This window comes from Poecilia mexicana, unplaced genomic scaffold (assembly GCF_051168715.1).
Source record: "Poecilia mexicana isolate PSO_F unplaced genomic scaffold, ASM5116871v1 scaffold_18, whole genome shotgun sequence".
Lineage (NCBI taxonomy): Eukaryota > Metazoa > Chordata > Actinopteri > Cyprinodontiformes > Poeciliidae > Poecilia > Poecilia mexicana.
This window is the reverse complement of record NW_028263387.1, coordinates 25,311,874-25,370,745: the sequence shown is the minus strand read 5'-3', so window position 1 is coordinate 25,370,745 and position 58,872 is coordinate 25,311,874. Positions and strand designations below refer to the sequence as shown.

Below are 58,872 nucleotides of genomic sequence, written 5' to 3'. Positions count from 1 at the left end.
ATTAATTACCATAGCAACGGGACCTAGACAGAGGCAGTGAGTATTCCCACAGCGCTGAATCAGATCTCACAATGTATTGTGGGAAGAATACATATTTCCTGTGACTTTTCATGTTTTGCTTACATAAAATTATTATTTGTCTGAATTTTTGAGTGTAAATTAATCTCTTTACTATGAAAATTGAAATTGTTTTTAGATATTAACTATTACCAACTTTCTTCATGTTTTTTATTTTGGACCATGAGTGAGAACCACATGTGCGAAGCTTATAGTCGTCGGTCTCGCTTTTCAATGGTGACACATATATCATAATATACCTGACAATATTCACAGCTACTCTGTGCTAGTGTTGGGTTAAGTATGTCAGACCTGCATATATCTATTTTTCATGACAAATTTTAAACGCTTGGTTTAAAGTGATGGGCATAGGTGGCAGGCCCCTTAAATTTTCTGCTGGAATTTTCTAGTTCTGGGGGATCGTGTTTGGCTGATACTTACATGTGAAGCCCATCTTATCCCCTTTGTCAGCAAAGGTTTATAAATCAGCCTCTGTCCTCTTCTGCTCTGCAGTGAGAGGTTTGACTGACAGACCCACCAGGTCAGGTCTGAATGTTTACATTTAACTATATTCACCCCATTGTTGCAACTCCGTGACTTTCTTGCTACATTCAGCAACATTTCAGACAAAAAAAATGATCTTCCAAAATTAACATCGGCAGGTCAGGGTTTTAAAAGATCAGTAATCAGCCAGAAAACTTGAACTGAACCATTCAAGGTTGCTATCAAACTAATTTTCTATGAGCAGCATCACAGATCTTTTTGATAAACATTACATTAAGACATTGATAGGTATTTTTCTCGAACCTTCATTAAAAGAACCACAGACAACGTATATGAATTTCATGACCAAACTTCTGCAGAAGGAGAAGACTCAGAAAATTGCTCCTCTGAGCCGTTCGCAGAGCGTTCTGCCTTCTCTCTGCTAGAGCATTTTATTTGGAAAAACAAAAGTCAGAAAAGATAAACAACAAGACAGATGGCAGCTCAATCTAACACACAGGTCATCAGGCTCTTTCCCTTGAGAGCAGAATCTGGAGGGAACAATCAGTTCTCAGGAACACAGATATTCAACACAGCAATCAAAAAGTTTTAGCACTGTACGCCATTACCGATTAACATTAGACTGAATGTTGATTAATTATTGATTAACATTAGACTGAATACAAATAGGGCTGCACAGTGGCGCAGTTGGTAGAGCTGTCGCCTTGCAGCAAGAAGGTTCTGGGTTCGATTCCCGGCCCCAGTCTTTCTGCATGGAGTTTGCATGTTCTCCCTGTGCATGCGTGGGTTTTCTCCGGGTTCTCCGGTTTCCTCCCACAGTCCAAAAACATGACTGTCAGGTTAATTGGCCTTTCCAAATTGCCCCTAGGTGTGAGTGTGTGTGTGCATGGTTGTTTGTCCTGTGTGTCTCTGTGTTGCCCTGCGACAGACTGGCGACCTGTCCAGGGTGTACCCCGCCTCTCGCCCGGAACGTGAGCTGGAGATAGGCACCAGCACCCCTCCCGACCCCACTGAGGGACAAGGGTGAAGGACAATGGATGGATGGATGAATACAAATAAAATGATAACACAGAAATACAAAAATCTCTAACAGACATATTAAAACAAACCTTTATCTTATATTAGCTTGTTTCTGTTTTTCCTCTGTTCTCCCTCCCTGAAGGATAAATCCTTTTTTGAGACATTGTTTTGCGACCTTATCTTCTTCCAGAGCTTTGGACTTTTGGATGCTCTGCATGCTGTACAGCAGCTCATATTGCCGGCGAAGCATGCGGTACCTACCGCGGCCACCATGGGGCCCCCAAGAACAATTGTCTTTTTCTTACTGTCCATAGAATAATTTCTATATAAATTATCAAATATATTGCAAAATGATGAAATTGTGTGTTTTTGTTATGACATAGAAATTGTTGCTAGCTAAATAAATAAATAAATAAATAAATAAATAAATAAATAATCAACTCCACTGAGGTGGGCCCTTGGTGGCCTTGGGGCACTAAGCGGCTACTTAGTTTGTTTATGCCTTGGGTCGGCCCTGCAATAATCACCCATATTAATTGAATAAGCGTCTCCTCATTACATTTTCTTATGTGAGAATAGAAAACATAAAAGAGGAGGAAGAGATCAGGATATATCAAACTGTAAGAAGGTCGTTTTGGACCATTTTGACTCTTAAATATCTGAGAATTGAGTCAAAAGGCCATAAACAAAAGCTCTGAGATATAGATAAGCTGTGTGATTGTCATGAAGTGGTGTGAAGGAGGTGAGGCAGAACGCAGGTGACCCAGGGCCGACCAGCAGCAGCTCAGAGAGAGACGGCTGCTTATCTGTTTGTTTTGGAACAACGAGATCCTGATTTGAGTCAAAGTACTAAAACCTCCAGATGTCTGGACATTACAATGCACAATATATCACTGCATTTTGTGACACACTTTTATAAATGTGTGAAAAAAACAACAAATGGTGCAACTCTGCCACTTCCTGACATCACATGGTAGCTGAAAAAGTGAAAATATTTCAAGACTTTTTTCCTAGTCATTTTAAAGATTATAACTCAGAAAATAAAAATCCAACAATAACTAAATGTTTGGCTGATTGCACAGCCTGATCATTGCAGGCTGTGGTTGGATTGAGCTTTGTCAAAATGCACATAAAAACAAAGAGAGAAACCAATAGTGTCAAAGTGTAGCACTTAGTTGCAACACTTTCAGTTCCTGTTGAACCAGACATGATCTAACAGTTCATTTCGGTGGAATTTCATTTCCTCATCTTGGGTATGTGGCAACATTAGAGGCTCTATAAATATCCAGTGGTTCAGCAGTAAGAACTGAAGGAGCTGACTTTCCTTGTCATCCTGCATCAGGTTTGCTGATCAGATTTCTGCTCATCTTTTTTGTGCCATTGTTTGAATTTATGTTTGATTTATTTTTGCTCGTCTTCAGATTGTAAACCTGCATCGTCTCCATCATGAAGCTGTTGGCTGTGTTCCTCCTGGTCTTTTCCATGGTGGCTCTGACCAGTGGTGTCTGTGAGTATTTATTAAATATAAACAAATCATAAAGTGACTAAAATACAAGCAAACACATTAATTCCTGTTTTAAATATCCACAGCTGTCTCCATTAATGGCGCTCCTGGTGACGGTCAGTGGGAGTTTATGTTATTAGTTTTTTTTATTTCCTCAGACTGAAAGCTCAAACACAAACTCTAAAATGTAAAGCTCTTCTGTAGTATACCTTATTAAAACATAACACATGCTTTCTCTGCAGATTATTTAATAGCCTTTTCTTAAAATGTCTCCACTGCTCCTTGCAAAGCACACATGTAGGTTTGACCTGCACAAGTGTTGATGTTTTCTGTAATTTATATTTAATTTAATTTTAAATCATTTTGATTCAACAGAACAATGTCACTATCAGCCTAAAGCCACATACACATCTTGACCTGAACTCTGAATCCATTTGTTTATTATCAGATCAAGTTGGATCTATTTCTTGTCCTTTTGGCTGGACTCTGATCAACAATCGCTGCTTTCAGTATGTTGCTAATGAAATGACTTGGGCTGGAGCTGAGGTGATTTACAACAAGACTCTGATTTTCTTTTGCTCTCTTTTATTTCACAATTCTTAATTAAGTCCAGCTACTTCTTCATCAAATCATTGTGTGTTTATCTGTAGAGAAACTGTCTGACCATGGGGGCAAACCTTGCATCAGTTCACAACTTGGACGAGTACAACCAGATTCAGACTCTGATATTTACAGCAAGTCGTGATTCCAAAGAAGCATGGATTGGAGGCTCTAATGCACAGGAGGTATTGCTACCAGTAGACTTTATTTATGAAGTATTTTATGAAACACTGAATAAAACGTGTCATCTGCTGAACTTTGTCTTCCAGGATAATATTTGGTTGTGGAGCGATGGAAGCCCTATGAGCTACACAAACTGGTGTCCAGGACAGCCTGATAATACCAGCGGCATTCAGCACTGTTTACAGATGAACTTTTCAGGTAAAAGAAAATATCCAAGTGTGATATTTCAGTTGATAAAATGACTCTTTGGTAAAAGATTATTAACTGTGCAAGTAAACCAGGGGTCCCCAAACTACGGCCCGCCACGTCATTTGGTCCGGCCCCCTGAACAATGCCGGACCGGCCCGCCTCCTCATACCAGAGAGCATTTATTGTTTTTTTCATGTATTGTATTTTCCGGTTTATATGTGGATTTTTCTTCAACCACCAGGGGGCTCTTGAGCAGATGTGAAATTTATTTTCCCTCAATGGAATATATACTAGTCAGTCACAGTCACCGTTTCACTGACGGTTTTTTCCATTTGCATTCTGGGTAAACATCTATCTAAAAGCGCGAATGTGTCGTCGTCGGCAATCCTCCCCCCTGTTGACAATAATTTTCTAAGGTTTCTTTCTCCAAAAACTAAGACCGGCCCCCGACCAGAGAAAGGAACAGCTTTGTGGCCCTCGCATGAAAAAGTTTGGGGACCCCTGATGTAAACTTTTTAGTTGATCTGCATCCACATTTATTTTATTAACAGCAGGAGGTTTTAGTTGTAAAAAGTTTTAGTTGATCAACCTTTACAAAAAAATGATATTGTGTAAGGTTTTATCAGGGTTCTGTATTTGCGATGACTGATTTGTTCTCTTACTTCTAGGTGCAACGTGCTGGGATGACACCTGGTGTCATGACCTTCGGACTTCTGTCTGCGTCAAGAAGCCCTGATCACACTGAGGTTCCCAAAGAGGCCTGATGTGTAAAACAGAACCAGTGGAGGATGAATGCTAGGAGTTTCTGTTTACCTGCCTTTCTGCACCTTCATAGAAAATACAAAAGATTTTTCTGCTTCTATTCTTCATATCATTTCATTTAGTTTTTATTACTTTTAAACTTTCAAGTACTCATTACTTTTACAAATTTAGCGCGTACTTAGAAAGTGCAGAGAAAACTTGCTTACAGTTACCTAGCAACCTTCAACAGGAGCACCTACTTTGCATACTTTAGATCAACATTAGATTATTTTTCTTCTTTTGCTCTTTCCTTTGGTTTACTATTGTTAGTATTTCCTTTTAATTCCCATAAAGCACTTTGTATTGCCTTGTTGCTGAAAATGTGCTATATAAATAAAATTACCTTAATTTCTCTCTTTAATGCAACCTGTTGTTGTGTCCTTGGGCAAGACTCTCCACCCACCTTACCTGCAGGTGGTGGTCAGGTAAGGTGGGTGGATCTCACCTGCTGATGGCGCCGGTGTGTCGCAGCTTCACAGTATGAATGGGAACGACTGATTTCATTGTAAGGTGTCTGAGTGTCCAGAAAGAACCGATCCCAGGGTGAAGCCATTGGATGGTAGGATTTACCAGCTGGAAGAGTGGCACAGCTAGAAACATCTAGAAACATTTATTTAAGGGAAAAGAGGCTCTGAACTATTAAAAGATGTTGCATTTGTGCTGCTATATTGGCAATAAATTTCAAGAGGTTTTGTATGATATATTTCTAATCTTGGAACATCATCAGCAAATGCTGCTGCAAACTGAATGATCCACTTAGCTGTAATGTCGATAAAACCCAATTTAATAAAGTAGACTGGAAGATAAATAATAAAGAAATGATCAATAAATACACCTCCAACAAAAACGCACAAAATCTCTGGACCACAAAGAAATAAAATCATGTTATATCAATATATAACATGATTTATAGATAGATAGATAGATAGATAGATAGATAGATAGATAGATAGATAGATAGATAGATAGATAGATAGATAGATAGATAGATAGATAGATAGATAGATAGATAGATAGATAGATAGATAGATAGATAGATAGATAGATAGATAGATAGATAGATAGATAGATAGATAGATAGATAGATAGATAGATAGATAGATAGATAGATTTCAGTTTAATATGTCAAGTTAAATTTCTATTCACTATTTTAAGTTATTTCATTGTGTTAAAAATGGAATCATGTGAAAATAGATAATATTCCCTGAAGCTGCTTTTCCTTTAGAACCTCCCAGTGTTAACATAATTTAGACATTAAATAATCTAACTCGGTACAGATGTACATGAATGGAGACTAAATTCTACATTTATTAAGCAAATAGCACAACAGGACTAAAAGCTTAAATTAGGGAATCTGTGGAATCAGGTTTGGCTTTGAATTTATTTTTCACTAACTGCTCAGTGAATTATAAGTATTACTATAAGTTTCTTTTCTCTATTTATATGTTTGAAGTTCATTTAGAAGAGTTTGGATCTAAATTTGAGAGGCTGAAAAGTTTCCAAGCAGAACTTTATTTTGACAATGATCTTTCACCAGAAATGATTTAATGACATTTTGCTTCATGCAGATACATCTACACTCAATCGTCTGCTTTTACTTTGAAACCAGTCCAGCTGGTTTACTCAGTAACCAGCTGGACTTTCTCCCAGGCCCAACCTGCTGGAGCTGATGGGTCGTTTTAAAGTTCGCAAAAGAACCGGAATATTTTTTACTCTAAATGTCATCATGCAGTGACAGTAGAGAAAATTCAGTTTGTGCCACTCGGTGATGTTTTACCTTCTTTGCTTTGTGTTGGGAGCGATCCTGATCAAAGGTAAGAAAGAAAATATAAAACAATACTTTATAGTTTACAGCACTTGAAACTATTTTTACACTTTTTGCCCTCTTGCTTCAGTTTGTTAATCCAACTCACTCTTCAGTCAGTTTGCTTCCAGTCGGATGCGTTTGACAGGATTTAGGACAGAAGTTTGTCTTTTGTTTCACCTGTAAAAACCACACATTGATTCAGAAAGTGCTGCCCGGTTCAGCACAGGCAGTTACTGTAAATCACATGATGAGGTGTGGCCAGACTTTGGTCAGAGTCCATTCAGAGAAACCATAGTCCACGCTTCTGCTTCTCTATTTAGACAAAACGTTCTGTTGCAATCAATTTTTATATATAAAATAAGAAACAGTAACGGTTTCTAAGTGGAGAATTAAAAATAATATTAAACTTATTGGGATGTCTTGATGAAACAAAATATATCTGACTTCATTTCCACATTCACAAATATAAAATAATGAAAGTGGAAAATTACTGTTAATAAAATAATTCTTAGATTTTCTACCTCTAAAGATTAGTGCAATAAAGAATCTGTTTTTATTTTCTCAGCTGTTTTCTTGCTGAGATAGAAATAATTTCTAACATAATTTCAAGTAAATTGTTGACTAAAGTAAAATAATTCATCAAAAGGTTTAATGTATTTTAATTTTCAGGATGTCTCTGTCCTGCTCAGCCTGGGCAGCTGGAGGCCTTTACTGGTGGGAACGTCGTCCTTCCCTGCAGTCTGAACCTCCATCCCAGTGACCATGTCCAGACGGTGGAGTGGTCCAAACTGGCAGCAGGCCAGAGGCCAGTCGTCGTTTTCCTGTACCGCCACGGCTGCGAAACCTTCGAGATGAAGGATCCCGACTTCGAGTATCGGACGAGCCTCATGATGAGAGAGGTGAAGAACGGGAACGTTTCTCTGAGGATCTCCGGCGTGAAGCCGTCCGATGGCGGGACGTATCGGTGCTTAACCATCCAGAACGACGGCCGCAGACGGGAAGCCAAAGTGGAGCTGGTTGTTGGTGAGTCAGCTGAGGCCATCAGGTTGAAACCAAACAACCACACATTTTAAAAAGATAGCTTTAATATAACAATGTTTTTAGAACAGAACTGAAGTCTTATTTTATCCTTTAGCATGTCTGATGACGTCATTTCTGAAGAGTACTGTTTACTTCAACTGCTTTTATTTTATTTATCATCATTTTTTACAGGTTAGCAAGAATAGCTTTCCATCTGAAAAGCTAACATGGAATAATCCAATTTCAGGTTTTTAATTTGACATTTTTGTTTTTTTTATTAGACTGGAATTATTGTTCAATATGAAACTAAGAAGGAAATAATCTGACCTCTGAAACTGAACAGTTCTTAGCCGGAAACGGTTTTAAACATTTTATTTATTCTGATCTTAAAATAATGTTTCTTGTCATTTCAGCTCCCTGGGAGGAATCCACCACCACAGCCATTCTGATATATGTTGCTTTAGCAGTTTCAGTTTTATTTAACCTTCTGTTGGGGTTGTATTTGTTGGTAACAAAGAAGCGAACGAATTCTGGTAAGTTTTCTTACTTAGCAGAATAAATATGTCATTAAATAAAGCGATTTTATTTACAGAGAGAGAAAGCAGATGAGGAAATATGAGAAGAAAAAAAACAGATGTAACACAGGAATTAGGAAAAGAACATTTTAATATGAATTACTTTTGCATATCTTAGCAATTGATATTGCCACAAACATAATTTTCATACACACACAGATGTTCTTTTTATTAGCATCAAACAGAGCTGACTTCAAACTATAAAAACGCAGAATTTCTCCCCAAATGAATCTGTCTGTAGTAACTGATCTGACATGTGATTAATGTAACTTATAATACTCACAGATGATCCTTCAACAGGCAACAAAACAACAAACAGGACGGAGGAACTTCTGCTGATTTCAGATAACTGACCAGGATCGGCCACTAGAGGGCAGAGTTCCACAGAAAATAAGATAACATTCATTTAAACAACAAAACAGTGAACATGAGATCATTTCAAACATAATTTACTCTGAAAACTGGAAGATTTGTTACATAAGCTACTTTTTAACCTTTTTATAACCATTTGTGGTGGATTAGGAACCTCTAGTGTTAATGACAGATTATACTTTTTTAAGAGTTTGCACTAACTGGGCTTGATTATTTTAGTGATTTGTAAGAATCCGCAGGAGTGTTATTAAAGCTTTGGCTTAAGGCAACACATCAAAATGTCCTAAAACCTTCGAACACAAACACTCAGATTGTTTTTACCTCTTGAGGAAAAAATAAATTAGAGGTTCATAACATCCATAATTATCTCTACTGCTCTTTAAATCAAAGTTTGGGAGATACAGCACACAACTAGAAAAGAGTAACTGAGGTATGAAAATGACCAATTCGTGTTAAATTATCTATTCCTCAACGAGGCTGAAAATAAAACTGAGATAAGACAATAGTAAACAGGAGGAACGAAAACATTTTGAAAAACAATAAAAAATAGTTTAAACTTGAAAAGGGGTAAAGCAAGAAAAAATTTAAACTAGAAATATTAATAATGTGAACTATAGTAACACATAGAGAAATTATACAAATGGGATAATACCACTAATCTGAAATAACAGCTGCACTAGAAAAAGTTGTTCCCCAAAATTTAATCTATTTAACTTAGATTAGATATTAATCTAAGTTCATCAATCATAGCAGCAGCATTCAGTAACTGATGATGTTGACTGGAAGTTTCTGCAGGATTGTTGGTTTCATTCCCTCTTTCACTCACTGACACCTTCAGAAGTAACATTATTTCCCAATGTGGCTTCATGACTGGAGTTTCAACTTCTGCTTCTTCCATTTGGTCCATTTCCTGTTGCTCCTCTCTGTGGTTTTATGTTTCTTTTACTATAAACTGGTTCATGCCTCATTCTGCATCAGATAATTTATTTTTCTGATAAAGTTTCAGTTTCTAATTGATAAACACATTGTCACCTTCCTAAAATAAAAGCCTCATTGAGTAATTCTTTTTTTTTTTTTGCCTAAATCATTTTATGACAAAAAAAATTGTCACATTATTTTAGGAAAGTGACAAAATGCTTGTGCCTGATTGCTTGTGTTTCCTTCTTTTGAATAAACATTCTTTAAAAAAAATGAAATGTTACTGATGTTTCCATTTGACTCTTTTTCTGACTGTCTGAACCCAGATGGAGAAAAACCGTCAGAGCAAAAGGACAAGTTGGACCAAACCATGACGACTGACTTCGGTGAATCCAACTCCTTTCTGAACCAGCTGAGTCTGACTGAAAACAGGCAAAACAGCATCCTGGAGGAGCTGAACAAGCAGAGGCGCAAAGCAGACACCATCCAAATAGACGACAGCCGTTCCTGGAACCGTCCAGCCTGCCAGCACAGCCATCCAACAACCAGCCAGAGATCCACCGGATCGTCTCTGGATTCCTGGGAAACCCGATCTCCGATGTCTGATCCCGATCCTGACGCTGAGGCGGAAAACTCACCGGGAGATCAGGAGCCAAACCGGGCCTGTTCCTGACCTGAAACATCTGTCCAGCTGTCCAAAAGGAGCAACACAAACACAGTCAGCACATTGACTCAGCTGCACACAAATTCATACACTGATGGGTAGAAATCTTTGGGTTGGGAGCCTTACCAAGGGCACACTGACATGTAGCAGTTAATTTATGGGATGTGATTCATCTCAAACCTCCTTTTGGACTAATTTAAAGATGACTTGAACTTTTAAAATCCTAAATTAATATATTATGACTGATCTTCAGGTGTAAATAAAAGCATGTTCCTGAATGTTTCTAAGAAACTGAATGACGGATGGCATGCTGCAACTTGTTTTTGATTGAAGCTTTTCATGGCTAAACTTCATGAAGGTCAGATTAAAAGTCTGAACTGGACTGAACAAAGTGTTAAAGTTAAAGTGTTAAAAGTTTAGTGTAAAACTTTTCCAAGGTATTGTAAATATTCTGAATGTTTAGCCCTGAGTTAACTTTAGACTAAGTTAGATTATTAAAAAGATTGTGAGAATTAATGAACATGAAATACATTTTTGAGTCTGAGATTAAACTGAGATCTGTGTAGGATTAAATAAGAATTAAAATGTTATTCTGTTAGTAATCTTATAAGAAACACTGGAAAGAAGAAATATTTTTATCATAATGAATAAAAAATGACCTGGCATGAAGCTGCACAAAATCTGTTGAATATTAAAAAGTGACCTGAAAGTATTGAGATAATATTTTCATTATTTTAATATTTATGCTTACTTTTTGTGAATGTCATGTAAAATAAAAACATGGTTCCTGACAGGAAGAAAAAACTTGCAGAAAAAAATGTAGGTGTTTTTCATAATTTCTGAGCAAACTTCCAGCCGTCCTCTTGTTTATTTTATTAACATGTAAGTTTGTAATGAGCCTTTAAAGTCTGTAATTGTATGAATGTTGTTTTCTTCTTTTTCCAAGACGGCTTAGTTGTGACAGAGTTGTGAAAGCTTTACATGCCTTTAGGTAACAATGAAGACGAACACGTTGGGATTTTCCATTCACTCAAACTGTTCATAACCACTGCATGAAGCTCAGTTCTGATGTTTGGCTGGGGTTCTTTCTTTCAGACAAAAGAGGTGAAACAGGTTTGCAGTTTGTCACGAGAGAAGAGCTGCACCCATAAAACAATCATATACGTTTCCACACAGTTGCTATGGTGTGATCACCTTATGTGCAGCATGCCACACCCAGGAAATAAAAGACAGATTAAAGCACTAACAGACTCAGACCAGCCTTTCTGCTGACAGGATTTAAAAGGCCTCTTCACACACGTGGATTTTTTTTAATTTTTTAATTAAACAACTTTTTTTTCTTGTGAAACAGGAAATTCAGTTCAGATCACCTGGTGATGTATTTTTGGCTTTGCTTTGTGGTTGGAGCGATCTTCTTTAAAGGTAAGTTCCTTAAAGCATATGATGTAGGTGACAAAATAACAGCCAGATTTAATCATTCAATCTTGTGTAACAAAATAGGATCAAAGACATTTTTTAATAAAAAATCCAGTTGAGTTATTCATTTCCTTTTGAAGTGGAGACAGATTTTAAGTCTAAGTTAGGTAATACTTTTCCTGCTGAGGTTAATACCTTTAATAAATGGTTTTAAAGAAACAGTAGCAGTTTTGCTGTCCTGATAAAAACAGCTAGAAATGTTTTAGTGCAAACAGTTACAGTGGGGCTCTTGTTGCTATAAACGTAATCTTTATGCTAAAATCCCAAACTTCTGAATGTGCTGGAAAACCATCTGGAGTTGCTACTTGTTGCTGGTCAAACCGAGTATATTGCATTTATTTTAATAATTCAAGCACTACATTAACATGTTTACAAATACAGCCACGTTATGTTTGATTTATTCAAATGCAATATGTTTAATGTGTCGTTAATATTATTATTTAGTGTCTTAACTTGTTGATGAGGTTCGTTTTGCCAGCAGGAAAGAACTTTATAGATAGATAGATAGATAGATAGATAGATAGATAGATAGATAGATAGATAGATAGATAGATAGATAGATAGATAGATAGATAGATAGATAGATAGATAGATAGATAGATAGATAGATAGATAGATAGATAGATGAAAACAGAACATTACGAGCGTGAACCTGTTATGTCCGACTGCAGTGAAAGCAGCACGACGCACCTTTGAGTTATAGAATAACTCCCTTCTGTTTTATTCTGGCAAATTGAAAAGGCCAACTAGATTGTACATGTTCGTGAAAAAAAAAATGCAAAAAGGAGAAAACAGTAATCCATTATTTAAAAATTTTAATAAAATGTGGCCAGTTTTACACTTGATTTAATTAACCCCATCCCTGAACTTAATAATTGATCACACTTTCTTTTGGAAATCGTTCAGTTTTGGCTAAACTTGTTTGAAATCATTTTTCGGAGTTACCATGAATGCAACACGAAACTATATCGGAAGTAACATTTCCTGTCTGGATCTGAACGTGAACAGACGATTGTTGCTTTATCTCCTGAAAATAAAGGAAAAATAACTACATATTATCGCCCTGTGATGTATTTGCGTCTTTTCCTGGTGCAAGTGGCGCTGTTATTCACAGGTAAGGAGTAATAAATCTTTTGTTTTCTGTTTCTGACACGATTTGCGGTGAATCAGTAGGTCAGCCCTCCAGGGGACAAGGGGAATTATTTTTCTTTTGCGTTCCCTCGCAATAATTACTGATCAGTTCATGCGGCATAATTGATACTGTAAGCCTTTTTATGGTGGCCGCTGTACTTCCTGCTTTAATACAAGCTTATAAGGGTTTTCCATGGAATATTGAGTTATTATCGCGGGGTAATAAGTCATCTGATTGTGTCTATATGGTTTCAGTGCCGTTGCATCTGAGCCTGAACAGACATAAACATGCAGTAAATAAATCGATCTTCAATTTGAGTGGGATTGGGTTTCTGATTATAACTACACGTTTCCTGCATTTACATTTCTGTCATGTAGTTGTGTCCAACTACACTGTTCATATAGTTATTGTTTAATAGGCTGGCTCATCTTTAAACATTTTGTCTGATGAACACAGTGACAGTTAAAATCATGTGTATCAGATGTTTTTTGTGATGAAAATAAGAAGCTTACCTCCATCATTTTCAAAGGTGAAGTGGAGATATTATTGCTTTTATCGTGGATGATAGAGTTGTGAGATGGCCATATGTATTTGTACAATAATGCCACAGTAATTATCTTTATTTCATCCAAATCTACTCATTTAAAGTCAAGATTTTTGAGTTGAAATCAATCTAGTTCAGTACTTTATTGTCCAAACAGATGAGCAGCAGTCAAGATAGTCAAACATAATCCACATTCAATGACAAAAATAAAAAGTAGACATTGTAAATGTGCTCTGCTTGGTGAAAATTGGCTTAGAGCTTTAAGGCACATGGATGGATGTCAACCTGGACCTTCAACCTGAAAGGATAACAAATTCCTCTAATAGCAAAATAATTACATTTCTCTGTCTGCTTTCTCTGGCTTTGGGCCTTATTCCTAACTACGGTTTTACAGGATTCCTTACGCTCTTGGTATCAGAACAGTAATATTTCAGACAGGTGTGACTTGACAAAATGTTATATCGTCATCATTCATGAAATCTCCTTTGAAATGGCCACTAAACTCTGGATGTTAACTTATGGAGAAAAAATAAATAAAACAGGAGTAGAAATTTGGTTTTCTTTACATTTAATTTAAATGTTATATATGCCTTTTTAAATAATAAATAGTAAAAACATTATCAGTTATAGGACTCTACCCCCATCTGATGTTGAGCTCCATCCTGAAAGGCCGCCTTGTCATCACCCTAATTTTTAGCTCTCTCCACAGATTCCCCTCTAAATGTAAGTCCAGAGCCGCATTGTCCCTGAAAAACTTCCATAGTTGGAGTTTAGGTTGATAGTTAATTGTAAATTGATTCATAGATGGTTGAAAAATTCGTCTTTGCTTTCAGTTTTGTTATGCGTAAGGAGCAGATACTGTGGTAGCATTTTATTTGATGGGGTGTGCATAAGACTGTTTATGACATGTCATAAACATGAAGGAATCTTCATGAATGCATATGACTGTTTTCATGAAGTGTCATTAGGTAAATATGACTCTTTTAATGCAAAATTGCACTAAAACTCTATTAAACGTGTTAAGTTTGCATTTAAAGTGTCTATTTACTGAATGATACTTCATGACAACAGCCATAAACATTCATAAAGACTCCTTTATGTTCATAACATCATGTTTATGATAATATCAATCTGTAACACTTCAAATAAAGTGTTGCAGATGTGGTTGGTATCTTGTTTTTGTCGTTGGAAAAGTCAGTAATCTGCTAATGATGGTTATTTTTGCAGGCGTTTCTTCCGCACATGCTCAGTCTAAACAAGTTGATGCTTTTGCTGGTGGAGACGTCGTCCTTCCCTGCACTTTCAACATCCCAGCTAATAAAGACATTCCTACGGTGGAGTGGTCCAAAGTGGTGGAAGGGCTGAAGCCAGTAATCGTCTTCTTGTACCGCGATGGCTGCGAGACCTTCGGGATGAAGGATCCCGACTTCGAGGACCGGACAAACCTCATCTTGAGACAGCTGCAAAATGGGAACTACTCACTAAGAATCTCCAAGTTGAAGCTGTCCGACACCGGAAGGTACCAATGTTTGATAATCCAAAAGAACGGAACCAAAGAACAAACACAAGTGGAGCTGGTTGTTGGTACGTTTCTGTCAGTTAACTTTTGTTTGCTAACTCATCTGTTCCCACCATTTATTGATGGAGAGAGTTAACATAGTGCTGTAAGTCATTTTATTCAAATAGCATTTTTTAAAATCAAGGTTACACAACTATGAGGAATGTAAAGGGTAAACTTTGTTTCCTGTAAGCAAGAGCCTAATATTTTTATGTTTAGAGAAGAAAAAGGCTTTTGATATGATTTGGACTTATGGGCTCAAATCAGTAAATGCAGTGATGTTCATGACTGGTGGGACTCCACCGGAGTCAAACGTACAAATCCACAATCCAATATAGAAACTATATTTTCATTTTGACCATACCCAAGTGTCTAACAATATGATAGCAAGAAAGATAAAATAATATTTAATAAGGTCACATTTTTAGTTTATTATTTAAATGTTTTGTTTGGCTGACCTCTCTGTTCTGATTGAAACTGAAAATTGTATTTAATCTTACCTTTATTTTACAACGTCAAATATCTCCATAATTCTGTTGTAAAAAAAAATAAATATCATCCTTGTTTCTAATTTTTCTGCCATCCTCAAGAATCTGGCAGCTAAAGACGGTGGCCTTGAGCAGTTCTGTTCCATCTGAACTGCTTTCAGTCTTTTCAATGCGTAGAAGAAGAGCAGCTCTTGCTCTGTTTGTCTGTGGGGCTCCACACTGCCCCCTATCAGTGAGGCATGGTACGTTCTGCCTTAGCCACTACTGTATTTTCACTGCATATCGATGGCCGATCAGAAATAAGTCACATTAAATGTATCAAACAGACTTTGAAGCGTCAACATATTTAGAAAATGTGTTATTAAAAAACAAATACATTGGCAATATGAAGACAGACAGCAATGAGCATGCACCAATTGCTTGCTTCATTCATTTGTGCGGTACAGCGCCCCCAGAGGTGAGGCACAGCAATACACTTCCTCACCCAGGTCTTATTTCAACTATTTCAACATGCAGTGTGTAAATTCAGCAATTTTGACCATAAAAATGATGAAATTACCAATAAGAAAAACAATTCCTGGAGAATTTAAGTGGACAAACTGATTTTATTTCATTACTGTCGTCTATTTTACTGCTCATGGCCTTATTTTTAACGACCTAACTATCCATCAGCAAGTAACAGAGGAAACACTCCCTTTTAGTTAGTGAATATTTACTTTTAAACACTCTTCACGGCAGTGTTAGTGATGGTCTCTGTGTCCACAGATTCGTTGTCTGATCCGAAGATTTCTGTGGTTTCTACTGACGGTGGAGAAGTGACCGTTGAGTGTAAGGCCCTCTGCTGGAAGCCGGCGCCGCTTATGACAATCCTGGATGATGAAGGAAACGAATTCACTGACAAACAGACAAAACAAGAACAAGATCCCAGAGGATGTTACAACATGAAGCAAAATGTCACTCTGCTAAAACCAGTAAGCAGGTGAGTTACCTTTAGAGTTTCTTTATATTCCTGGAGGTGTTTGGACAGACTGATGGGTAAATTCAGGTGTTTTCCAGTGTGCACGTCTCTTTCTACAACAACCACTAGAGGGAGCTGATACTCCACTAGTTGTAGATGTCTCACTGGTGTCCAGATTGAAAGCTTTTTACATTATTATGAGATCAGCATTGGGCAGTTTTAGTGCAAATCTTTGTGTTGTTAATATCAACATGTCTCAGAAAAAGTTTCTCATTTTTAACATGCAGTATAATTCATTACAGGGTTGTGTGCAGAGTCAAGCAGACAGGGAGGAATCAAAGCAAGGTGGCAGAAATACTCCTTCCAGGTACAAATCTCTGATCATTTAAACTACAGATCATTATTTAAATGATTTTCCCATCTCAATGATTTCACTTACATGACGCAGAATGATGTCAACTTAAAACATTTGCTTTAAACTAGAGATGCACCAATCCAGTATTAATATCTGTACCGGCCTGGATTTGTTGAAGTTTATTTTGTACATGTTTGACCAAGATGGTCAACCTATTGGTTTTGTCAGTTTTAGTTTATTTTCTATTTAGGCTGCATTGGCTGTTAAACTCACTAATTGCACTGACTGAACAAATTCAAGTTGTTTTTACATGTTTGATTGTGAAGCCATTGGTGTGCTGCTGCTGAGTTACCGAGTCAGTCTGTAATGTAGTATGTTGTCTGTTTTACATTAAGTCAGTTCAGCAGTTTTTCCGTATCAGATTGGTTTCAGCTCATACTAAACCTCAGACATTGGTATAAGAAGTGAAACGGGTGGATCGGTGCATCCCTACTTTAACAATGCATGACATTTGTTCTTGTTTATTCTATTCATTTTTGTGCAAAATCAGCTCGACTCCTTATAGTTGGCTGGGCCTAATTAAAACCCCATGCTAGAAAACGTTATGACCTTACTGCCAACAGATAGCAGACCTGCTTTTCATAACTCCATGTCAGATTCGTCCATCTGACCCTTGAAAACATGACCTACTTACTTCACCACAGAAAAAAGGACATAATACAAATTCTTTAAGAAATAAATCTTGAGCATATTTAGGACTGATATCTTGACACATCTTTCATTACAGGTTTCTGGAAGGAATCCCACAGTACAGTGGTTTGCCTCTCAGTAGCAGTAACAGTGATAGCTTGCCTGACTGGTTTCATTTTGTGTCGGTGCTTTAGCAAGAAATGCTCCAGTTGTGGTAAGTTATCATTTTAAATCACATTAAAAAAAACTACAAATCTATGAGTGACACAACATAACAGACAAGCTTCAATACATAATTGATATATTGTATTATATTTACACACTCACCGGCCACTTTATTAGGTACACCTGTCAATTGCTCATTAGTGCAAATGTAGCTCCAAAGTGACAACACTGGCACGGCTTCCTTTAGACGGGCTCTTTATTAAATGCCATGAAAACTATAGAAAGAAAAGACAAAGTTTTAATTATAGATCCATTTACAGACAATAAAGTCTGTAAATGTATCCAGAGATGGCAGCTGTTGACCAAAGTGTGTAATTAATAAATGACATACAAACATTTTAAGAAAAGACATGTAAAAAGGAGAAACTTGCTAATCAATAACACAATTAAGACGGAACTCATTCTGATTAAAAGCCAAAGAATAAAAGTGAGACTTCAAAGTGGTTTTAAAAATGTCTAATGTTTGAGTGGACCTGATATGAAGAGACACCTTTTTCATCAACTATGCGAACCCATTGTTCATTTATTTTACTCATGTAATGACTGTTCAAAATTAGAGCATCCATGAAACACTGTCAATATTTAATGTTTTCACACAGAGGGAAGGAGGCAACCAAAGATGACCGACAAATCGGACCAAATCAAAGGAAGTGACTCCTCTGACCCCTTCATCCAGCAAACCCTGGTGGAAAACAAACTAAACAGCATGACTGAAGAAGAGAAAACATTTAGATAACTCTAACCCTAACCTGAAATTGTTAAACAAGACAAGTTTAACAAAAAATCCTAAAAATCTTCCTCATTTTCCTGAAAGAGTGGCTTGAAATGTCAAAGCCACACCAACCAAACACCACATTGAAACACGAACAGAGCAGACGTCTTCGGTTTCTCAGGCTGATAGCTGTTAGAAAAAAAAAATACATTTCCACATTTATGGTGTAGGTGAACCTTTATATTAAGCATAAAAAATCTCTGTGTGCCAGAAAAATTCAATCAAAACTTGTTTGTTACAAGAAAAGACAAATATGTTTTGTATGTACAAAACATATTTGTCTTATTTGTATGTAATATGTATTACATACAAATATAATACAAATGTTATATTTATTTATAATATTTTAATATTTATTTAAATATATTATTATAAATAATATTTATTTATTTATAATATTTATAATAAATATTTATTATAAATACAAATATATATTTGTATGTAATATGTACAAGAAAAGACAAATATGTTTCCAAATAATCTTAACATAGACTAAGGTTTCGTTTTTAACCTAAAGAAAACAAACATCTTCAATCATGAATTAACTCATAATTGATTATTTTCTTTGAACATAATTCATAAAACTATTAAATATGATTCTGTTCAATAAACAGAACTGGCAACTGTATACAAAGATATGTTAACCAAATGTAGGTGAAGGTGTTGATTTTTACAGAAATGGTTTCAAGAGGTTGAAGCCAGAATACGCTGCACTTCAAACCTTTTAGAGAATCTAAGTATCAAAATGAATGCCAGATATTAAGCATGAATGTATTTTTCAATTACTTTTTCAATAAGTTTACCAGTTTTAATAAGGACAGTCAGAGTTGTGGTCAATGTACAATGAACACTGGACTTTAAGCACCTCTAATGTATTAAAGGCCGTTTTAGCTTTTTGAAGTTCAATACATATAAATCCTGTTGAATGTTATAAATCTAACAGAGCCATCACTCCTAAACAAATATATTCTTAGCTGAAAATAAAAAATAATAATTGCTTGGTTACCAAAGCTAGTGAGAGAGGTTCATACTTTGGACATCCCTGGAAGAAATGTTATAGTCAAAAACAACAAACATGAAACTTGTATTTTTATGAGCCATCACAAGCGTCCACGTTTTTTTTCTCAGGGATTTATTTCCAAGGCAGGAATTACTTGCTGCACTTGAGCCAGTTTGATATTTTTAAAAAGCAAAGCTGATGACTATTTATTTTTTGTAAAGGGTTATAGGCCCATATGTCTGTTTTTATATTTGTCTTTACATTATTGTTACTTAGAATAAAGTTTGATATTTGTCATACATGAACGTGAGGAAAATAAGAATGACATGATGAGCATTGAGTTATGACGCTATTTTATATACTACATACAGGGTTGGATCTGTTTTTCCAAGTTTGTAGCTACAGTTGGGACAGACATGAAAATTTTAAAGGGCACGTTAAAGCTTAAAGGTTTTTAAGGTATTATATTTTCAGAAAATGACTCTGACTCTCGCCCATAAACGGCTGGCATTATTCACATTAACCCCCACCAGGTAAACCGTTAGGTTGACCACTTTATTTTAAAAAACTGTTTATTTTCAATTGTTGATGTTAATTTAATTGTGATACTGTATTAATAATGTATTTGTGGATCCATGCTGCTGGTTCTCATCCAAAGGACACATCCTTTGTGTCCATTTGTTGATGTTTTTTATGTATATATGTTCTTAAGCTACAAATTTCTCCTATGTATTTGTTTCTACACAGATGCAAATGAACAAGAATAAATAAAATAAACATTTGGATAAAGTTGCATTTCAAAAGTCTGTATATTGTCACTGAATTTTCAGTTAAAGAAGGAAAACAGCTGATGGTGCGCCACCTTGCTGCATGCATTATATGGACTTCCTTTCTTCTCTCCCAGCCAATTCTGCTGATGGCAACCCCAACAGATAACACTTTATTTGAAGGGGGTGAATAAGACTGTCATGACACTTCCATAAACATGACATAGCACATGTCATGAACATCAATAAGCCTTCATGAATATTTATGACTGTTGTCATAAAGTGTCATTTGGTAAATTATGACACTTTTAATACAAAGTTGACATTATTCAAAATGTCTTTGTTATGACAACTTGACATTAACCAATAAATCATTACTGTTTAAACTTTACCTTTAATAACATAAAGTTACCTAATTTTTAAAGTGCAATCAGTAATACTTTTATAACAAATTTATATCACTTTCACTTCATTGGTTCTGGGTGTTGTGTGTTTTACAAAACCTAAAGATTAGTTTTTGCTTTTGAATCTGCCACTTCCCAGAGATCAGTGAGCTCAACACAGAGCTACAAGTTCAAGACAATTACCATGATCAGCAAGTTACAGCTGCTTTCCAGCAGGGTGCAACACCGTAACCTTCACAACATACAGCTTGATACCATCAGCGTATTCAGACAGTTTAAGAGGCTCTTTATTGACTTTTTCTATCTTGAATCTCACTTTTTGTGCTTCCCATTTGGTGAGGATGTCAAACACAATGAGCCTGCCTCCAGAATAACATCCTGTTTTTCAACCTGGCTATCTTTGTTGAAAATGAGATGCTAACACTCACAAATTACTGGAATGAAATCCAGTGCGACATCTGGTTTCGTATCTGGTATTTGTGGGATTGCATTCTCCCATGTGAAGATTGTCTAATCAAAGTACAGATGGATTATGCCTGATGGACACCTGCTGACCTGCCTAGGGCTCATACTGCCATGACTGATAAACTAGATGTGAAACTAGTGTCAAAGCTTCCTCTAAAGTGGGGACTGTATTAGTTTTTCTTTCGTTTTAAAATTGTTTCTGTCCCTTATGTCAATGAATATGTAGTAGCTCTCAGCTGACTGGTCAGAGAAAATCTAGCTCTTGGTCACCTTTGTCTTCAAAGAGTTTCGCGTCATGTTGTGTTGGATTTAACGCCCCATAAAGAACCATTCCCAGTTGGAATAGTTTGCACATAGTTTGTTCTGTGAACCTTCATCTTCAGAAAGGAAACATGAGTCTGAAGCCCTTCAGTAGCCCCTGCAGCGCCTGCAGGATCTTTGCTTCTCACAAAGGAAGTGAGAAGCGTGTTTTTCAGTCAGTCGACGGTCAGACAGGATGCTGGTAACACCGTTCTGCCTGATGCTGAGTGAGTAAAAACATTGTGAACTTTCCACTGCTTTGCTTTCGCCTGTTTGTAATCTCTCATTATGTCCTAAAGCGATCGCTTGCTTTTCTGATCAAACTGTAAAAATATTTTCCAGCACATGCTGTTTTTTCTCTCAGTGTTTGTGTTGATTTTCTGGAGCAGATTCACACTTTCTGTGCAACTTCCTCTGTTAGTTTTCAACTGCCCTCCAGTTTTTATTTGTTGATTTCTTCATTTTTGTCTTTCCTTCAATGTCTTTTCCTCTGTTTTTTGTTCCTAATGCAACATTGCGAGTTTGAATTCCACTTCATCCTCTAATCACCTCCATCCGTACTCTATTTTTGATAAATTATTTTCATTGTGTTTAAAGTAATATTTCCCCTGAATGTATTGCGATGTGAGCCGTCTGATCCCCCTCAGCCTGCCTTCAGGTCATTCCTGACCGGTCCCAGTTCTTCCGCTACGACTCCATCTCCCTGAGCTGCGAGGATCCGATCAACTCCACCGGCTGGAAGGTGAAGAGGAGAACCTCAGACAGCGGGGTCAGGCCATGCTACTCCGGCTGGGGCTTCCCCTCCGCGGCCTCCACCTGCACCATCGGTAACACCTACCCCACGGACACCGGGGTGTACTGGTGCGAGTCGGACACAGGGGAGCGAAGCAATGAGGTCAACATCACCATAACCGGTACAGTTGACCAGTACTGTTTCTAAACGAACTCCACTCCTAAACATCTGTCAGTTTGGAGCCCCTCATTTTTCCACCAGTTCTAATAAATAAATTATGCAGATGATGAACAGCTCTACTTTAAATTTTCACCAGGTCACTATGAACCAATTCAAGCTTTGAGTAGATCAATAGAACAAATGAAAGCGTGGATGTGGAATATCTTTATTCAGTTTTCTGAAGTTGTTATTTTTGGATCTAGAATCAATGCAGAGCTTCAGTTATTACAGCTGGAAACTAGAGATCAGGCCTAAAATCTGGAAGTAGTGATGAACTCAGACCTGAACCTTACGAGTCACATAAAGACAGTTACAAAGTCGGCCTTCTATCACCTGAAAAACATTTTCAGAATAAACCGATTAATGATCCAGAAAGATGTAGAAACATCCATCCGTCCATCCATCCGTCCGATCAGGGCTCAGTTTTTAGACTTCTCTAGTCTGGAACAAACTTCCAGAAAACTTCAGAAATGCTGGAACACTGAGTTCTTTTAAGTCAAACTCTTATTTCTTGAGAGTTGCCTTTGATTAAAAATAAGTTGAACATTTATTAATATTATTACATTGCTTTTTTTTGCCACTTTAAAGTAAGGATTCTTCTTGTTTGTTGTTTTATGTTTTCATCCTCTGCTCCAAAATAAGATTGTTACAAACAAAGAATCTGTGCTGTAGCTTTAAATTAAAAACTACCTCAGCCAATGTGCCTAGAGCATAGAGCATAGAGGCTCAAAATGCTAAAACCTAATTTATTCTTTTCTCCCCCAAAGATCGCGCAGTGATTCTGGAGAGTCCTGCCATGCCGGTGTCAGAAGGAGCTGCTGTGGTTCTGTATTGTAAAGCTGAGACCAACGCCTCCAAACACAAATACAACTTCTTCAAAGATGGCCGCCTCATCAGGAGCAACTGCTCAGGAGAGATGACCCTTCTCAGCGCTTCCAAATCCGATGAGGGGCTCTACACCTGCAGCGCCGCAGGGCTTGGAGAGTCAGAAGGCAGCTGGCTGTCGGTCTTCAGTGACCAAAACAACCAACACGTCCAGCTCAGTGAGGAGAATCCTTCATATTCCTACAGTGTTTAATAGACCTCCACTTCAGAGCTGTCTGAAGTCACATCATTGCAATTAATTTTTTTTTTACATAAATGCCTGCACTTGAATTTAAAAAGAAAGTATTGTTTTTATCTACAGCATCTCTGTCACCAACATCTTCGGCTTTGCCCACAGCCTCAGTTTCATTTCCTGGTTCCAGACTGTTGTGTCACCTGGTAGTGGGGATACCTTACCTGCTGTCCACCATCCTACTGGGACTCATATACAGAGACAGGAAGAGAGGTAACGCTGTCTGTCCTGGACGTCCTGTTCTCTCATTTCCACTCTTTCAACTCAGAAACTTTTAAAATCTTAAAAGAAAAAAAAATAGACTGAATTATAATCAACTAACATCAACCAATAGAGAAACTGGACAGTATTTATGCACATAGTGTGGCCATTAAATAGAGCAACTCACATCACACAGTGATGAGACAGATCTTCATTTTAACCTTCTGGGTCTAATTTCTTCTGTTGTGTTTTGAAATCTTCAAGCAATATCACAACTGCAGACAAATCAAGGAAATCAGACAGCAGGAGGCGATGTTGTAGGTAATTGATAGCTAGGGTAATTTTATATATATATATATATATATATATATATATATATGTAGTGATGTCACTGGTTGGTTTTGTAATAGTGGTGTTTTTGAGTTAGCACACTTTGAAGGAAGTGGCTGATTTGTAAAGATCTAAGGCAGCGACCACAGCTCTGAATCACTGAGCCTTTCTTTGAAGATAACTTTTCAGTTTATTGCTAAAGAAACAGCCTTTTTGACCATTTTTTCACATTTTGAGCATACTTTCTAACTATTTGCTTTTCTCAAAAGGATATTTAGGAACAAGATGATTATTAATTAAGATTAAATGATGCAAAATCTACTTTAAAAAGCTTGAGCAGGTTTTTGTTGTTGCTAAATGACATCAAATATATTCTAAAATATAAATCTTCCTGTTCATCAATTATATTCCTACAAACAAAACAATAAGTGATAGAGCTGAAAACATAAAACGTGTAGATCTAATTACCATCTGTTTTCTTTTTTTACAGCTACTCAGATAGATGCAGACCAGAGGGAGAATCTTGATGTTATCATGGAAAGGATTGTGTGAGTAATCTCCAGAAGCCGCTGACCTCAGAGAAGATGATGTGTGTTCGACCATATCAGTTCAGAGAAATGTTTCCAGCATCCAGAAAAAAAAAATCCAGATTTCTTTGGTGCTCAAGTGGATGTATTTATTTTATGATCAAATTTCAACAGGAGAGGAAGGCTTTGTTTTTAAATCTAGAGTTTTGTTTCACAGTGAAGCAGATTCAAAATGCATAACTCTAGTGACTGTGAAGAGGAAGTGGAAATGTCTCTCATGTTTGCTTTAAAAAGGTGTTTGTGGTTTTAGCTGCAAAGTCGCTGTCATCAGCTTTGTGTCTGGCCTTTGCTGAGGGGTGAGGGTGTTTTCTCGATGGACTTTTCTAGCAACTTAAGCTGTGTGTGTGTGTGTGTGTGTGTGTGTGTGTGTGTGTGTGTGTGTGTGTGTGTGTGTGTGTGTGTGTGTGTGTGTGTTTGTTTGTAATACCTTGTGGGGACAGTTGATCTGACACATACTACGTTGTGGGGCCCAATTGCTCCTTGTGGGGACCGAAGCCTGGTCTCCACAAGGGGAAACGCTGTTTTTGGACCAGGGATTAAATTTAGGGCTAAGGTGTGACTTGAGTTTTGGTTAGGGTTAGTGTTAGGTAGGTAATGGGTAGGGATAGAATTATGGTAAGGGTAATGTTTAGGCTGTAAAAATGAATGGAAGTCAATGGAAAGTCCCCACAAAAATAGCCACGCAAATGTCTGCGTGCGTGCGTGCGTGCGTGTGTGTGTGCTTGCGTGCGCGCGCGCGCGCGCGCGCGTGTGTGTGTGTGTGTGTGTGTGTGTGTGTGTGCGCGTGCGTGCGTGCGTGCGTGCGTGTGTGTGTGTGTGTGTGTGTGTGTGTGTGTGTGTGTGTGTGCGCGCGTGCGTGCGTGCGTGCATGCGTGCGTGCACGTTTAGTTTCTGTTTAGGACCATTTCTGGGACATTTACCAACCTTCTGAAGACCGATGGGCCTTATGGGGACCAAACCTCATCTTAACATGGTGGACCCCTTTGTAAGGGTTAGGTTTAGATTTAAGTTGTGAATAAAGTTTTGGTAAAGGTTAGTCTTACTTGTATACTGATAATAGTTACGGTTAGGTAAAATGAATAGATTAGGCGTAAATCAGCTAATAAAATGAACAAAAGTCAATACAAAATCCTAATTTGGGTAGAAATACAAACTTTTGTCAGTAAACAGTTTTTGAAGTTGCCTTATCCTCCTCCACATGCAATTTGTTAATAAAAAGTATTATTAAGACACATTTTACTGCCTTTCATGTTCTGAGTTAGTCTTTCGTCCTTTAGTAGGTCAGTTGTGGTTAGATTATTGAAAACGATGTACAAGTTGTTTCTCAGAAAAAAGGATGCTGTCCTCATTTTATGCCCACAAGTCAGAAACTGGATTAAAAACCCAACCCAGGTTAATGGTTAACACCTACAGTTTCTGCACACAACAACAAGGCTTGGGTTTGTCCAATGTATTTTAGTGTGAAAATGTTTTTAAAAGTATTTACCTACTGACTCTAGACTCTAGCCGTATTTTCTCTTCTGTATTCAAATTGTCATCTATTGATTATATACTAACATTTGTAAAAGACATGTGTTCCCTGTTTTATTGTTGTTAGAAATCAGTTTTAAGTTACAAAGTTTTGATGATTACATGAGTTTTACTCTAATTACTTAACAGGGAACAGATGTTGTAAGGATGATGCAAAAGCTAAAATGCAGGAATAAAATACTGAACATGTGTACAGACAACTGTAAATGACTGTAAAGATGTATGTGTGTCATAAATAAATATGGATGGCACAAAATCTGCTGACAGCGTAAAATATGGAGAAAACAAATATTTTTATACTACTACTGTAAATACTGTATTGCAAATAAATTTGTTTTATAATTAGCATAATGTCTGCAACAAATCATCTGCCTTCATCTGACCCCCTCATCTTCATTCAAATATAATTCAAATATCCCTCTGAAACTGAGTCACTAACTACCTTTATTCTTGTTTTTGCAAGTTTAGATCGATGCAATCAGCTTTATCTTACATCTTATGATACTTACTTAAGGTCACTTTAATTCTCTCATCTTCTTTGTTTTCCTTTTTTAACTGTATTTGCTTTAAGTCTGTAATGCCAGATGACTGTAAACCATCATCTAAAAGTTAGAATCTAAGCAACAGGGGAGAGTTAAAAGTCAAAGTTGTTTTTGTCACACCTGCTCTCACAATCATTCACCATCATTTTAATTTATAAAGAATTCTTATCAGTTGTTCCAGTCAAGTCAATATCGGTGATAAACAAAACAAACCAACAGATGATCTAGAGCAGAGGTTCCCAAACTGTAGGGCGCGCCCCCTATGGGGGGCGCCGTGCCATTGCAGGCGGTTGGGGGGTGCACAGGAAGCCGTCTGGTTGGAAAAAACAAAAAACAAAACAAAAAAACATGAACGCTGTATGCGCTGGGTTTTTACCTTAGAATGGCCAACTCTCTGTTATTCCTATGTCAATTTGATACAGTAGGGGCTTCCGCACTACCCATATCTGTGTCCTCTGTCACTTTTATCAGCAGTTAAAACTGTTTAATCCGTTGTTAACATGACGTAACCTGTTTTACAGAGCCACCTTTAAACGCAACGTGAGCGTTTAAAGTTTGGGAACCACTGATATAGAGGCAGAATCCAGATGAGAGACCTGCAAAATGTGGGTTTATTATCTTATCTGACAAAGAGATATTGATAAAGTGAACAGAAATTTCAGTCAACTGTCTCTGGAAGACTGAGTTTTTCCATAACTTGTAGTTTATGACATTCCTGGCTGCCGCAGGTCAGAAATGTCGCTCATGCTTCCAAACTGCCTCTCTGCCATCGGTGAGGATTGAGGACGATTTGCACCTTCAGACTTGCTCACGTTGTACTTTCTCTTCAGAGACGTTGTCATTTCTAGGTTGTTTCCCGTTTGTTCTCCATCTGTGTGACAGAGATCATGGATGGTGTACGCTGCTTTTCTCAGTTTAAGTGCAAAGCAGCAACCAAACAGAACAATTCATGTTTCCAAATATTCCAGCTAAATTTAAATGAAGAGAAAAGCTCAATTGAACCAATTAAGACAGCAACAAGGACAACAAAAACAGAAACGCCCAGAACAATCCCAGCTGTTGCTTCGGTTTACATGGTTTCTGGAATGATGTAAAGGTACGACAGAGTATAAATAAATAAAAATAATAAAATCACAAGAAGAAAGTCATAATATTATGACTTTATCTTAGAAATATGACTTTATTCTTGTATTATTTCGACTTTCTCATTATTTCAATTTTATTCTGTGACTATGGTAATTTTATTTATTTTATTATTTCTTATCAGTATGCCCTCATACTCTTATTAAAGATACTGAGTTGTGCTCTTTGAGATAAAATGCAATGCATTACATACTTTAATCTTGCATTAGATAAAAGCTTTTGAAATGTAACTTTATTATTCTTTTTTTAAGCTTTTTTTCAATTTTCACTACTTATTCCAGCATGAAAGATGTAATTTGATAAATTTCATCTGTTTCCTTCAATATTTCTGGTAAAGCAGTTCATCTTCAAGAAGAATATTTTCAACTACAATTATTGACTTTATTAAATTATGAGTAATTTAGGGATAATGAGCTTGGATCTCACTTTGGTGGTTCATTTTTAAAATTACTACCGCAGTCTGCCACTAGGTGTCTCTGTCGTCCATGAAACCCTGACAGGCACGTCCAGCAATGGTATCAGTCGCAAAGAGCCTTTTCTGCACCACACTTTATATCTAAATTTTGTATTTACACAGTAAAACACACCAAAGGTTGAAAATCATGCACACATTGTAGCTTAACGCCTGGAAAAAGAAGGTTTTGGATATTTTTCCTGCTGCTTATCATTTTCTTCTAAATTTACTTTAATTCTGAATATTTTTATCTCATTAGTAAGCAGAGATTAATTTGTTTTCAATCTAAGGAAGATTAAAGAGCTCAAGAGTATTTCAGAAACTACACCTTCAAAATCAAAGACTTTGCTTCAGCTCAGGTTAATGAATCATAGAGCATTTATGACTCACTTCAAAGGCTAGGGAAAGATATCAACGTAAACGATCACTAGTCCATGAATAAAGCAATAAACAAACATGACTCAGGACGTCCTGGTACTACAGAGGACCTTCTGCAGTACTGGATGGTTCAGTGAACACCTCTGGGTCAGGTGCTGGAGCTCCTCTCTGTACAGGTCTCATCATTATTATCAGGTCCTGATATGACCCCAAGGTCCAGGTGACATAAATGAGTCCAGAGAAAGAAAATGTAGAATTTAAAATGGTTTATTACAAAAAGAAGGTTCCAGAACCTTCCTAACCCAACTGAGAAGGTTTAACCCAAAACTAAAGAAGGTCAAGTGTAACTTAATTAAATGACCAAAAATAACCAAACATGCTCATTTAAACTCAAAACCACTCAAAAGAAAAAGTGAACACTAAGGAAGTACCAAACTCCTCAAACACAATCTTCTAACAGAACAAAGTGGGTCAGCAGAACAAAGTACTTCAAATCTGCCCAAAACATTCTTCAAAAAGCCTAACAAGGAAGCAAAGTGGTCAGCTGTACAAAGCCTCTGCATGAAAGCTGCCCCACTGGAGGAACGGTGGCAGAGTCTTTTATAGGTGGGCCTCATCAGCATCTGATTGGTACGGTCATCATCTGCTGCTCCACAGCCAATCAGCAAAGTGAGCTCCCACCTCTGAACCTGCATAACAACAAAAGAGACTGGACAGCCTCTAGAGGCCGGCCCACATCACACCCACTGCGGCGGTAACTTTCAAACCCTGTTAGAGGAGTGGATGGCTGCACAGTCATTGGTGAACAGTGTACAAAGAACCGGACCAAGCACACAGCCCTGTGGTGTCCCTGCACTGAGAACCACCACCTGAGATTGGTTGGTGAGAAAGTCCCAGATCCAAAGGCACGTTGATGTTGAAAGTCACATGTACGTCTGACATATAAAAGAAAAAGGGACTCACTACAATAACTAGATAAAAAGTCAAAGAGTATCACATTTCACAGGTCAGGAAAAGGTTTTAATAAAAAAAGGGAGTGGGAAGTAGGTTGGTTATGCTAGCTTGACTTTGACAGCCTTAACATGTTGATGTGCTGTGGGGTTTGGTGTATTCGGTTCTGTTAAAAACAAAGGCAACTCTCTGACAGGCTCATCAACAGCCTGTGTGGCTTGAAACATAATAGAGTTTTATGTATCAAGCCTGAAAACATAATACTGTAACAAACTGAATGTTCTGTTCCATGCATGGGAAAAGTTTGAATGTTTTTTGGTGTTGATTCCTGACACACTAGTGAAGCTGTTGTCAGTCGGTTGCTATGACAATGGGTCTCTGTCTAGTGTAGCCAACACATGAACAACAAAAGAGAATATGAATATTTTTGAGTTGTTCTTCAAAGGTTGTGTTATTTTTCCCTTTGCTGTGGCGCACTGCACTAAATTAATAATACCCACATTTCCGGGTTTAATTTTTTTCATAGAGTAATTATACTGCAGCAGCGCAGCTATGGATGGCATGTCAAAGAATAATAATATGCATCGTGTCTATAGTCAAACTTACTTTTATCATTTCTTTCTGCCACAACCAATACTTTGAGGACATTCATGATCTTGATATTGTCCTAAATGAAAATGAGTTTTACACCCATGTCATGAGATAATTTCTTTTTTAATTTGGGCTTTCCGGGCTTCCATACAAAGGTAAAATAGTACAAGATGCTGGGGTTCTATTGACCCAGACAAAGTGATCAGGTTATTTATTCGTTTATGAAACACTGACAAGTTTGACTTATAATTTTTGATTCAACTAAAGAAGTTGAGCATTATTAATAATTTCTTTAATAAGATGATTATTGATCCAAATTCTGATCTTCAAAAACCAGAAAATGTTTCAGAAAACAGAACAACACAAAGGCAGAATAAACCACACATTGTCTTGTTTTGATTGCTCAAAGTTTTATTCTTGCTAAGCCAAAGAACAGAAGAAAGTTTTGCTTAGATGATCCATTATTATAACTCATTCAGTCTGATCTGATTACAGAGAGACAATCCAGCTGCTGTTTGCTTGTCGCTTCGTTCCTTCGGTTGCATTAAAGACAGAAATGATATGAAGAAAAGATGCAGAAATATATTTTGGTTTTCTATGAAGGTGCAGAAAGGCAGGTAAACAGAAACTCCTAGCATTCATCCTCCACTGGTTCTGTTTTACACATCAGGCCTCTTTGGGAACCTCACAGTTTTCAGGGTTTCTTGACGCAGACAGAAGACAGACGATCAGCACAGTTCTGGTCATCCCAGCACCTTTCATCTATGAACAAAAAAATCTGTCACACATCACATCATAAAAACCCTTTTGCCACAAGAAAAATAATATAAGCTCCTGCTGTAAAGTCAGTAAATGTTTATGCAGGTCAACTAAAAAGTTCACATGCACAGTAAATTAGTTATAATTACCCATGAGTCATCTTACCAACCAAAATATTGTGACATTTTCTTTACCTGAATAGTTCATCTGTATGCAGTGCTGGTTGCCTCCACCATTATTAGGCTCTCCTGAACACCAGTCTGTGTAGCCGAAGCGGCTTCCATCGCTCCACAACCAAATGTTCTCCTGGAAGACAATACATAGCAGACAACTTGTTTAATTCAATGTTTCACAAAATACAGAACAAATCAAATGTACTGGCAACAATACCTCCTGTGCATTAGTGCCTCCAATCCAGGCTGTTTTGGCTCCGTAACTTGCTGTAGCTATCATGGCCTGAATCTGACGTTACTCATTCAGGTCCTGAACTGATCCGAGGTTTGCTCCCATCGACAGACAGTTTCTCTACAGACACAACAATTAGAAGTAGCTGGACTTCTTCAGCAAAGAACAAAAGAAAATAACAGCACAGTGTTGTTGGAAATCACCTCGGCTCGAGCCCAACTCATGGGTTTTAGGACATACTGAAAGCAGCGACTGTTGATCTGAGTCCAGCCAGAGGGACAAGAATCAGATCTCTGGAGCAAATCAACTTGATCTGATGGAAAACAAATGCAGATCAGATCAAGAGGGATATGTGGCATTACTACAAAAATTACCATATTTTTCACATATTAGAACATCAAAATGATTCAACATTATTGAAGATCACTCCTTCAATGTCAAGAAATAACCAAGTGACACTTGTGTACAAACATGAAAAACATAGGAAACAAGGTTACCAGGTTTTTGTTTTAACAGTTTTCATCTAATTCAAACATTTCCTTCCACATTTGTCATTTGACTTTAGTGAAGTCGAATTCTTATTGTTGAAAATTTAGTGGAAAGAAAAAAATGTTTTCCATAAAAATGATTCTCAAGTAAAGTCGAATTTCTCAAACTACCTACACACAGTAATCATGTAAACTTACTTTATCGTCCTGCTCTGTTTATCATGGATCAGAGTTAGGGCTAAAAAACGACAAAAAAATAAAACACACTAACCTTCATCAGCATCACTGGGGGCAGCTGTGGGCATTTTAAACAGGAGTTAGTTTGTTTTTTAGTCACTTTATGGATTACAGTTCATATTCCAACCACTCAGGCTGAGGAAATAAAAACCAATGACAAACTGACCGTCACCAGGAGAGCCACCATCAGGGACAGCTGTAAATATTGTAAGCAGGAGTTAATATGTTTCTTTGTGTTTTAGTCACTTTATGATTTCTTTATATTTAAAACACTCACGGTCACCACTGGCCAGAGCCACCATGGAGAAAACAAGGAGGAACACAGCCAACAACTTCATGATGGAGACGATGAGATGATGCAAATTGGAAAACTAAAGAAAGCGAAAATGAAGCATACATGTTAATAAAATTCAAACAAACAATGGTGATAAAAAAATAAACAGAAATTTTATTGGCAAACCTGATGAAGTACGATCTGTCTTCTTAAGCCAGGTAGCACCTTTAGTCTTCACTGCAGAATCACTGGATACTTATAGAGCCTCTAATCTCACCGTCAACCACAACATGAAGAAATGGAAAGAAATTCCACAGAACTGCACTTGATCAGATCTGGTTCATGCCTTGCCTCATCCTTCACCATCCACCAAAACCACAACTTATCTTTGTGCTGTCATGGCTGTGACAGTTGCAGCAAGAAGGGTTTCATCAATGGTGTTACAACATTAACTGAAGGTGTAGCGACTGAGGCCGATACTTTGATGCTACTGGTTGTCAGCTGTTGATTTGTTTTTATCTGTGCTTAATTAAAGCTCAGGCTGCCAACCTTAGTTTCCAATTGTAATCAGAGTGATTTATCCTCTAAGCAACATCTGTTTATCTTTTCCGTTTAGAACAGAAAAATTGTCCTTTTGGTCACCAGACAAGATGTAATGTTTGGCCGACACCAAACACTGGACATCACCACAAACACACCATCTCCACTGTGAAACATTTTGCTGGCAACCAGGCGGCACAACCAGTAATTAGCTTCAGGGAGCAGCTGCTGTTTTTACACAGACCAAGGTTAGCATGGATAGCTTTGTCCTTTAATAACTGATCATCTGAAAACTCCATACTGGATTTACTCAGGTTGTCTTTGTCAGTCATAAAATTTTCTTTGATAATTATCTCACTAATGTCTCACTAATCACATACGGGAGGCAAAAAGAGGTAAGTACAGGCTGGAAAGGTCACTAGTCTATCACAGGGAAACACAGACACACACAGGTCATAAATCCTCCATGCACACACACATATAAAGACAGTTTCAAGTAGATTAGCTAATTGACCTAACATTCTGTCAGAGTTGACACCTATTTAAATAACACAGGAAAGATAAGAGAAAGTTAGATTCTTAATACTCGCGAGGAGAACAAACAGAGATGTGCTTTCAGTTACAAATCTCCTGCTGCTCTGAAGCACATTTGCCTGCCCCTCTCTTTTTATTGTCTTTAGGATCCCTAATCACAGAGAGCGCTGTAACTCTAAAGGGAGGGGGAAAGAGACTTCATCACACAGTCACAGCGCCAAGATTATCACTAACTAACAACACAATCTATCTAACACTAGCTAATCCAGTTCCTGACCCGGGATCAAACAGGACAAGTTGTGAATCTTCACGGCGATGGTTTTATAACTATCTAAGAGGTCAAAGCAGGGCGTTCTGTGAAGAGCTGCTGTCACTGCTCTTCTTCAGAAGAGGCCCTCTGAGAAAGGAAATCAGAGTTATTAACAATACAGACATATTTCTTAAAAGATATTACTAAACCAAATAAGAGTACATAAACTAAGAACATATAAAACAGTATAACAAATAGTTGATAATAATACAATTTACCTAACACATTCATATTTTGAACTGTGGAAGGAAGTCAGGTGCTTTATATTATATTTCTTTATATTTAAAGAAATAAAAATATTTCTTTAAATATTTAAATACTATTTAAAGAAATATTTATTTTTAAAATATTTCTTTAAAATATGAAAGAAATAATATTTATTTAATATGAAGTAAATAAACATTAATTTATTTAATTAATATTAAATATTATTTGTTCTCCATAGCATAGAGAACAAATACTGTGGAGAACGGCCTTCTTGTTGATAACTCTACTCTGCAACCCAATAAGAAACAACCAAAACATAATTAAACTATAAAAGTAGTTTGCTATGTTTTCTTGATAAGCAGAGAAAAAATAAGTTAAAATAACAGAGATAAAAATCGGACTGAGTTCAGACGTTCGTTTGGTGTTTCTTCACCTGCTGAGGGTTTTCTTGAGTCATTCTTACTAAGATCTACAGTGTAGATCTTAGAAACCACATGGTGTAGAAGCTGCACCATGTGGTTTCTAAACATGCATGTTTAGTTTATACATTCAAAAACCATAAATTCCACATTTCAGTAATTTTTTATTCAGGCTTTCAAAAATATGAAGTTGCAAACTGAACCAACCCATCAAAGCCAAATGTATTGATTATTCTGACTGTACTGATACAGTATTGATCAATACTGTATCAATACTGTAAGAGTTTTTGTTTGGTTCAGAGCATGAAAACAGCAATGATACTCTGAGCCAAGATAATGGACGGTACTGGTTCTGTTGGATCTTTGTGTCTGTCCAGTACAGGCTTACTGGTTTTGATCCAGTAGATCACAATAATCTCTTTATGCTTTGTGCTGTAGGGATCAAACACCAGGAAGGTTTAGTTTATATTTTTATTTGACAAATTACAGTTTGAGTAAATTATTTCCTCACAAACCATGGAGTACCTCAGAGTTCACTGCTTGGACCAGTTTAACTTACTACACTTTGTACTTCCACTTAGTGGAGTACTAGAGAGTAGTGGTGAGTAGTATGACAGTTATTTTATTATTATTATTATTGTTTATGGTTTTACTGTTACTTTTATATATGCTTGTGGTTTATTTAACAGCCACAAGGATTAAAATCAAGCCTGTAATCAAAGTGTCATTATTTTGTCCCACATAATGACACATTGTATGAATGAGTCAGCAGAAGTTGCAGAAGGTGACCTATCACTGCAACATATTAAAAATGGGTAACTACATATTTATAAATACATATAACATACCTATTTACTAATATAATTGTATATCAATAGATAGATATATACAAATGTAATACTACCTTTTGGAAACAAATATTTTAAGATGATTCTATAAACACTTTAATTTGACTGAAACAAGCAAATTATTTCAGTGTTTAAGTATTCATGAACTGTACATGTTTAAGTAAAACACAACCTTAATGTCATTTTATAATGTTAAACTTGAAACATTAAACATCTTTTTCCTGTTTAAGAAAGAAAGAAACAAAGAAAGAAAGAAAAAAGAAAGAAAGAAACAAAGAAAGAAAGAAACAAAGAAAGAAGGAAAGAAAGAAAGTCTTTGTAGTTTCAAAGATTACTTGCAGTATTTGACCACTAGGTGGCAGCAGGATATTGAACATCTGAAGATTAGATTGATCAGAAATCTTAGCCATTAATCCCTTGATCGTTTCATTCTGCTCAGTTGGACATCAGACACATTGTAAATATTTTATTATCTAAGTGGAAGAAAAACCTTCATTATGAGAAAATTGTGTTTGTTTCAAGATTCCATCAAGCAGGCAGGTTTATTGGTCGAACATTGATCCTCTGGGTTAATCAGGGACGTGGTTACCTTAAACTTGGTGATGGTTGATGGTAAAAACATGAAGAACTCTTAAAACCTGCTGGTGAAGCTCAATGAGAGCCTGACTGGCTCCTAAACCAATGAAATCCTACAAACCTGGAGTCAGAGTCGGCCTTCCTCTCATGAGGTCTACTAAGATCCGTCAGAGTTCTGGGGAAATTAATGTTGTTGACTTAAAAAAAATATATTACACTGATGATTTAAATCTTAATGAAGTGCTTGATATATGTAACTTCTGAAACAAATGACTTTGAGATGTGGAATCAGTAAGGATGTTGGGGTATTGTGATTAAACTTTGACATACGAGAATGGTAAATGTTGTAATGAGTAACTTTGTTGGGTGTAACCTGAGCTTGAAGTGCTGATAACAGCAGTTGACCTTAGAGCAAAGATTAAGAGTTCAGAAGGGGCAGGTGATGCTGGAGAAGCATCTGGGGAAAAAGGGCGGTGAGACTGGAGCGAGCTGAATGGAAACACGGGGAGAAAGATGAATGGATGACCGGCCCAGAAGAGGAGCTGAAACTGCTGAAGGGAAGGAAAGTTTGCAGGCTAAAGGACGCAGTGTGACCCACGAGCAGCCCTGGGACAAGAAGACATGACATAATGTCTCCAAAGCAAATGTGGAACAGAGATCATGTATTCAAGCACACAGCCAATAGAAAAAGGACATGAGAGTGACCTTTGAGCATCTTGGATTGCTCTGTCACCGAGACGGTTCATCGATGCTTTGGATCTACGCAGATGGGTCCTCTGAGCTGTGGGGTTGCAGCAGAGCTCCTGTATGCGCATAAGGAAATTACCCACGAGCCAATTCCTGCATCTTTGGATTAAGACTCACTTTGGCATCCTAAAGGTTGGCCCTGGGCCTCCAGTCGTCCTGGGAACCGGGTCCCCCTCCCTTTACAAGGACCAATCCCATACCAACAGACTAAGCTGGAGCTCGTGGTTCAGTTCTCCGTCTCACATATTGTTCTCCCAGTGCAGGCAGTGATAGAGATTAGGGTGAGAGATGTTGGATTGAGGTTGATTTCATTATATAGTTGTCTCTTTGATTTAATGTTTGCATCTATTTTCTGCTAAGTGCTATAATCCCCTGTTCCCACCTGTATGAAACGAGCACAAAGACAGTCACATGGTGGACATTCATTCTGTGTGTCTCACTATTGTCATGGTGGGTTTGATACTCTTTGCCCACATGCAGAAACACCCGCGGAGAGACTGGTGAAAAGTCCAAAGGTTTATTAAACACAAAACTCAGTTAAACAGATTTGTCAGGTCCTCCTCCACGACAAAGGGATCCGGGTGCTACCGCTCACTGTATGAGAAAGAGATGATGAGTCTTGGGTGATGACAGGTGTACGGCTCAGGGAAAATGAATCAGGAGATCTTACTTTAGATGGTGTAGATTTGGATAGGAGAGGGCATAGTCAGGCATCAGGCGATGGGTATTCAGAGAGTGTAGGAGGGCGGAACAGGTAAGTCCAGACAGCACAGATATCCTGGAGGTGGGAAACTCGAGATCTCCTGGAAAGCTCTGAAGGCGTCCTGGAAAAAGGATCACAGAGATACGTTAGGTCGCTAGAATACTCGAAGGAACAACTTATTGAAACTCAGCGTGACTTCTGAGGGCTCGGTGTACCAGTCAAGGCAAACACTCTGGCGAAGACGTGCTGGCAGCCAGCTGCTTATATACACCTCCAGGAGAAGGCAATTCCCTACAGGTGCGTCTGATTAGGGCCTGCCGGCATGCCTCCAGGAACCTGCTGTCATCTGGCGCCCTCTGGTGGATGATCTGTAAAGGAAAATGGCGGACCCACCAGCCTGGTACCTAACAACTATAAGGTTCTCCAATAGGTGTAATTACTCATGGTGTTAATATGACTTAACCCATACAAGGCGTACTTACCGATAGCTTAGCAAAACAATAGAGTATATAAATACCTTTCCTGTGACTTGAAACTCAAGACACAAAAACCTAACCTGGGCAAACTTAGGAAACAAGTTTGAACGAGAGGAGATCCCTCACATCACACCGTTAAGGGGTGTGATGTGAGGGATTTAGCTTAGCTCAGGCAGCTAGTCGGCTAACCCACAGAGGGCAGAGGGGAGGAGCGACCGGATGAAGGTTGATGAACCCAGGCACATCTCCTCTGAGTGATTCACCTGAGATGCTCTGAGTGAGCTGTTCTGTAGGCTGCAGCTGGATGAGGCTCTGACTCTCCTCAGAGAAAAGTGAAGACTTTAACACCGGGTCACAGGGAGCGCTGGGGTCCAGATCCACCAATTAAATATCAACAATTTATCACCTAATTCATGTAGGAATTTAATGATGTGTTTAATGATGTAAACCAGTCAGTAATTATTCTATATATAAGTCACATCTTATCATGTGATGCTCCATAACTATTAGTCAAAAGACAAATGCAGCACCAAGCAGCAGAACATCAGCCACAAGGATTTAGTAGGATTACTGATCGAATGAATATTAGTAAAATTAACATAATGCAGAGCATGAACTGCTTTTATCAAAAGTAACCTGAGATGATCAATTAATTACAACTGAACTGAATTGATCAGATTGTAAAAAAGAGACATTTGTGCTGAGAATTATGACAAGAGCTGTTGGATATTTGACCTTTGACTCATGTTGTGAAGGAACCGTTTCCATCAACAGGAAAAATAAATTACAGCAATTTAAGTGCAACAATTATTATTTTTTTCTTATTTGATATTAAATATTTGTATTTACTTTATATTTGTATTTACTTTATTAAAAATAAAAAGAACATAAAATATTTAATGCTGAATGAATTTTGAGAAATGGTGCGGTGCTGAATAAATGTATTGAAATTAAAAACTGGAGTTTCTTCATGTTTCTGCTGGAGTTTCTTGTTTGGCAGTAAAATCTCTGTTCATGTTTCCAGCCTCATGTTGTGATCTGGGATCTTTCTGTAACCAGAGATTTCTGCAGTTTCACTTCGGTTGGTAAGTGTCCTATCAGGTTAGCGCTTCAAAAAGTGAAGGACTGATCTGGTGTTGATGCAAAGATTACATGGGGTCAAAGGTCATAAAGGTTTAATGAGCCCTACCACTGAGCACACAAACAGAAAACACATTTGACCTGTTTTACATATTTAGCTGGAATGTGGTTGAGTTTAAAGTTGTTTCTGGGTCGTGTTTCAACAGGAACTTATGCAGCTGATGGAAAAACAAGCTGCCCTTTCAGTTTTACTGGTTGTATCAACGTTGAATCTCTGCACACTGCAGGCTGAAACAGGATCTCAAACCTGCGGCGCACCCTGTGGCGCTTTGACAAGTAAAACAAAGGCTCCTGTTACAAATACTTTCACTTTAAGCAGAAGAAACTCCTCATTGATACATTTACAATGGCCTACTAATGTTTCAGGAAGTACTCGATTATGAAAATACATTTGGTTTTCTTTATGTATCTTACAATTTCTGAGTTTAATCATAATGTTTGTGAGTAAACCTCACCCACTGTAGTAATGCTTGAAACAGCAACACGACTGAAAATAGAGCCATTTTTCAATTTGATTAAAATGTAACCTGTATTTATTTACATGCCCACAGACAGACGTTAGACATTTGCCTGGGCCACAGGGCACGAGACACAGGCATGTGAATAAAAGTAAGAAGTTCCTGAGTCGTACATGAACAGTCCTGCCTTCTTCCAGGACTTATATCCCAGGTACTTAAGGGCTTTAGTGTTTAAGAAGTGTTACATTTTATGCTTTGTTTGTTAAAGTTTATTTAATATTAGTTCTCTTTAATCTATGTTGCTGCTTTTTAAACTCACTATTATCCACTTAGTCAAATCAAAACACTGTTAAATACTTTGAGATTACTATAGATAAGTTAAGCTCTACCTAAACAATTTGAAGAAAAGCTTTCACGCCTGCTGGCATTTTGTCAACATGTTATGCATCATCATATCCATTCAACCAGAAAGTCTCTGGTAAAGTTTAGAGATTAGATCTGTCACCATGTCTGCTTTGGATTAGGTTTAATTTGTTTTTATGTGTTCAGTGAAATTGCACTGACTGTTCCTACAAGTGTAAATGTATGTAAGTAGTAATAATTTATCATTTATTTAATATTAGATGAAAAGTAAATGTGAACTTTGTAGATAACATTGTGCACATAAAGTATTATGTAATAAAACAAACTAAGTTTGCACTTATGCTGATTTCCACATGCTAGTTAATATTCAGTTAGAGTAAATATTATACAAACCAACAAATTATTTAGTTCATATGCTGAGGAGAGAGAAAAGAAAAAAATGGCACAAATGTATCAAACACTAAAGAATTACTGGATAACTGGAGAATTAAACTAAGACTGAAGCAAAGAACAGAAACAAAGGTGGTCTAGTCAAAGTATAGAAACTAATCAACACAGAAACAAAACAAAAACACAAACAACCCGAGATCTCAATACCATCATTTTATATTTATTTTTTTTACATTTTAGTTGAGCCAAAAATTATTAAATTCTAAAACAAATAACACAATAATCTCTTAATACTGTAAAAATATAAGTGCAAAAGGATGCTGAGCCGGCCCAAGGCATAAGCAGATTAAGTAGCTGCTTGAGGCTTCAGCCCAAACTCAGCTAACACTGTTTTCTAAAAGCATTTAACGAATTATAAGCAGCTCATCTGTTAACTGACTGCAGACTCCAGCAAAGCCAGTAGCAAAGAGAAAAGTGTCAGTGAAGAAGGTGACAAGGGGAGAGGCTACATTTACTAGTCAGTTAACAGCTCAGTTTGTTACATCAGTTACTTCATAAGGAGACTATAAGGAGTGAAGAGTACTGCTCTTAAAAATACAAAATCAACCAAAAGCTTATTCTACAGTTGTGCATGTACTATAAGTATCAAAAGAAAAATAACTGATTGCTACACACATGATTTTAACAGATGTAATAATAATGATTATAGATATTTTGTTCTTAATCAAATCAGTTTGAACATGTTTGTTTGAAATATTTGTGTAGCTAATCTGGAAGCTACATTAAGCTGCAACATGAACATCTGCAAATAACATAAAGACAAACCAAAACATTCTATATCTGTAAAGTATAGCTGGAATATTCTTCTGTAATATTTCCACATATATGGTTGTAGAACTTAAAATATTTGCATTTACATTTCAGAATGACATGAATAACTGTTAAATTCACATCTGAAGGTAAACTGTTTAGTTGCTTATATTGGAGCTCATTGTCAAGTTTATTGAAGAGGTTAAATGTCCCAAAGTTCTTATTTTTTAACTAACAAGATGTTTAAAGACTCCCATTATCTAAAGTCTCAGTCTTAAATCAGATGAAAATACTTTAATACTCTGTTTTGACTGGGAGAATAAATCACATTTCTCTGTATTTTTAATATTGTTCGTCTTATTTTTCATTTTGCTTCAATAAACAGATGATCAATATTTTTGTCTTCTTTGTCTTCAGTTCACCAAAACATGATCATCAATTCTCCTTTTCATATCAGTCTTGGCTGCAAGAAAAAGGACAGCAATTACTAACATGATAGACATTTTGAAATTTAACAATAATTAAGAGAGGAGCATGTTAAATGATTACTACCCATTACTTCCATTAACTCCACCAGGGGGCGGTAGAGTTGACTAACATTTACATTTATTTTGTCTTTTGCCTTCTTTAAAACCTCCTTTACCACTAAAGTCACCAGATTAGAACCAGATTTAACATTTTTACCACATTGATTGTTTTCTTTGACTTCAACTCACAGGAGAAAAAACACACAGCCAAAATAATTACAGTGTCAAGATCTTCAAACTTTTGACTTTTCAGAGAAGATCATAATGATCTGAATCAGAATGTCTTTATCATCGTTGTGTAAACAATGAATTTCATTCAGTGCAGCTCAGTCTGGAGCAGAGGGTGTGGTGGGTCACAGGGTGTTTGTAGGAATGTGTGAGAGAGATAGAAAACTATTTCAACAACAAACTGAGCTTCCCATCATGTTTGGTAACTGGGATCAATTGTAATGATTGTGACTGAATTAAAAATATTTTTAGTAAAATGTGTCAGGATGACATTAGTTGTGAGTTGGTGCTGTAGAAAATAAACTGAATTGAACTGAAAAGTAATTGGATGTTAAGCAGTTGGTAAGGTAACAGCAAATATTCACAGCTGTAATAATATATACATATATATAACATGGTATATAAGTCCTTGAAATTATGTATTGCTCTGATTAAATGAATGTTACTTTGACCAGAATCCATCTCATTTTATTTTGAAAAACCTTGTTCTTCCTCTGACTCATCTCTGTGTCCACATTGCCAAATCCTCCAGCTGCTCTAAATTTATCAGATTCACTTAGAGGAGCAGAAACTAAAGACTTACTGACCAGTGGTCAAAAGAGTACAAGCCAATATTTACATCCCATTGAGAGAGGTTGATGTTTAAGAATCCATTTGTTTTCATTAAAAAAGATGCAATTTCCACAAAATACTTTTATTTTAGTGTAGCTTCAGTAAAACAGGGATATCCCAGGATAAACGGAACAGAAATAACAGCCTTTGTTAAATTCAGACAGAAAACATTTTCACAATAATTTTCCATTGGATAGGATGGTAAAACTCACCTCGAGCCCATTTACGGTATGTGTAAACACACAAGATTAGTATGATGGTGTAGAGGATGAAGAGCAGAATGAAAATAATCACTCTGATCCAAGGAACATCGGGACCAGGAGGAGGAGGAGGAGAAGGAGGAGAAGGAGGAGGAGGAGAAACTTCTGCTTGGGGAACTCTAGCTGTAAATAACAAAAGAATTAAAATAAAATATTTAATTTAATTTATGGAAATCGATAGCTATAAAACTTTCAGTCACAATACAAAAAGGAAGAACCAGAATCAGGTTCATCCAGTTATTGTCCACCAGAGGTGCTGAAGTCCAGACCTCAGGAGCTGCAGCTCTGCAGCCTTTAGATGCATCTTTACTCCAACAGACCTGAATGCAGTCAGTCTGTAATGAATCAGTCTCTGATTCAGGCTGGAGCAACAAGGCAACTTGAAGGTTGTTGGGGTCTGCAGAGGTTTTAACCTTCACTGGCCTGTAAACGTCTAAGGAAACCTGCTGGACTTCCTTAGGTAGAAACTTTTTCAACAGTTTTGAATAATTAATTGAGCAAACCATACAGTTTGACAGCTAGGATCAATAGGTATGTCTGCATGATTGAACTGAAATTATGTTTTATAAAGTTCCTTGAAACGACATTTAGATGAATATAAATAAACTGAACTGAACTGATAAGTTTGATATTTTTATCTGTTAATGTATTTGTAGAATTAGGGCATAAAATATCAGTGCCAATAATCATTTATTTGTAAATTACAGTTTTACCAAAGGACTTTGTTGGAGTGTCTTTTTGACACTGAAAAGAAATGTGCATTTTTCCCAAAATGTTGTGAAAATTATTACAGGATAATTAACATGTCTTTACTCTTCTCAGAACATTTGTGTAATTTGAACAAATGAAACTGTAAATTTCAGCAAATATCTACTTAATTAAAATAATATAGCAAAGAAAAACAGGTTTCTTTAGCGCAGAAGTTCCCAAACTGTGGGGCGCCCCTTAGGGGGGAGAAGGGGGGGGGGGGGCCGCTGGAAGCCGTCTGGATAAAAAAAACAAAACAAAACATGAACACTGTATGCGCTGGGTTTTTACCTTAGAAAGGCCAACTCTCTGTTATTCCTATGTCAATTTGATACAGTAGAGGCTTCCACACTTCCCATATTTGTGTCCTCTGTCACTTTTATCAGCAGTTAAAACTGTTCAATCCGTTGTTAACATGTTGTAACCTGTTTTTCCGAGCCGCCTTTAAACGCAACATGAGCGCTACAACGCTGGCGCTGGGTTTCCACCTGTGAAGGAGACCTGCTGCTGCTGGGCGGAGCTACGTAGGTTTGTGTTAGAATCACGGCAGCAAACCAGCAAAACGCAAAGAACTTTTCACAGTTTTTCCCTCCAAACTAACCGACTGAGTTGAGTAAAGCTGCTGGGTGAAGGTAATGTTAGCTAAAAGATGACTAGCTAATATCAATACAGAACCTTAAGCTTAACAAGTAGCCTGTAGGCTACTGATGTTGTTGTCTATGGTAATCTACGTACATTCATTTTGCTCCCAAAAAAGTCGACCCCCTTACCCCCAAGGGCAGGGAGTCTCTAAGAATCCTCTCTCCCCCCTCCCAAACGTCGTTCAACCAGACAGTCATTTGTAATCCATAGGGGGGACCCAGAAAATGGAAGCCACTGCTTTAGCGTGTGCATTGGAGGCAACACTTTGGAGATTGAGATGAACCATAGGAGAGAGGCAGGGGCCATTTTGTTTAAAAGTTTTAACCAAAATCCACCTTTTCTTAAAGGTAACTCAGTTCTGACAGCCTGAATGAAACAAAGCAGTCGATCTTCACCTCTCACTGCCAGCCGGCTCTTCAGTGACTCTCCTTTAAAAGGATGGCGACACTTGTAGAAACTGTCCTTTGCTTCTATGATCATTTTCCCTGGTTTCTCTCTCCCAATGAAGACATCATCTCTGTAAAACTCAGCATCAAAGTCTGACGTGGATTTGTCATCATCTTCTTCTTTGTAGGAACAACCAAGTGTCACATTTTGTCCCTCAAAGACAGGATATGAAGGACTCTCAAGGATCACAGTTTTATCTGAAATGAAAACCATTTTATAAGAATTATATTTTCTAAAAAGGTAGAAAAGTCCATGTTTAGAGTAAACTCAAACGAGATGCATGTCCATTACCAGTAACAGTGAGATTGACTTTGTTGCTGCATTCTCCTCGCTCAGATTCACACCAGTATTCGCCGGTGTCAGTTGGGTAAGCATCCTCAATGATGCAGGAGGAATCTCCAGGAAGTGCCCAACCAAACTGACATTCCTGAGGAGGGTTGTTCTTTATCATCCTCATCACTTTCCAGTTACTAGAGTTTGTCACACAAGTAAGAGTGATGCGGTCGTACTGGAAGAACTGGGATCGGTCAGGAGTGACAGTCAGTGTGGCTGGAGAGGGCATGTAGAGAGAGAAGAGTTTGGATTTATGTGGCTTTATAATGAAAGAATGTTGTTTTTGTTAAGAATGATAACATTACTTAACAAACGCCACAAACCACAACTCAACTACTGACAGTTGTTAAGGAAGAAAATTCTAAATTGGTTAACTTTGGAAAAAGTCTGGCTCTCTCTTCCTCTGGATCCCAGGTCCTCTCAGCGAGCCACGTGTAGCCACAAGGAAAACAACAATGCATGTTGACGTCACAGAATTGCAGAGTTTAATCCAATATAAGACAATGCATAAACTTACACCAGAAACTGCAGAACAACAGAGATATACATTCATTTACCTGACAGACTTGGAAAAGAAGAAAAGAAAGAAAAGCAAAGACGTCTAAAGATATCTTTGGAGAGTTGCAAGAGCAAATCTGATTTGTTACTTCTGTGTAGAAAGTTTTATAGTAAAAGGCGTATTCTTATCTTTAATTTATTCAAATAAGGCGTATCTTTGCTCCTCCAACCAGGAGCTATCTCTGACCCTCTATCTGAAGCCTAAACCCCTGCCGTGTTTACGGCCTTTCACAGATGAGTGTGAAAAGCTACAACTTCTCCTGTATTGTTTTCCCACAGACAAAAGGCAGTTCAAACGATCCTAGCAAACCATCTGCTGTAACTACAGGTAACATAAAGGTCAATAGGTCAGAATACATTACTAATTTCAAGACCACAATTAGGCAATTTGAATCAAGACATGTTAAGTTTTAAAACTAGCTTATTTTAAATTTATTTTCTTAACACAGTCACAGCTAATAATGGATTCCTCATGATTGCAGCGTTGAAAACTAATGGACTGAATGAATTCAGTAGTTCTGAAGACAGATTGACAAAGTGAGATGAATGAAACCAAAGTTGACGAGACCAAAGGTAAATTATTTCAGTTTGCTTTAAATAAACACTTTCAGTGTGTCAGTAAAATTGATTTATGTTAGGTTAAAGTCACTTTTAGCAATTGTAAGATTAATAAAGTCTTCTTCTGTGTTTTTGTTCTCTCTATATGGGTTCGTAGCCATGGATACGACCCCATGTGCTACAAGTTGTGGTGAATATGATCCAGAAAGATTCCAGTATCATCTCACTGCTGGGCAACGTTCTACTACTTGTCATGTTTATCCACAAGTCACTGGTTGAAACTCAGCATTTGCTGCAGCTGTGTCCATTAACTGTGATAAAACATGGCCTAACAACCTCGACTGAGAGAGACTTCGGAAGACTCAGTAGTTCAGGTCCCGGATGGGATGAGCTGGGACTGTGGGTCCCCAAAGTCGGTCCTCAAGGGCCGGTAGCCTGCATGTTTTAGTTCTCTCCCTGGTGGTAGTAACAAGCTGTTCACCAGGTCAGTGTTCCTGTCAGGCCTCTAATGAGCCATCATTGGATCCAGGTGCGTTAAATCAGGGAGAGAATAAAACAAGCAGGATGCCGAGCCTCCAGGACCCACTTTGGGGACCCCTGGTCTAGAGTCTAGTGAGTGGCAGAAGTTGACTGAGCTACTTTCTTTATTTCTTCAATGAGCACACCCTAATGCTCCAGACTAGTCTTTATCACTGGTGTTGCCCTCCAACAGGGCCACTTATCAGAGTTATCCAATAACCAGGGGTCAAACTTCAAGGACCCAGCAAAGAAGATGAAGGCAAACATGGACAAGTGGTTCAGCTGCTTTCCTGATCACACTTATTGAACTTTCACCCCTCATTGCTGCTGTTTGTTTGCTGTGTCACCTGAAAAAATCCTTAAAAATGGTGACGAACAAACTGAGTCACTTCTGGGAAGAGCAGATTGCTTTGCTCCTTTGGTGCCTCCAGTTGTTCAGGTAGATGAGAAACCAGAGCAGGAGGAAGAATAATTTCAAGAAAGAAAAAGTGGCCAAGACTCACATTCCTGTCTAGCAAACACATCCTGGTCTGGCCTCCCAAAGCTCTGTGTCATGCAGGAAGTGAAGAAATTCAAGCAGCAACTGTTACAGCCTATAAACTGGGAGATTTCCCTTGATGTTTGGCCTGAATGGGGAGATTCTGTCACCTTGGATCTTTTGGCCATTCAAGCATCTCAGGCATATCCTGAGAAAGTCTTTAGCATTACATGTGACCTCATTCATTGAAATACAGTAAGAATCATTTTAGAGGAAATCACTTTCCTCAAACTTAATTGAGCTCATTAGACTAATTATCATGCCCACCTTGTTGGTAAGCTTCACAGTCGAACTGTTAAGTCCTGTGTTGGTCTAGCTCTCGTTTTCAGTCTTCAGTTTTTCAGTTGCTACTGGTATTTAGCTGTGTGCTAATCTTTCTGCCGTGCTGCCTGATCTGGACTGTTTTTGAGCATCTTCATTAAATTCATCATCTTCATCACAACCTGGGTCTCCGTGTTCATCCTCACCACAACCACCCACAAATCAGACTAAAACTAAAATGGCTGCCAAAAACATGACCAGTGAAAAAATAATCACACAAAACTGGAAACGAAAACTTTTTTTAAACTTGTATAAATACATTATCTGCCTGTTTTGTTTCCATCTTTACAGGTGGAAGTTTAATAAACTATGAGTTTACTTTTAATTACTGCAAACTCAAGTGTCAACAACCAAAGTTGCAATAAATGTTATTTTGGTGACACTTTATTTGAAGAGGTGTGCATAAGACTGACATGATATGTTGTCTTAAATATGAAATAACGCCTGTTATGAACATGAAAGAGTCTTTATGAATGTTTATGTTTTTGGTCATTAACAGTCATTAAATGCATTAAAAGTGCATTAAGAGTCAACTTTGCAATATTCTGTATATAATAACACTTTTAAAGCAAAGTTGCATTAAAAATTGCATTAAAAGTTGATTCAAAGTGTCAACGTTGCTTTAGTCTGTAAATAACGACACTTTTAATGCAACTTTGCATTAAATGTTGCAACAGAGCTGATCCTCTAAGTCAGCAGAGGGTCAGCTCTGTTGACCTCGTTTCTGGCTTTGGTTCATAACCAGTTTGTCCTAAATCTAGTGGTGCATCTCTGAACTAAATAACTTACCCACAACTCAGGGGAATGGAACCGTTTGCAGATAAACGTGCAGTTGTCTTTTTGTTTTTTTTCATTTTGTATAAATGAAATGTATTTTATTCATGAAACAATAGCTCCTACATCATGCCAAATCCTCAAACAAAAGAAAGTTGACAAAAAGTAAAATAATATATACATTAGTCAATGCAAAACAGTTCAAATGGCTTGTATCGATATAACTTGGGTTCTGAGATTGCTAAGTGTATATTTAAATCAACACAGTTACAAACCTGATTATTCTATAAAGGAAACACCTGAACATGTTAAGCAATGCTGACAGAAAGTTGGAGGCTAAATGTTGTAATAAATAGTAAAGTGATGCAACTTACAGAGAATGAGGCAGAGAGATGAGAACGCCATCGTGTTATGATGTTCTCTTCCGCTAAATTGGAAAGTTTATTCTGCCTCTGCATCACTTCTGCCTAGTTCAGGAAGTCAATAGGCACAAAGAAGATAACGATGAAAAATGATTATATCAATTATTGTTAATCGTTAAAAGACAAATAAAATTCTTGTCTTTTTACTGAATGTGTCCATGTCAGACATGCTGTGTTAACACAATTTTTTATAAACTTAGCAAAAGACCATTTATTGTGTTTTTTATCATCTGTACTCAAAACCACACAAACGCTGAACTTCTAAGGAAACAGGAACTGAGCTGTGCTGCATCTCAGAACATGAGATGCCGATTTTGTCTGTGGCTGAAACCGCTGCGACATGAGATACATTGCGATTGTTCACATCCTGTAAAGTCAGTGCTGCTTTTTGGACTCTTCAACAAACATATTTTATTGTTACTTTACATAAATGTTTGATGAAACTGTCAAACTTAGAATCTCTCATCACAACAACAGACTTTACTACAGCTTGTATTGTTTCAGTTGTGTCCACCTATAAATTACTGCTTCTGTTTGCTTTATCTGTGTAAGTCCCTTTATTCATTTAAAATATTTTGTTGAATTCCATCAATCCTCAATCAATTATCCACATGTCAGATTTTTCTTTTTTTCCCCTGAATGTTAGCATGGGTTTTTATTGTTTTACTGTTCAGTGACTCAGAATGCAGCATGCACTGGAGCAGTTAAGTTGGTGAATGTTGGATGGGATGAGAGTCAGTTGTGGGTTGGGAATCAGTCTCTGCCTCAAACAAAGGGATTTAAGTATCTTGGGGTTCTGTAGGTAGACAAGCAGTTGAAAAAAACACTGTAATAAGCTTAGTTTAAAGCAGTTTTTCTCAAACTGCGGTCCCTGGACTGCTGGTGGTCCGTGTGCGCCTCCTAGTGCTAGTACTGAGGTACTGGATGGAAACAATTTATTTGCTGTGACATGAATTCAAAGTGCAAAGCCACAGTTTGCACAACAAAAACAAAACAAAACAACAACAGATAAATAACTTAAGACCGGGAAAGAAAACCTGAAGATACTGGTAGAAAGTTTCTCAGGGTGAGTTGCAGAACTTTTGTTTTTTTTTTAACATTATTAAGACCCATAGCATGCAACATGCACCCAGATCTGCAGCCATGCTGAATGCGATATGACTGTGATGAGGCGGTGAGCAGCGCTGCGCCCCATGCTGACTAACTGCATCTTGACACCTAAAATAAAATTATGTTGGACTATATACTGTCTGAAAGAAAATGTTTGTTTTGCCAAAGTAACTCACATTCTAAATTATTAATACCCCTAAGTTATTATAAATGCACACAACACTTGCAATAAAGAACTTTTTTGATTTCCATGTATTTTCTATTATTCGGAAGCTTAAAATCCATACATTCAGAATCTGGAAATAACTGAAAACACCCTGAGTCGACTTGTTCATGGCTTTATTGTGATCAGTCACATTTACGAAACAGCACCACCCTTCACATTAGGAGGAACAAAAACAATGATTCAAGAGAGAAATATTTTCATTTCAGGTTGTATATATGGTCCACTGGTGGTGTATAAATGGGGTAAGTGGTCCTGAGCCTGAAAAAGTTTGAGAAACTCTGGTTTAAAGTCATAACAAAAAGCAAAAAGGTTTTCAAAATAAATTGTTACAAGTAATCAAACTAAGTTTATCCAAGTAACTATATTAAGCTTAATAAAGGGCTAGTTTTATTTTTTAAAAAGTACTTTTTTAAGCTTTGCATCATGTAATAATGTTATTCCCTATTCCAAAACTTACTTAGTAAGTTATTTCATTTTAGATGCCATTTCATTTTTGTCATAGATTTTTGAGAAATCCCTTAATCTCCATGGCAACCATTCAGCTGTACAAAACGCCTGGTTGGTCCTAGCTCTGTCTTCGAGGTGCAGCTCCTCCTAAGAGCTGCCGTTTCCAAACCGAGCTTCCGCCTCACAGAGCAACCTTCCCCTTGACTCCCCCAACCAGCTCCTTCAAACTAGCCACCAGCAATTATCACACACCTGGTGGAACTACTGACCTCATTATAGGAGCAACTTCTCAGTGAAATTAAGCTAAAATAAGGCTAATAAGGAGCCATGTTTTGATGATTTCTTGAAGGGAGTGTTTTAGAAAAACATTTGGCCTCTGTCCTGATATATTGTTGTTATATTTTGTACAAATATTAAACTAATTATAGAACTGAAAGCCTTTCCATTTCTTCAGTTGCTTTTTCTATTTGTTCTCATAAGTTTGAGATTTTAAGTTTCAAATGAAATTATCCTGTTTCTGGGTGAAATGGACCCCAAAGCAACAAAAACTCAAAATACAAAACAGTGATTTTTTTTTTATTTATTTAATTGACGAGAGTCCTAACAAATTAAATCTATATTTAGAGCTTTTTGAACTTGATTTTTTTTTAAAATACAGATCACGGGCCACTGAACTTAATTCTTTTGTTTTGTCCTATAAATGCATTTATTTTTTTAAAGCACAATGGAAAAATACAATAAATAATAAAATAATCTTGAAAGAAATACATTTTATTATAAATGTCATTTCATCTTCTTTGCTTCCAAGAAGATGAAGCCCAGGCATCACTGTGGTCTGGGTTAAACTCTCCAGACATTGAGACACAACATACAGTATTACCTTTGACTTCATCCCACAGACTGGCACTTTTTCTTATAGTTCAACCAGAACGTTGAATATAAATGTTTGTCTAAATGATGCATTTTATCCAGTTGCTTCAACCCAAAGTGATGTCACTGAATCCTCTCAGCACTGCGTCACTGATTTACTTTAACATGATCTTTAGTATTTGTTGTTCTGTTTTTAAATGCTCCGTTTAACTGTAATTCATTATGATTGTGTTTATTACATGAGGATGAACTAAATGGAAGTACTGACGATTAAATAATAAACTAACGCAGAGTATATGACTGCAATCACGTTTCCATGTTCAGCCATATTAAAACTTAATTGCTTCAGGACTGTGCAACTTCCCCCCCCCCCCCCCACACACACACACACACACACAAATGAAAGAGAAAGTATTTCAATTAGGTTTCACTCGTCGAGGTCTCGGCCATTTCAAGTCCTCATCAAATATACATTAAAAACATTAAAACAGATTCGGAAATCTGCTCTTTATCTGGGGGAAATGAAGACTTTATTTTCGGTTTTGTTGGTTTTCTTGATCAGTCAGCTACCTGCCGTGAATCCAGGTAAGTTAAGATATTTTTTAGGAACGGAAAACTCTTCCCCCAGGGATAGAACACACCTCTGGGGGAAGAGTTTTCCTCTGTGTAAGTTACACGATGTGGTGATATCGTATAACTACTTCATGATTTCTTGAATTTGCGTTTTACTGCTTAAAATAAGCAGGTACGTAATTTGTCTGACATCCAGGTTTTATATTCTCTCTGTCCATATTTTCCCGGATTATCCGTCCCCCTCTCCCCCTCACCCATCCGACACGGAAGAGGATTAGACCCACTGATAAAAAATGAAAAACCTTTTTAATGACGTTGAGCTTCACGTTGCGTACTTAAATCAGGACAGCGCAATAGAAAACAACCATGAATGAACATACGCGCAAAGGACCACAAATACATGTCATTCTAACCATTAAAGAGTCACAAATCTTTGCAGCAGCCACTTAAAAGTGTGGATCTGCTGGAGGAGCGCTAAACAAGTTGTGGAACAGTGACATTAATTATGTCCTTAAGTCTTATTAAAGTAAAAATGTATGTAGATTCAAGAGATTTCTCAATGTCTCAATGTTACTCATATTTTCAGTTTTTAACTAGAAAATATTCTGAGAATTAAAATCTTAGTTTCCCAGACAATTAAATTCATATTTTTTTGTCAAATTAAAACCACATACTTAAATGTTCATAGTGCATACCCTGGTAAAAAAAAACAACACAAAAAAAGAGCATACTTCAGTATACTAAATTTTAACATACTTTAATCGATGTACTTCAACTGTACTATTTTGGAACAACTTATTTTGTACTTAGTATACTTTAGTAGTATTTAAATTGTTTAAAATTACAATTAATAGTATACTTTAGTATACTACACGTACTTTTTTGGAACAACTTCTAGTATACTTAGTGTACTTAAAGTATACTTTTGAAATGTCATATTTCAGAGCTTTATTACATTTTGATATAATTATATTTTGAGTGTTATTATATAATTATGTCTCAAAATTTTATATATATACATATATATATATTTTAAATATACTATGAATATAATAAAGTATTTAAATTACACTTAATTTTTATTTTTGATTTCCTGCTATTGATAATAAACTACAATTTTAATTACTCTTAATTCATCTTTATTCCTACATAACTATTTTGTACATGACATGCATAACTACACTACAGTACTTACACTGTTTTAGGCTAAAATTACATGGAAAGATTAATTACACAAGATGCCCAAGGTAATTCAAATATTTTTTATTACAGACATTTTAAAATTGTCCAATTTTACTCAACTTTATGAACTTTACATAAATTATCAGTTTACACATCAAAAGTGAACACATGAACATGAAAATTTAAGTGACAATAAAACATGAAAATGAGGATCAACGACAGAACATTCCCGTTCACTGCACCTCTGCACCTTTCAGAAACCTACAAAAAAGAATAGCGCAATTAAACAGAGAAAGCATTTGTATTTTAAAGAGAACAGAAAAATGGCAAATAAAAAAATAATACTTACAATTTCAAGACGTTGTGGACTCGCCATGTATGTGACATCATAAGAACTGATGATGATTGGGACCAGATGCCTGGAGTGGAAAAACATTTCTGGGTGTCTTTGCCTGTTTATGTTAGAGTAGAAAAAATGGTCACCAATGTCACAGAATCAGTTGATGTTGGGATCAACTTTGAAGCTGTTTTAAGTGTGGACTTAAGGAGACAAACTACCTTAAAATCTTTCCATCCATGATCTGAACACACTGATCCTTGCAGGGTGGTGAGGGGGGCTGGTGGTGCCCATCTCCAGCAGCCATCAGATGAGAGGCAGGGTTCACCCTGGACAGGTCACCAGTCCATCACAGGGCCCTGAAAGCCAACAACAAATAAAATGTATGAAAGAAAAATGTTAGATTAACAAGGGGAATAAATTCTGTCCAGTTACCTTTAAATCAGCACAGCAACTCGCACTTCCTGCAGAGCTGGCCCAAGATAATATGGGGCCTTAGGCAAAATTTGATTTAGCCCCCAGACCCGTCCTACTAAGAACCTCAGCATCACTAACATGTTTAAATATAGATTTAGTGAAGTCTGTGATAAGGGGCTCAGGATAATTAACCAGCTTAAAATCAATCACTGATTATTAGTTATTATTTACGGTAATGTATATGTGAAAAAACCCATCTCAAATGAAAAGATTACACAATATTGCAGCCATGGTAACACAACAGTTAAACTATAAAGATTATTCTTTGCACATTCACAAGTAAACCTCCTAATTAACTCTTAAATGTACTATTTCATTTAATGTATAATTGTTTTTTATCTCTGCAGAAAGCGTTCAGTAAAATTTAATGGTGTTGTAATTCTCAATAAACAAATTCTAGATTTCTCAAAAGTGCTAACATCAAAACATTATGAGTGAACCCCTCTGAGCTTTTCTGATCGTTACAGCAGTCTGCTGATAAACAGTCAGATATTATTATTTAGTAAGTCAGTAAATAAATCCAGCGATCTTTTCTCCTATAGTCTGTTTTATAACTGCAGTCTCAGATCAACACAGCTCTGTCAGCAGAAGAAACCTCTCAGCAGCAACTATTTTTATGGGGAACCATTGACTACATTTGCTTTGCATTGTCCCCACATGATGACAGTGATATTGAATGATTAGATGAAATATTAGATTCTTAACTTATATGAGTTATTGTGCTATTGTATAATGTTTAAAGATCTTGTTCAATGGGCCCCTTTTTAACTTTGAGCCCCTCCAATGGTCTCTGCACGGCCCTGCTATTTAGCAACAATAAATTCAAGAAATAGATAAAGAAAACTGGACATTCAGAAGGTGAATCTCTTTTCTCCAACATTAAAGGTGGGATACCTGCGGAGAACACAAAGCCTCATGCACTTTGGGACTGCTTCAGAAATTTACGAAGAATTTCTAAAAGCACTGCTGTCAACCCATTGTCAAGTGGAAAATGATGCATTTTCAAAAATCCTTTTTTCTTCTATTTTTCATTGCTTCATTGAACTTTCAAAATGCTATGTATGTTTGTGATGTTTTGACCAGACAGAATACTAATTCAAGATATCAGTAATGTCATTCTGACTAGTCAGAATGTTAATATCAGAATGTTGAATACTTCGAGCATCTTACATAGAAAAGCTGTGTAATTAAATTTATTCCTAATTAATTTGGAAATAGCTTCAAAGGAATTTGGACTAGTCAAAATTACAATTCAAGATACCTAATTTAGTTTTGCTGAGTCATTCTTTGCTCTAAGATATCTACAATTTAATTTTCACTAGTCCAAATCTTCTATCAAAAAATGCATTTACAATATCTTTAATTATGGTATCTTTAGTTGGTCTTAGTTAAAGGTACTGTAGTTTTGACTAGTCAAAGCTAAAAATGCAACATTTTGAGTTTACTTTATGTCTAGACATTAATTATGTTTCATATAATTAGTAATTAATTGTAGATATCTTGACTTAAGACTCTATACTGCGCAGTGGTAGATCTAAAGTCATTTCAGCTAGTCAGAATGTAACTAGATTTCTTAAATAGATATTTTGTCTAGGTAAACTATAATTAAAGACAACTTACTAATCATAAAGCAATTTTTGATTTCTGGACTGTAAGGGAGGTAAAACCATATTTATGTTAAAACGTCATGCCATACAGCATATCAGGTGAAGCCCAGCTTCAATGCTTGTCATCTCGCTGAAAACCATGTGACCTACAACAAGTGATGCCTCACATGACATTGGACATATCATTGCTTCATTTTGTATGTCAGTTTTCAAACTAAATGCACGATGAGGCATGCTGCTTCATGGGTTGTTGTGGGTTGTTTGGTCACGCATTATAAGGAGTAACAAATGATGTGATTTTCAATTTTCAGACTCTCTGAAATATATATATATATATATATATATATATATATATATATATATATATATATATAAAAAAAAAAAAAAAAAATTCCCTTCTCACCCTTCGCGGGTGGTCTCTTTCATCCTCTGAGCTCGGGTCCTCTACCAGAGGCCTGGGAGCTTGAGGGTTCTGCGCAGTATCTTGGCTGTGCCTAGAACTGCACATTTCTGGACTGAGATGTCTGATGTTGTTCCTGGGATCTGTTTAATATATATATTATATATATATATATATATATATATATATATATATATATATATATATATATATATCTTTGTGCAGTGTTGTGGTACTCGAGATCGGTCTTGGTGTCGAGACCGGTCTTAAGACCATTTATTGATAGTCTCGGTCTCGTCTCAGACTCTATCGCATTTGGTCTCGGTCTTGTCTCGGTCTCGGGCGCTGAGGACTCGTCATTTTATTTCAAGACCAGTCGAGACCGCAACTGTGAAAATACCACTAAACGTACAGCATACTGTCCAGTTTATTTGTTAACATCTTTGTTTTCAGTGGATGCAAAACGCACCAATTAAAATCCAAGCAACTACGTGTTTCTCCCCTCCCCCCTCCCCACCTTTCACTCGCACGCGACACTCCAGGACATGCGCAGTGGTTTTCTCTCAGCGGCAGAAAATGTTTGTCTAATCGTCAGTAATGGAATATCGCTGCATAAACCATAACAAATCCGATGGCCACAGCTAACTCAGCAGCGCTTCGCTTTCACAGACGGTGGAGACAACGTCTAACTGTCTATACAGCTAGCGTAACTAGCTATATAGACACACATAAGCATTGTGATGAAAAAAAGTTGTCACTGACTGCGCTGAATTATTGTGCGGAGATGTTGACTGACTTGTCGCATATATGGGACAACGGCGCTGTGTCCAAAAGTCTGCAATATAGTGAGGTGACATTCAGGAACAGTACGATTCATCTGCTCGTCTCTGTACTTATTAGATTGGACTGGAGTGTCGCTGAGAGCCGTTGTTCTATCAAATAGCCATACGCTGTCAGAATAGCATACATGCAGTGAGTACCATGCCTGCGCATGCGCATTAAGAAGTCCGACCGTCAGAGGAGTTGTCAGTTCACCATACACAGCAAGTTATGACGAAAATAAGTCATTAAATTGATTTCAATGATAACTATATAGATATACATGTGTTGTCATGGTTTCAAAGTGTATTTAAAGCAGGGCCTGGCTGCAGCTGCAGTCAGCTACAACACACGCCCGTGTAAAACTCACTTAACCGCTAAGTCAGGATGCCATACAACTGTTGATAACAAAGTGTATGACGATCTACGTCATGATTCTATGTTGCTGATTAAATGAAATCTTATGGTAATGACGTGTCTGACAGATATTGCCAGTGTTCTATCAGATTACCATACGCTGTCAGAATAGCATACATGCAGTTAGTACGCATGCCTGCGCATGCGCATTAAGAAGTCCGACCGTCAGTGGAGTTGTCAGTATACGCAACAAGTTATGACGAAAATAAGTCATTAAATTGTTTATAATATGACATATTATAAACATACATCTACATAGATATATATCTATGTAGATATATATCTACATAGATATATATCTATCTACATGTATATCTATGTAGATAGATATACATACGTTGTCGTGGTTTCAAAGTGTATTTAAAGCAGGTCTGGCTGCAGCTGGATGCCATACAACTGTTAATAACTGTTAATAATGATCTACGTCATTATTCTATGTTGCTGATTAAATAAAATCATATGGTAATGACAGCGTATGCATATCTGAGCTAAGCGTACGACTATCTGACAACGTATGCTGATCTCACAGAACACCGTGAGTTCGTGCTAAGCGTATGACGATCTGACCTGACAGAACACCCGTTCTTTGTTCTTGTAATGCTCTGTGTACACTGCATCATTATTTTATTTAATTATGTACGTTGATATTTAAATTAACAAATAACTAAAACACAAGAACCAAAGAGCACGCAGAGCATGCACATTGCTCTTTGATTGTTTTTGTTCAAAGTGGCAGCTGTAATGTCTGCCATGGTGTCAGACTACCTGGCTTCATGTACTGGGATAGAGAGTGAAAACAGTCACGATGAGCGCCTTCTGCTTGGTTACTTCTTGCTTGTTGCTACTTGGTCAGTGTTCTAAGTTGAGCATTATTTACCGTCAGGGCATTGCCTCAATTGCTATGTTTAATGGTGCAACAGTGGAGGTTTCTTACATGAGCAATGTGGGCAAATGCCCAGGGTGTTATGTTTTTAGGGATGGCACGAGACCATCACACATTTTAGCACATAAATGGAATATTTAATATTGGTAAAATGTATTAAGTATTTAATATCTAGGTCCGGGGTGTCAAACTCCAGTCCTCAAGGGCCTCTGTCCTGCAACTTTTAGATGTGCCTCTGCTGCACCACACCTGAAAAGAATAATTAGGTCATTTGCGAGGCTCAGGAGAACCGATCTACACAGGGAGGAGGTAATTAAGCCATTTCATTCCACTGTTTTTTACCTGTGGCACATCTAAACACTGCAGGACAGCGGCCCTTGAGGACTGGAGTTTGACACCCCTGATCTAGGTGTTTTTATGGGAATATGGATCTTTCAGATTATTTTGAGAAGCAATTTCGATCATATTTTACATTTTATAGTATCATGTAGCGTGGGGCGCTGGTCTTGGTCTTGACTCAGTCTCGACTTCCCTCGGTCTTGGTCTTGACTTGGCCTCGGACCCTAAAAGTCTTGGTCTTGTCTCGGTCTCGATACACTCTGGTCTTGGTCTTGTCTTGGTCTCGGGTTAGGTGGTCTTGAACACAACACTGTCTTTGTGTGTGTGTGTATAATATATGGTTCTTTGTTCAGTCTAAATCCATCAATAATCAGTGAAGGTAACACTTGAGTCAGTTTTACTATCAGAGAATCCAGCAGAGCTCTGACAGCTCAGAGACCATCATGAGACAGAAAGCTCTCTAGATGGAGCTGAAAGACTCCCATGTTCCAGTTCTCAGTGTGTCTGCTCCTCTCTTTCCCTCTCTGTCTCCTCAGCAGCAACATTTGTAGTGAATGTGACCCAGAGCAGCTATCAGGCTGTGAAGAACCACAGCATCACTCTGGAGTGGACCTTCACCACCAGGACTCAGGGATCCTACAGGGATCTGAATGTCATCTGCAGCCTGTTGGCTCCTCATGGAGAACTAGTTCTCTATCAGGTTCATGAAGGTGTTGAGATTCTAGGGAATCAGCATGATCAGTTTTCAGGACGAGTCCACAGTGACAAAGACGTCCTCAGAGAAGGACGAATCAGACTCCATGTGTCCAGACTGAGGACTGAAGACTCTGGTCTGTATCGGTGTGATGTGAAAACTGAAGATGGAGTCGGCTCTGCAGAATGTCGACTCGA

General features: G+C 37.3%; 6 protein-coding genes and 1 pseudogene across 8 annotated transcripts in view; 5 read left to right on the top strand and 2 right to left on the bottom strand.

The window, feature by feature from the left end:
* The first annotated feature begins 2,900 nt into the window (after nt 1–2,900).
* Nucleotides 2,901–5,224, top strand: LOC106907336 (galactose-specific lectin nattectin-like). The gene is made up of 7 exons (XM_088015810.1): nt 2,901–2,923; nt 3,003–3,088; nt 3,172–3,201; nt 3,534–3,631; nt 3,736–3,870; nt 3,955–4,066; nt 4,726–5,224. Exons 2-7 carry the CDS (start codon nt 3,028–3,030, stop codon nt 4,791–4,793), a joined length of 504 nt encoding a protein of 167 aa, XP_087871936.1. The 5' UTR covers nt 2,901–2,923; nt 3,003–3,027; the 3' UTR covers nt 4,794–5,224.
* Nucleotides 5,225–6,305: 1,081 nt separating this feature from the next.
* Nucleotides 6,306–10,926, top strand: LOC106907333 (myelin-oligodendrocyte glycoprotein-like). Its single transcript, XM_014972977.2, has 4 exons — nt 6,306–6,672; nt 7,335–7,688; nt 8,099–8,218; nt 9,877–10,926. The coding sequence occupies exons 1-4, from the start codon at nt 6,627–6,629 to the stop codon at nt 10,221–10,223; spliced, it is 867 nt and encodes a 288-aa protein (XP_014828463.2). The 5' UTR covers nt 6,306–6,626; the 3' UTR covers nt 10,224–10,926.
* Nucleotides 10,927–11,188: 262 nt separating this feature from the next.
* On the top strand, nt 11,189–20,207 carry LOC148154333 (putative selection and upkeep of intraepithelial T-cells protein 1 homolog). 2 transcript variants are annotated; one of them, XM_088015895.1, is made up of 6 exons: nt 11,189–11,636; nt 14,594–14,950; nt 16,178–16,391; nt 16,673–16,737; nt 17,513–17,629; nt 18,240–20,207. In XM_088015895.1, the coding sequence occupies exons 1-6, from the start codon at nt 11,591–11,593 to the stop codon at nt 18,374–18,376; spliced, it is 936 nt and encodes a 311-aa protein (XP_087872021.1). In that variant the 5' UTR covers nt 11,189–11,590; the 3' UTR covers nt 18,377–20,207. The 2 variants fall into 2 exon arrangements, with proteins under 2 accessions (XP_087872021.1, XP_087872020.1); XM_088015894.1 differs by lacking the exon at nt 11,189–11,636 and adding an exon at nt 12,685–12,804.
* Nucleotides 20,208–21,480: 1,273 nt separating this feature from the next.
* Nucleotides 21,481–25,177, top strand: LOC106908061 (Fc receptor-like protein 5). Its single transcript, XM_014974029.2, has 5 exons — nt 21,481–21,575; nt 21,996–22,262; nt 23,068–23,343; nt 23,487–23,630; nt 24,439–25,177. Exons 1-5 carry the CDS (start codon nt 21,545–21,547, stop codon nt 24,498–24,500), a joined length of 780 nt encoding a protein of 259 aa, XP_014829515.2. The 5' UTR covers nt 21,481–21,544; the 3' UTR covers nt 24,501–25,177.
* Nucleotides 25,178–30,509: 5,332 nt separating this feature from the next.
* On the bottom strand, nt 30,510–32,576 carry LOC106908070 (ladderlectin-like; annotated as a pseudogene). The gene is made up of 8 exons (XR_015766193.1): nt 32,474–32,576; nt 32,291–32,384; nt 32,180–32,209; nt 32,048–32,071; nt 31,492–31,601; nt 31,274–31,408; nt 31,078–31,189; nt 30,510–30,886 (listed from the first exon to the last, which is right to left on the bottom strand). The product of XR_015766193.1 is annotated as a ladderlectin-like (transcript).
* A 7,625-nt stretch (nt 32,577–40,201) lies between these two features.
* Nucleotides 40,202–48,294, bottom strand: LOC106908069 (uncharacterized). The gene is made up of 5 exons (XM_088015945.1): nt 48,247–48,294; nt 44,563–44,820; nt 44,220–44,468; nt 42,388–42,558; nt 40,202–41,271 (listed from the first exon to the last, which is right to left on the bottom strand). Exons 1-5 carry the CDS (start codon nt 48,275–48,277, stop codon nt 41,222–41,224), a joined length of 759 nt encoding a protein of 252 aa, XP_087872071.1. The 5' UTR covers nt 48,278–48,294; the 3' UTR covers nt 40,202–41,221.
* A 3,072-nt stretch (nt 48,295–51,366) lies between these two features.
* The window catches only part of LOC148154332 (uncharacterized), a 10,073-nt gene continuing 2,567 nt past the window's right edge, over nt 51,367–58,872 (top strand). Inside the window, exons 1-2 of the mRNA XM_088015199.1 lie at nt 51,367–51,532; nt 58,518–58,872. The exon at nt 58,518–58,872 is cut by the window's right edge and continues 8 nt beyond it. Coding sequence (XP_087871325.1) covers nt 51,469–51,532; nt 58,518–58,872 — 419 coding nt within the window. The 5' untranslated portion in view covers nt 51,367–51,468. The remainder of the gene's footprint in view (nt 51,533–58,517) is intronic.

Bases quoted from the DNA above. Each gene is read 5' to 3' on its own strand.
- LOC106907336 (XM_088015810.1), top strand. From the start codon at position 3,028: ATGAAGCTGTTGGCTGTGTTCCTCCTGGTCTTTTCCATGGTGGCTCTG. The intron at 3,202-3,533 runs GTCAGTGGGAGT...GTTTATTATCAG, and splicing joins TAATGGCGCTCCTGGTGACG to ATCAAGTTGGATCTATTTCT. The intron at 4,067-4,725 runs GTAAAAGAAAAT...TCTTACTTCTAG, and splicing joins TTTACAGATGAACTTTTCAG to GTGCAACGTGCTGGGATGAC.
- LOC106907333 (XM_014972977.2), top strand. From the start codon at position 6,627: ATGTTTTACCTTCTTTGCTTTGTGTTGGGAGCGATCCTGATCAAAG. The intron at 7,689-8,098 runs GTGAGTCAGCTG...TTGTCATTTCAG, and splicing joins CAAAGTGGAGCTGGTTGTTG to CTCCCTGGGAGGAATCCACC. The intron at 8,219-9,876 runs GTAAGTTTTCTT...GTCTGAACCCAG, and splicing joins AAAGAAGCGAACGAATTCTG to ATGGAGAAAAACCGTCAGAG.
- LOC148154333 (XM_088015895.1), top strand. From the start codon at position 11,591: ATGTATTTTTGGCTTTGCTTTGTGGTTGGAGCGATCTTCTTTAAAG. The intron at 16,392-16,672 runs GTGAGTTACCTT...AATTCATTACAG, and splicing joins CTGCTAAAACCAGTAAGCAG to GGTTGTGTGCAGAGTCAAGC. The intron at 16,738-17,512 runs GTACAAATCTCT...CTTTCATTACAG, and splicing joins GGCAGAAATACTCCTTCCAG to GTTTCTGGAAGGAATCCCAC.
- LOC106908061 (XM_014974029.2), top strand. From the start codon at position 21,545: ATGCTGGTAACACCGTTCTGCCTGATGCTGA. The intron at 21,576-21,995 runs GTGAGTAAAAAC...GATCCCCCTCAG, and splicing joins ACCGTTCTGCCTGATGCTGA to CCTGCCTTCAGGTCATTCCT. The intron at 23,344-23,486 runs GTGAGGAGAATC...TTTTATCTACAG, and splicing joins CAACCAACACGTCCAGCTCA to CATCTCTGTCACCAACATCT.
- LOC106908069 (XM_088015945.1), bottom strand. From the start codon at position 48,277: ATGGCGTTCTCATCTCTCTGCCTCATTCTCT. The intron at 42,559-44,219 runs GTGAAGATCGAC...TGTTATTTACAG, and splicing joins GAGCCGGCTGGCAGTGAGAG to CTAGAGTTCCCCAAGCAGAA. The intron at 41,272-42,387 runs GTGAGTTTTACC...TTTTTCTTGCAG, and splicing joins ATACCGTAAATGGGCTCGAG to CCAAGACTGATATGAAAAGG.